The following is a 68,677-nucleotide window of genomic DNA, read 5'->3' as shown; positions in this document are numbered from 1 at the left end:
TTGTCTGGGGTTACGAAGCCCACGGAAGACCCCTTTGCCTGTGTCAAGGGGGCCGAGGGAGAGTTTGGATCCCTCCCATGTGAGTGCTGGCAGAAAGCCAGCTATCAGCTGCTGCATGTGGAGAAGACAGACAGACTGCTGCCTCAGAAGATGCTGCTGCTTAAGGACTGGAAGGGATCTGTCCTTCTTTCCCTCCTGGACTTTTATTTGGAGGGGAGAAGAGATCTGGTCCATTGTAAATACTATATGTCATGGTAGAGATAGTTTGTGATCGTGTGTATAATGTGATATGGTATTTATTTGTATAGTCATTGTAATATATTCCCTTTCCCCCACTTTGAGTCTGGTGTGTTTTGTCTGAAAAAACCCATCTCACATTAGGTTGAGATGTGGGAGGGGGGATGGAGCTAGGGAATTGGATTTTGGGACGATCTCAAACCATGACACCCACACAAAAGAACCAACCAGCAGATCCACATTCCAAACTGAAGACCCTCCAAAGGCTGTGGGGGGGTGTGGGGTTTTTTTAACTCTCTCCTCAGAAAGGGGAGGCACTGCCTGGAGGATGCCACTTGTCCCTGCATGGTCCCAGTTGCTCCCAGTATGATCCCACTATGAGTCCAGTCACACCCAATGATCCCAGTAAATTCCAGACACTTCCAGTGGATTCAATGAATCCAGTTTAATCCCAGTCATCCCCAGTATGGTTGCAGTCCCTCTCCCATACTCCCAGTAGTATTGCAGTCATTCCCAGTCTGGTCCAAGTATGAGCCCAGCAGGGGCCCAGCTGCTCCCACTCTGATCCCAGTTGCCCCCAGTGTGGTTGCTCCAGGATGGATCAGGAATGGGGACCCCTCTGTGCCCCCCCCTTTTGTCACCCTGTTCTGGGAGAGCTTTGGGGGGACATCTGCACCCCAACACGGCATCCAGCGCATCCCAAAGTGTGCAGGACCCCCTTAAACCACCCCACAGCCCCCAAGGAACCTCCAAACCCACTCAGAGTCCACCCAGGACTCCACCTAACCCTTTTTTGGGGGACTTTCATGGACTCTGGTGTTACTGGGAGCCTCCCCTGGCTGCACGTGAGGAGCTCTTGGGTGAGAGGGGGTGTTGGGAAGGGGGGAGGTCGGTGAGTCAGAGGGGATAAAAGGGGTGGTGGGACCCCAACACTGAATGGGAGAGGAGTGGGACCCCCCAAAAGTGGAGAGGGAGGGAGCCTGAGAATTGGGGGATGATGGGAAAGGGGTGGGTGAGGTCAGAAGAGGGGGAAAAAGGGGAGGGTGGGACCCCCAAACTGAGCATGAGGGAGGTGGGGATTGGGGAATGATGTGTATGGGGTGGGAGAGGGGGAAAAAGTGGGGGTTGAGACCCCAAACTAAACATGAGGGGGCTGGGGCTTAAGGGGACCATGAAAAAGTGGGAGAACCAGGGAGAGGGGTGGAAAAGGGGGGTGGTCTGGAGGGATGGACAGTCCCATGGGGGTCTTTGGGCACTGGAGGGTTGGGAAAGGGTGGTCCCCCTGAGCTCCCAACTTCCTCTGGGGTGCTGGGGGCTGCTGGATCCAATCTCAGCCTTGCATTGTGCCAACAGTTGAAATTTAGAGCAATTCTAGAGGGGGGACTGAACCACGTTTGTCCCCCAGGCTTTAATGATGGCAAATCAGATCTATTGAAAGAAAATGAATTATTTATTTTTGCAAATGATGACACAGAACAGAATTATTTAGTGAACAGTAGAAACACTAAAACTACCAGTAGTACAGGATAAGATAGGACAGGGCACAACACTAAAGCAATTGCTGAAGCAATTCTACTAAAGGTGACAAACAAGCAAGAATTCTTAATTAGAGATGGATGGAACTCCCCCAGAGCAGCGCTCGTGGGGAGATCTCTGCTCTCAACCTCCAGCAGTGACCTTGGGGGGTCCCCAGCCAAGGCAGGAATCTCCACACACCCCCCAAGAAGGGTTCTGTTGGAAGAACCTGCCCCTGGGAAAGGGGACTGGCCCTTTCTGGTAGAAACCCATGGACTGACAGTCCTTGGACTCCAGGGCTTCCCTCACCATCAGGGGCTTCATTTGGGGTGAAACCAGTCTGGGGTCCAACATCTCCTGCCTTGTCCCGGCCCCCTCTCAGCTCAGCACTGACCCCTTTGCAAATGGGGCATTGTCTTGGGGCCATTGCAGGGGGGATGTCCTGCCCCAGTGTCCCAGTGTTCCTTTAATTGCCAGAGGCCCTGCAGTGTCCCAGTGGCCCCTTGATTCCATGACCTTCTGAAACACCTCAGGCTTCCTTTGGTTCCATGAGGCCCCCCTGTCACAAAGGCCCCTGGATTCCATGAATTCCGCAGTGTCACAAGGTTCCTTTTTTTCCATGGGGCCCTGCAGTGTCCCAATTGTGCCTTGACTCCAGGAGTACCCAAATTCTCCCAGGGTTCCTTTGGTTTCAGGAGGTCCCGCAGTGTCCCAGCGGCCCCTTCATTCCAGGCAGGCCCAGGGAGACGAAGCCAAAGATGGAGCCCCGACCCCGTCAGCATCTTGGGGGGCGGGGGGGCAGGACCTGGGAAACGGCTGGGAAGGGACTGGGATGGACTGGGATGGACTGGGATGGACTGGGATGGACTGGGACGGAGTGGGATGGACTGGGACGGAGTGGGACAGACTGGGATGGACTGCGATGGACTGGGATGGACTGGGACACCGGGATACACTGGGACCAGGACTGGGACCCAGCAGGACCCCCCGGGAGCAGGACCTGAGCACACTGGGACCCTCCAGGACCAGAACTGGGGCAACAGGGATCCTACTGGGAGCAACTGGGACCACACTGAGGGCTACTGGGAGCAACTGGAGGCCACATAGGATATAGTGGGAGGGTCTTGGAGTCACTGGGATCATACTGGTGGAAACTGGAATGTTACTGGGGCATCTGGGAATGACTGGGAAGGACTACAAGCATGCTGAGGGCTCTACTGGGATATACTGGGAGTGTCTGCAACCATGGTGGGGGTGACTGGGACCATACTGGGAGTGACTGGGTCTACGTGAAGGGGAATTAGGACCAGGCTGGGGGCAACTGGAAGGAACTGTGAGTGACTGGATCTACAAGAGAAGCAACTGGGATTGACTGGGACAGTCAGGAGGGAGGACTGGGATCATACTTGGAGTGACTGGATCTGTGCTAGGGGAAACTGGGAGCAACTGGGATCATACTTGGATCACAGTGGGAGAAGCTTGACCCATGCTGGGAGCAACTGAGACCACACTGAGGGTGACTGGGGTCATACTGGGATCATATCAAGAGTGAGTGGGATCATGCAGGAGGAGATTGGGATCATCCTGGGAGCAACTGGGAGTGCACTGGGGATGACTGGAAGTGGCTGTGAGCAACTGGGATCATGCTGGAAGCTTCTGGGGGCAACAGGGAATGAGTGGGACCACATGGAGGAAACTGGGAGCAACTGGGAGAGAGCAGCAGTGACTGGGATCATCCTGGGACTGACTGGGCGCTGAATCCGAAAAATCGGTCCGAGAAACTGCTCAGAGACTTTTTTCTCTTTAAGCAGTAAGGTATTTGTTTCTTCAACGTTGGGAGCAAGCCAGCTCGCGCTGGACAAACTTGCTCCAAGGCTTCACACAAAATCAGCATTTTTATACAATCTTCAGCTGGGATTAAATGCATATTCAAGTGATTCCAACATCTCTCTCTGCATATTAAGAACAGGCGGAGTATAGGTGGAGCTCAGGCGGGGCTTGGGGCGGTGCTTCTCTTGGCCCTCAATCCTGAGGGGACTTCCACTCTTCCTCCATGGCTCTGGGGGCTTCAACTCATCTTCCTCAGCTTGACCTTCCTTCTCTTCCATTGGCCTTGACCCGCTCCCTGAAGCTTGGAAAAAGCCCTGGCTCCCGGCCTATTCCTCCTCTTCCAATGTCTCCCTGATCCTGCTGTCTCTCTAATTTATCCCCTCTAGGCCTAGGACATGTTCCTGTACTATTCTCTGAAGCTTTGCTCCAGTCAGTAGAACAGAACGAGCACAGATGGTCTTGGCTGTTGGGAGCTTGTTAGCAGGCCCCAATTTCTTAGTTAACTCTTTTGGGCCTGGCCTCCTGTTTCCCCAGGGACACAGCCCGGGCCCGGGGGTTCCCATTCCCATTCCAGGTGTTTGCATTCCTGTTCCAGGTGTTCCCATCCCATTCTAGTTGTTCCCAACCCATTCCAGATGTCCCCATTCCCATTCCACATGTTCCAATTCCCATTCCAGGTGTTCCCATTCCCATTCCACAGTTTCCAATTTCCTTTCCAGGTGTTCCATCCCATTTTAGGTGTCCCCATTCCCATTCCTATTGTCCCTCTTCCCATTCCTGGTGTTCCCATCCCACTTCTGTTTTCCCCATTCCCAGTTCTTGGTGTTCCCATTCCCATTCCAGGTGTCTCCATTCCCATTCCTATTGTCCCCATTCCCATTCCAGGTGTTCCCATCCCACCTCTGTTTTCCCTATTCCCATTCCAGGTGTCCCCATTCCAATCCCAGATGTTCCCATTCCCATTCCTGGTGTCCCCAACCTGCTCCCAATGTTCCCATTCCCAATGTTCTCATTCCCAGCCCAGGTGACCCCATTCCCATTCCTGTTGTCCCCATTCCCATTCCAGGTGCCCTATTCCCATTCCCGTGTCCCCATTCCCATTCCTGGTTCCCAGGGAGGAACTGCCGGATGCCGGAGGAGGAGTCAGAATTTATTGTCCAAAGCAGGAGATTTTCATACCAAAATAACGCCCGGTGATGTCACCACTGTCCCTGTGATGTCACCACTGTCCCCGTGATGTCACCGCTGTCCCTGTGATGTCACCACTGTCCCTGTGATGTCACCACTGTCCCTGTGATGTCACCACTGTCCCTGTGATGTCTCCACTGTCATTTCCCCTGCTGGTTTACCTTAAAACCAGCACACCAGGTCTGTGCCCAACGGGGGTCCCTGTGGATCATCCAACGCGGGTCCTCCCATGGCTGATGGAGTTGGAGCAGCGGCCGAAGCTCTTCCCGCAGTCGGGGCACTCGGGGCTTCTCTTACCGGTGGGTCCGTTGGTGGGAGGTCAAGGCAGAGCTGTCCCTGAAGCTCTTCCCACACTCCCCACACTTGTGAGGCCTCTCCCTGCTGTGGATGCGACGGTGGGTGTAGAGGGTGGAGCTGTCCCACATTCCCTACACGTGTAGGGCTGTTCCCCAGTGGGGATGTGCTGGTGGCTGAGCAGCTTGGTGCTTGTGCTGAAGCTCTTCCCACATTCCAAGCACTTGTAGGGCCATTCCCTGGTGTGGATGCAACGGTGTTTGCAAAGGCTGGAGCTGTCCCTGAAGCTCTTCCCACACTCCGCACACGTGTAGGGCCTTCCCCACTGTGGATCATCTGGTGGCGGAGCAGGATGGAACTCCGTTTGAAGCTCTTCCCACATTCCCCACACATGTAGGGCCTTTCCCCACTGTGGATCGTCTGGTGGCTGAGGAGGTGGGAGCTCTGAGTGAAGCTCTTCCCACATTCCTCACACATGTAGGGCTTTTCCTTACTGTGGATCATCTGGTGTCGGAGCAGGGTGGAGATCCGATTGAAGTTCTTCCCACATTCCTCACACATGTAAGGCCTTTCCCCACTGTGGATCATCTGGTGACTGAGGAGGTGGGAGCTCTGAGTGAAGCTCTTCCCACATTCCTCACACGTGTAGGGCCGTTCCCCGGTGTGGATGTGCTGGTGCCTCAGGAGGTGAGCGCTCCTGCTGAAGCTCTTCCCACACTCCGCACAAGTGTAGGGCCTTTCCCCACTGTGGATCATCTGGTGTCGGAGCAGGTGGGAGTTCTGATTGAAGCTCTTTCCACACTCCCCACATGTGTAGGGCCGTTCCCCACTGTGGATGTGCTGGTGGCTGAGGAGGTTGGTTCTCTTGCTGAAGCTCTTCCCACATTCCAAGCACCTGAAGGGCTTTTCCCTGCTGGGAGGCTGCTCAGGGACCACCAGCTCGCAGCTCCGCCTCAAGCTCCGGCCGCCTTCCCGGCACACGCTGGCTCTTTCCTCCTCACAGCCCCCTGGGCTGGCTTTGGAGCCCCTCCTGCGGGGGCATCTCCGGCCCTTTTCCTCCCCGCTGCCTTCCTGCGCCGGGGAGCCCTTCAAAACGGCCTCTCCCACCAGGCTCTGCCGGGGGGATTTGTCCTCCGCGCTCTCCGGCCTCACCTCGGGGCCTGGGGCAGGAACCAACAAGGACACGCAGGGGATTTGCCTCCGGCCCACAGGGAAGCCCAAGGACATCCCCCCAACTCCGGCCCCGGCAGGACGGCCACAAAAGACAAAAGACCCACCCAAAGGGGCACTGACTTCCTCCTCACCTGCCTGGGGGGCCCAAGGCATCTTCCTCTTCCTCGCAGCCTCCTCCTCCATCCGCCCAAGCTTTGGGAAGCAGAAATCCTGATGGGAAGGGGGGAAACAAGGGGTGAGCGCGTTGCCTTGGGGGTTCCTCCTGCCCAAGTCCAGCTCTAGGACTCACCGGGCATCTTGTGCCCATAAAAACCCCCCAAAACACCAACAATCAGCCCAAAAACCCCTCGCAGGAGTTCCCCCTCTCTGCTCTCTGGGGTTAGGGGGGTCCCCCCTGTCTGGTCTGATGGCACTTCTGCCTGCATTGGGGGTCCCCCTTCTCTGGGCTGCCGGGGGTCCCGTGACTCAGGGGTGTTCCCACTCTCCGGGGTCCTCTTTAGTGTTGCCAGGGGGTCCCAGGGCTCACTTCTCCCCACTCTGCCTCCCGGGGCCGGCCGGCCCTCCTCTCTCGGCTCCCATCCTCACAAACCTCTTGGCGCTCTCGGCTCCCACCCCGCCTCAAGGCCCCCCCTCCTCTCCACACTCCAAGGCCTTCCCCCTCTCCGGGACCCCCGCTTAAGGGGCCCGGCGCTCCCTCTCTGCTCCCCCCCCTCCAGCATTCCGGGGGTCCCCCAGCTCCGGGATCGCCCCTCTCCGCTCTCCCCACTCCGCGGCTACCGGGGTTCCCCCCCGGCTCTCACGGGGGCCCCCAAACCGCTCTCGCCCCCCCCGCCATTGCCCAGCCACCGCCAGGACCTTTTGGCTGCTCTTCTTTGTGCTCCCGCTCGGCTCCTCCCTCGGCTGGGCCGCCGCTTTTGGCGGGTTTCCTCCTCCGGGATCCACCCCCTGCAGCCCTTTCACCCCCTGGCCCAGCCCCCTTGGGCCCCCTTGCGCCCCCCTTGGGCCCCCCTTGCTCAATAAGTCTGATTATACAGACAAGCAATTGATTTTAACCCACAAAACCCAAATGTAGAACCCAGCACCCTGGGCCATGAACAAAGTGCTGTTCCTTGGGTCCCCCCCGCGTCCAAAGTAAAGGGAGAGGGGAAAAAAACCTGCTGGTGAGAGAGCTGTTGCAGTCTGGTCAAAAGTGGTGATTGCAGTCCAGTTGAGGGGGGTGGTCTCAGGCTGGTTGAGAGCGGTGAGCTGCAGTCCTCCTCTGGATCCCACGAGTGGTGGAAAGGTTCTGAAACTCCAGGTTTATATATTCTCCAGTTCAGGCAGGAATGCCCAGTCCTCCCCTCACAGTGGGCAATTCCATAAAAGGATGCTTAGTTTTTCTTTCAGAGCGGGCAATTCCATAAAAGGATAGGAGGATGCTCAGACCATGAAAGCATATGAGGGTGCTCAGGACATCCCCCCCACCTCGCAGGCCTCTCCTGACAACAGTTCCTGGGAAAATGGCATGGAAGGCCAGAGAATCCACAGTTTTGGGCTACACCCATCCAGTGAGGAATCGGTCCCAGCTGTTCTAACTAGGACACTGTGTCAGTCATCGCTGCCATCATCATCATCATCGGCCTCCTGGGAGTCGGTGTCTGGAAGCTCCGATACGGTAACTCCCGGGATGGGGGTCGGGAAGGGGCACGGATCCGCCCGGCAGCATTCCAGGGATCCTGTGCCATGGGTGCTGATCCCGCTTTCTTTCCATAGGGAAGAGGGAGGGGAATGGATACGACCCCGCGCCCACCAGTGAGTCCCAGCAGCGGGTGTGGATCCAGATCCTCTGGGCAGGGATCCCAGGATGGAGGCCGGGATTCCAGAGGGGAATGGGGGCCTAATGGCTGGAGTGGGATTGGAAGGGGATTCCAGCTCAGGGCAGGATTCCAGAGTGGGATCGGGTGGAATTGTGGACTGGGATCAGGACTGGATTCTGGAGTGGGATTGGGGTGGGAAGGATGAAGTGGGATTGGGGTGGGATGGACAGAGCAGGATCAGGTGGGATTCCAGAACAGTTCCTACTCTCCCTGGACTCCACAGCCGGCTCCATCCCCTGGGATGGGAACAGGGACATGGTGACTCCTTTCCCCACTCTCATCCCAGCAGGAATCACGGCCTGAGCAATCCCGGAGCTGGATCCACCCCTTCCCTCTCCCTGCGGAAAGGCAGGAGCTGCTGGCAGAGCTCATCCCGCTGCTCCCACCCACCCCGGCCCCCCTGCGGCTCTTCCCAATGGATCAACTTCTTACTTTTTCCCGTGTGAAACCCAGGACCGCAATTATTCCGGAGGCTTTAATTTGGGTGTGAAAATCTCCTGCTTTGGGCAATAAATCCTGGCTCCCTCCTCCGGCATCCGGCAGTTCCTCTGTGGGAACCAGGAATAGGAATGGGGACAGGGGGGAATGGGATGGCGACACTGGGGACAGGGATGGGGACACTGGGAGCAGGTTGGGGACAGCAGGTATGGGAATGGGAACTCCAGGAATGGGAATGGGGACATTGGGAGCAGGTTGGAGTCACCAGGAATGGGAATTGGGACACGGGGAATGGGAATGGGGACATGGGAGACCAGGATAGGGATAGTGGGGACAGGAACGGGGACCCTGGGAGCAGGTTGGCACAGCAGGAAGTGGGAATGGGGAGAGGGATGGGAACCCCAGGAATTGGAATGGGGAGAGGGCTGGGAACCCCAGGAATGGGAATGGGGAGAGGGATGGGAACGTGTCTCTCCAGGAGTTGGTTCAATACAAAGGTCGGTCCCTGGCTCGAGGCCACGGGAAGCCCCTTCTTTGGGAATGTCTGGGAAGCAGGTGTCAGAGGTTTGAAAAGAGGTGTTGGAATTGTTTCCCAGTGTCCCCCCCATTGCCATCTGTGTCTCCCGGGATGGGGTGGGTTGGAGCGGAGCCGCAGGCGCTGGGCAGGGGCAGTGGGGGGAGGGCGGCTCTCGGGGACACCGCGGTGGCCGCGGGGAGGGCGGGGGGTCCTTTGTTCGGGGGCTTTTGGGGTTTGTCCGGGACCGGACAGAGCGGGAGCTGATTTTGGCCACCTTGTTCTCTTTTCCTGAGAGGAAGTTTTTTCCTCCCGGGACACCTCGTGGAGAGCGACCGAGAGAGAGAGAGAGAAAGAGAGAGAGAGAGAGCCCGACCCATCTGGGAGCGAGGTGTTCTGCTTTGGGGACTGCCCCTGGGAAAAGGGACTCCTTCACTGCTGGCTGCGAGCACACGGGGCTGCCAGAGCTTTGAACTGCCGGGACAGTTTCTCCCCCCACCTGGGGATTTGGGACTTTCTTTGGTTTCTTCTGAAAGTTTTTGGTTGCACCATTTGTTGTTTATTCAGATTTTGTTAATAAAAAGCTGTTTCTTTTCCTTTTCCACACTTCCACCTGAAGTGTCTTAATTTCTAAGTTGTTCTAAGCCCACGGACCCCCCCCGAACGCCCAAGCCCCGGGGCTGCCGCGGGGGCCCCCAACGGCCCTCAGCCAATCCCAAAGCGCCCACGCCACCCGCGCCCAATCCCAGCGCGCCGCGCTGATGACTCATCAGTCGCCGGGAAGACGCCTCGAAAAAAGGGCCCCAACTGCGCCCTCAGCCAAGCCCAGCGCGCCCCAAACCCCCCAAAACGGCGCCGCCCGGCTGGTTTTGGGCTGTCAGCAGCTGTCCGGCGCTGGGCATGGAGCGTGTGCGGGGAGCTGGGGCCGTGCTGGCGGTGCTGGTGGTGCTGGGAGCCCCCCCGGCTGTGGGCGAGGAGCTGTCGGGTGAGTTGGGGGGGCGGGAAGGGTGTCAGGTGGGAAAGGGGGGGAAAGAGGGGAGAGAAGAGGGGTTGGGAGCCCCAAAAGTGAGTGGGAGGGGGGTCAGAAGGCCTACAGTGAGTGGGAGGGTGGTGGGAGCCCCAAAGTGAGTGCGGGGGGTCTGGGGATTTTGGGGCCGGTCGGAAAGGGGTGGGAGAGGGGGGCAAGGGGGTGTGGGAGAGCAGGCAGAGGGGTGCCCTGGGGGTCCCCGGGTTTTCCTTGATCCCTGGAGCGGTTCCCTGGGGCTCTGGGGGGATCGGATCGGCAGTGGGGGGATCCCCAGCCCCCCTGTCCATCCCCGGGGAGCTGATGGGGGGGTTCCTCCCCTGCCAAGAGCCGGTGCTGGGGTGTCCATGGGGCAGAGGGGGGTGGGAAAGGGGGGTCCGGGGTGGCCCCCTGAGCTGCCAGCCTGCTGTGGGGGGCTGGAGGATTATGGGTAGTGGGGGAGGGACGGGGCACCCCCTGACCCGTGTCCTGCACACACAGGGGTGTTCCAGTTTATGGTAAAGTCCGAGTGTCATGTCATCAACAGCACCAAGTGGGTGAGGTACGTGCTGAGGTACATCTACAACCGGGAGCAGTACATGCACTTCGACAGCGTTTGGGGGTCTATGTGGGGGACACCCCGCGTGGGGAGAAGATTGCCAGGGACTGGAACAGCAACCAGGTATGGATGGAGATCATGTGGGATTCTGTGCAAACATACTGCGGGTACAACTACGAGGTGTCCACCCCGTTCCTGGTGAACCGCAGAGGTGAGCGTGGGGCAGAGCGGGTCCCCTCGGGCCCAGCCCCGGGAATGACCCTGGAACCCCTCAAACCCTCCCTGGGAATTACGCCAGACCCCTCAGCCCCCCATGCGCCTCTCTCGAGTCCTTTTGCCCTATCCCAGTTCTTCCCAGTCCATCTCAGTCCATCCCAGTACCCTCCAGTGCTCTCCAGTCCACCCCAGTCAATCCCAGTCTCTCCCAGTGCCCCCCCGCATCTCCACCCCGCTGGGGCCACCGAGCTCACGCCCCTCAGCCAATCCCAGCGCGTCTCTCTGATGACGCTCCAGTTGCCAGGCAGACCCAAAACAAAGAGTTTCCTCCCAGTCCCGCTCAGTTCCTTCCCAGTCCAGCCCAGTCATTCCCAGTCCATCTCACTCCATTCCCAGACCCTCTCGATCCACTCCCAGACCCTCTCACTCCATTCCCAGTCGTTCTCACTTCACTCCCACATTTCTCAACTCTCTCACCAGTGTCCCCCCAATCCAGCCCCTTCTACCTCAGTCTATTCCCAGACCCTCCCAAGGCCATCCAAATCCCTACCAATGTCCTCCAAGCCCTCTCCCCTCCCTCCCAGTGCCCCCCAGCTCAGCCCAGTGTCTCCCCCGTCCCTCCCAGTGCCCCCCAGCGTGTCCATCTCGCTGGTGCCGTCGAGCTCCCAGCCCGGCCCCGGCCGCCTGCTCTGCTCCGGGATGGATTTCTACCCTGCGCCGGTGCAGGTGAGGTGGTTCCAGGATGGGCAGGAGCTGCCGGAGCACGTGGTGGCCACCGACGTGGTCCCCAACGGGGACTGGAGCTGCCAGGTGCTGGTGATGCTGGAAATCCCCCCCCGGCACGGGGTCACCTACAGCTGCCAGGTGGAGCACGTCAGCCTGGAGCACCCCCTCAGCCGGCACTGGGGTACGGCCCGGCCCCCCCAGCACCGGGGGGGCAACTGGGGGTGACTGGGAGGGAGTTTGGTGGGTGCTGGGGGTGATGGGAGGGGGGTTGGAGGGTCCTAAAGGGTCTGAGAGGGGCTGGGTGGGATCCCTGCAGGGGCTGGGAAGGGACTGGCAGGAGGTCGGAGGGACCCCCGGGTGGGCTGGGGGAGAGCGGGCCGGGCTCTGTGGGGTGCCGGGGGGTGCGTGGGAGGAGGTTTTGGGGGTGCTGACCCCCCGACTCCCCCCAGAGATGCCACCGGACACCGTCCGCAGCAAGATCCTGGTGGGGGTCGGGGGTTTCGTCTTGGGCTTGGTCTTCCTGGCGCTGGGGCTCGGCTTCTACCTGCGGGAGAAGGTAAAGGGGGGTCCCCAAATGGGGGTCGTGGCCCCCCCCTTGCTCTCCCACAGCCTCTGGGTCCTCTCTTCCCCCCCAGCCCCTTTGCTCTCACCCCCTTTTCTCTCCCCACAGAGCTCCTGAGCCGCCGGCGGCCGCAGCCCCTCCCCGTGGCCTCGGGCCCAGCCAGGACCCCCCAGTCCAGCCCCACCCACACTTTGCGGGGGTCGTGTGTGTCCCCAGCCCTGCTTTTGTTTGTATTCAAACCTCAGCTGGCTGCTCCCAGTGATCCCAGTAAAGCTTCCCGGTTCTCTGCAGTCCTGATTATTGGTGAGAACTGGAGGGGCTGTGAAAATCCCAGGAACGGGCAGTTTGGGCACTCCCAGACAAAAAGAACCCTGGAGAAAGGTGGTTTGGGCACATCTAGAGCTCAAAAATCTGGGGAACAGGGGATTTGGGCACTTTCAGCTCCTCAAATCTTGGAAAAGAGGAGTTTGGGCACCATCAGTGTCTGAAAAGCCCAGGAATAGGGAGGTTGGGAACATTCATACTCCTAGAAACATGGGGATCTGGGCTCTCCTAGACCCTAAAAATCCCAAGGACAGGGTGGTTGGGGCACTTCCAGACCCAAAAATCTTGGAAAAGAGGGGCTTGTACACACCCAGACTCCATCAAAATCCCAGGAACTGGGGGTTTGGGCACAATCAGGGTGACAAAATCCTGGGAACAGGGGGCTTTGGGACATGTCAGCCTCCCAGATACCCAGGAAAAGGGGGCTTGGAAACATTCAGAGCCCGAAAAACCTGGGAACTTGGGGTTTGGGCAATGTCAACCTCTCAATAACCCCAAGAAGAGATGGGTTTGAACTCTCTCAGCCCCCAAATATCCTTGAAAAAAGGGATTTTGTTTCTCCCAGACCTGCAAAATTGTGAGAAAGGGGGGGTTTGGGCATACTCAGAGTCCCAGAATCCCAGGAACAGGGGTTTTGATCACTCTCGGCTCCTCTAGTCTTGGAAAAGAGGGATTTGGGCACCATCAGTGTCTGAAAAACATGGGAACAGGGGGGTGGGGAACATTCAGACCCCTAAAATCTTGAGAACACGGGGGTATTGGCTCTCCTAGACCCTAAAAATCCAAAGGACAGGGGGTTAGGGCACTCCCAGAGCACAAAATATTGGAAAAGAGGGGTTGGACACTCCCAGACTCCAGAAATCCTGGGAACATGGGGGTCTGGGCACACTGGGACCCACAAAATCCTAGGAACAGAGGTGTTTGGGACAGGTGAGCCCCTCAAAAACCGGGGAACGGGGGGCTGGGACACACCCAGACTCCGAAAATCCTTGGAACAGGGGGGTTTGGGCAATGTCAGCCTCCCAATAACCCAGGAATGTGCGTTTTAGGTCTCCCAGCCCCAAAAAATCCTGGAGAAGGGAGGTTTAGGTTCTCCCAGAAACCCAAAATTGTGAAAAAAGAGGGGTTTGGGCACTCCCAGACCCATAAAATCATGGATGAAGGTGGTTTGGGCAAACCCAGAGCCCCCAGATCCCTGGAACTGAGGGGTATGGGCACTTTCAGATCCCAAAATATTGGAAGGGAGGGGTTGGACACTCCCAGCCCCCTAAAAATCCTGGAAACAGGAAAGTTTGGTTACTCTAAACCCACCCAAAATCTCGGGAACAGAGCCACAGAGCCACAAAATCTTTGGGAAAGGGATGTTTAGTCACACCCAGCCTCTCAAAATCCTCACACTGTGCAAGTCCAGGCCCTCAACATTAGGAAAAAATGGGCTTTTGGCACTCCCAGACTTTGAAAATCCTGGGAAAAGTGGCTTTGAGCACTGCCAGCCCCTGAAAAACCCGGGAACAGGAGGGATTTGGCACACACAGACCCCCAATATTGTGAGAAAAGAGAGGTTTGGGCACACCAAGATCCCATAATTTCTGGGAAGGAGGGGGGGTGTTGGGCAACGTCAGCCTCCAAAAAAATGAGGAACAGGGGGTTTGGGCACCCTCAGACCCCAAGAATCCTGGGAACACCAAGTATTGAGCAATGCCAGAGCCCAAAAATGTTGGTCAAAGGGCTATTTGGGCACTACTAGACACCCCCCCCCAAATGCGGAGAAATGCCCCCAAAAGTCCTGGAAAAGAAGGGTTTGGGTACAAGCAAAAATCCCGGGAAAAGGAGGATTGGGCACCCTCAGCCCCCCATCTCCCTCTTGTTTTGGGAAACTGAGCTCCGGGACAACTTTATCCTCTGTTTAAGGTTCTCCTGAGCTGAAATAGCCCTGGGTGGGCGTTTTTGGGTTGCCGTGAGCTTTGGGAGCCCTGGCTGGGCATTTTTGGTGGGCCCTGAGCTCCCCCCTCCCCCACAGCCCACGGACCCCCCCGAGCCCCCCAGCCCCGGGGCTGCCGCGGGGGCCCCCAACGGCCCTCAGCCAATCCCAAAGCGACGGCACCAGTGAGATGGACACGCTGGGGGGCACTGGGAGGGACGGGGGAGACACTGGGCTCAGCTGGGGGACACTGGGAGGGAGGGGAGAGGACTTGTAGGACGTTGATAGGGACTGGGATGGCAGTGGGATGGACTGGGAATAGACTGGGGTAGAAGGGGATGGGCTTTGGGGGCACTGGGGAGAGAGTTGGGAGATGTGGGAGTGAAGTGAGAACGACTGGGAATGGAGTGAGAGGGTCTGGGAGTGACTGGTCTGGACTGGGAAGGAAGCGAGCGGGACTGGAAGGGAACTCTTTGTTTTGGGTCTGCCTGGCAACTGGAGCGTCATCAGAGAGACGCGCTGGGATTGGCTGAGGGGCGTGAGCTCGGTGGCCCCAGCGGGGTGGAGACGCGGGGGGGCACTGGGAGAGACTGGGATGGACTGGGAAGAACTAGGATAGGGAAAAAAGACTCGGGACAGGCATGTGGAGGGTTTAGGAGTCTGGCGTAATTCCCAGGGAGGGTTTGAGGGGTTCCAGGGTCATTCCCGGGGCAGGGCCCGAGGGGACCCGCTCTGCCCCACGCTCACCACTGCGGTTCACAGTGAACAGGGTGGACACCTCGTAGTTGTACCCGCAGTATGTTTGCACAAAATCCCGCATGATCTGGTTGCTGTTCCAGTCCCTGGCAATCTTCTCCCCAAGTGGGGTGTCCCCCACATAGACCCCCAAATGCTGTCGAAGTGCACGAACTGCTCCCGGCTGTAGATGTGCCTCTCCATGTACCTCACCCGCTCGGTGCCATTGATGAAGTGACACTCGGACTTTGCCATAAACTGGAACACCCCTGAGTGTGCAGGACACGGGTCAGGGGGTGCCCCGTCCCTCCCCCATCATCCCCCATCCCCCCCCACAGCAGGGTGGGAGCTCAGGGGGACACCCCCGGACCCCCCTTTCCCACCCCCCTCTGCCCCACGGACGCCCCAGCACCGGCTCTTGGCTGGGGGGGAACCCCCCATCAGCCCCCGGGGATGGACAGGGGGGTTGAGGGACCCACCTCCAGTGCGGATCCGACCCCCACAGAGCCCCAGGGAACCGATTCAGGGCTCAAGGGACACCCAGGGACCCCCATGGCACCCCTCTGCCTGTTCTCCCACCCACTGCTTTCCCCCCTCTCCCACCCCTTTCCCACCGTTCCCACAATTCCCAGACACTCCCGCCCTCACTTTGGGGCTCCCACCCCGCTCCCATCCCTCTCCCACTCACTCCGGGCCTTCCAACCCCCCTCCCACTCACTTCTGGGGCTCCCACCCCCTCTTTTCTTCTTTTCTTCCCCTCTTTCACACCCCCCCGCTCACCCGACAGCTCCTCGCCCGCAGCCGGGGGGGCTCCCAGCACCACCAGCACCGCCAGCACGGCCCCAGCTCCCCGCACACGCTCCATGCCCAGCGCCGGACAGCTGCTGACAGCCCAAAACCAGCCGGGCGGCGCCGTTTGGGGGATTTGGGGCGCGCTGGGCTTGGCTGAGGGCGCAGTTGGGGCCCTTTTTTCGAGGCGTCTTCCCGGCGACTGATGAGTCATCAGCGCGGCGCGCTGGGATTGGGCGCGGGCGGCGTGGGCGCTTTGGGATTGGCTGAGGGCCGTTGGGGGCCCCCGCGGCAGCCCCGGGCCTGGGGGGTTCGGGAGGTCCGTGGGCTGCGGGGGAGGGGGGAGCTCAGGTGAACCCAAAAATGCCCAGCCAGGGCTCCCAAAGCTCAGGTCAACCCAAAACCGGCCACCCAAGGGCTCCCACAGATCAGGGGAACCTCAAACAGAGGATCAAGTTGTCCCGGAGCTCAGAGTTGCCCCAAACAAGAGGGAGATGGGGGGCTCAGGATGCCCAATCCCCCTTTTTTCCGGCATTTCTGGTTGTACTGGGTTTTAGTTAAACAAGATTACAACTTAGAAATTAAGAGACTTCAGGTGGAAGTGTGGAAAAGGAAAAGAAACAGCTTTTTATTAACAAAATCTGAATAAACAACAAATGGTGCAACCAAAAACTTTCAGAAGAAACCAAAGAAAGTCCCAAATCCCCAGGTGGGGGGAGAAACTGTCCCGGCAGTTCAAAGCTCTGGCAGCCCCGTGTGCTCGCAGCCAGCAGTGAAGGAGTCCCTTTTCCCAGGGGCAGTCCCCAAAGCAGAACACCTCGCTCCCAGATGGGTCGGGCTCTCTCTCTCTCTCTCGGTCACTCTCCACGAGGTGTCTCGTGGGGAAAAAACTTCCTCTCAGGAAAGGAGAACAAGGTGGCCAAAATCAGCTCCCGCTCTGTCCGGTCCCGGACAAACCCCAAAAGCCCCCGAACAAAGGACCCCCCGCCCTCCCCGCGGCCACCGCGGTGTCCCCGAGAGCCGCCCTCCCCCCACTGCCCCTGCCCAGCGCCTGCGGCTCCGCTCCAACCCACCCCATCCCGGGAGACACAGATGGCAATGGGGGGGACACTGGGAAACAATTCCAACACCTCTTTTCAAACCTCTGACACCTGCTTCCCAGACATTCCCAAAGAAGGGGCTTCCCGTGGCCTCGAGCCAGGGACCGACCTTTGTATTGAACCAACTCCTGGAGAGACACGTTCCCATCCCTCTCCCCATTCCCATTCCTGGGGTTCCCAGCCCTCTCCCCATTCCAATTCCTGGGGTTCCCATCCCTCTCCCCATTCCCACTTCCTGCTGTGCCAACCTGCTCCCAGGGTCCCCGTTCCTGTCCCCACTATCCCTATCCTGGTCTCCCATGTCCCCATTCCCATTCCCCGTGTCCCAATTCCCATTCCTGGTGACTCCAACCTGCTCCCAATGTCCCCATTCCCATTCCTGGAGTTCCCATTCCCATACCTGCTGTCCCCAACCTGCTCCCAGTGTCCCCATCCCTGTCCCCAGTGTCGCCATCCCATTCCCCCCTGTCCCCATTCCTATTCCTGGTTCCCACAGAGGAACTGCCGGATGCCGGAGGAGGGAGCCAGGATTTATTGCCCAAAGCAGGAGATTTTCACACCCAAATTAAAGCCTCCGGAATAATTGCGGTCCTGGGTTTCACACGGGAAAAAGTAAGAAGTTGATCCATTGGGAAGAGCCGCAGGGGGGCCGGGGTGGGTGGGAGCAGCGGGATGAGCTCTGCCAGCAGCTCCTGCCTTTCCGCAGGGAGAGGGAAGGGGCGGATCCAGCTCCAGGATTGCTCAGGCCGTGATTCCTGCTGGGATGAGAGTGGGGAAAGGAGTCACCATGTCCCTGTTCCCATCCCAGGGGATGGAGCCGGCTGTGGAGCCCAGGGAGAGTAGGAACTGCTCCTGGAATCCCACCTGATCCTGCTCTGTCCATCCCACCCCAATCCCACTTCATCCTTCCCACCCCAATCCCACTCCAGAATCCAGCCCTGATCCCAGTCCACAATTCCACCTGATCCCACTCTGGAATCCTGCCCTGAGCTGGAATCCCCTTCCAATCCCACTCCAGCCATTAGGCCCCCATTCCCCTCTGGAATCCCGGCATCCATCCTGGGATCCCTGCACAGAGGATCTGGATCCACACACGCTGCTGGGACTCACTGGTGGGCGCAGGGTCGTATCCATTCCCCTCCCTCTTCCCTATGGAAAGAAAGTGGGATCAGCACCCATGGCACAGGATCCCCGGAATGCTGCCGGGCGGATCCGTGCCCCTTCCCGACCCCCATCCCGGGAGTTACCGGATCGGAGCTTCCAGACACCGACTGCCACGAGGCCGATGATGATGATGATGGCAGCGATGACGGACACAGTGTCCTAGTTAGAACAGCTGGGACCGATTCCTCACTGGATGGGTGTAGCCCAAAAGTGTGTATTCTATGGCCTTCCATGCCATTTTCCCAGGAACTGTTGTCAGGAGAGGCCTGCGAGGTGGGGGGGATGTCCTGAGCACCCTCATAGCCTTTTATGGACTGAACATCCTCATAGCCTTTTATGGAATTCCCCACACTGAGGGAAGAACTAAGCATCCTTTTATGGAATTGCCCGCTGTGAGGGGAGGACTGGGCATTCCTGCCTGAACTGGAGAATATATAAACCTGGAGTTTCGGAACCTTTTTAGCACTCGTGGGATCCAGAGGAGGACTGCAGCTCACCGCTCTCAACCAGCCTGAGACCACCACCCTCAACTGGACTGCAATCCCCACTTTTGACCAGACTGCAACAGCTCTCTCACTAGTAGGTTTTTTTTCCCCTCTCCCTTTCCGTTGGACTTTGGGGGGGTCCAAGGAACAGCACTTTGTTCATGCCCCAGAGTGCTGGGTTCTACATTTGGGTTTTGTGGATTAAAACCAATTGCTTGTCTGTATAATCAGACTTATTGGGCAAGGGGGGCCCAAGGGGGGCCCAAGGGGGGTCCAAGGGGCCTGGGCCAGGGGGGGAAGGGCTGCAGGGGCGCGGATCCTGGAGGAGGAACCCGCCAAAAGCGGCGGCCCAGCCGAGGGAGGAGCCGACGGAGCCCATAAGAAACGAGCAGCCCAAAGGTCCTGGCGTGGCCTGCGCAATGGCGGGGGGGCGAGACGGTTTGGGGGCCCCCGGAGAGCCGGGGGGGAAACCCGGTAGCCGCGGAGTGGGAGAAGGCGGAGAGGCGGGAATCCCGCGAGCTGGGGACCCCCGGAATGCTGGAGGGGGAAGGAGCAGAGAGGGACGCCGGGCCACTTATCGGGGGTCCCGGAGAGGGGGCGAAGGCCTTGGAGTGTGGAGAGGAGCAGGGGGGCCTTGAGGGCGGGTGGGAGCCGATGAGCGCCAAGAGGTTTGGCGAGGGTGGGAGGCGAGACGAGGAGGGCTGGCCCGGCCCCGGAGGCGAGAGCTGGGGAGAAGTGAGCCCTGGGACCCCCCTGGCAACACTAAAGGGGACCCCGGCGAGTGGGAACCCCCTGGAGCCGCGGGACCCCCGGCAGCCCGGAAAAGGGGGACCCCCAATGCAGGCAGAAGTGTCATCAGGCCAGACAGGGGGACCCCCCTAACCCCAGAGAGCAAAGAGAGGGATTTCTGGGAGGGGTTTTTGGGCTTAATGTTAGTGTTTTGGGGGTTTTTATGAGCACAAGATGCCCTGTGCATTCTAGGGATGGACTTGGGCAGGAGAAACTCCCAAGGCAACGCGCTCACCCCTTGTTTTTCTCCCCTCCCCGGCGGTCGGGGCCATGCTGTTGTTCCCGATCCCGGCCGGCTGAGCCAAGAGCCCGGCCACGTGTGCGGGGCCCGATCCGCTCCCTGCTCTCGTTGCCCCGGGGCAGCCTCTGGTGTCCCCCCGGCTGTGGGGGCGTTTTGTTGGCTCGGGCACAGGCGGCCCTTGTGCGGGGCTGTGTGCCGGGGGGCTGCTGGGGGTCCCCGGGGGGTGTTTTGGGGCGGTGTCGGGGTGGGTTGTGGGCAGAGCCCCGTGGGTGGTCGGGGGGCTGCGGGTCCCCCCCTTGTTGGGGGTTGGTGTTGGTGGGTGAGGCCCCGGCGGCTCCATTGTGAGGCCGGTGTGGGCGGGGGGGGCTGGTCCGGGGGAGCCGGAGGGAGCCGAGGCAGCGGGTTTGGGGAGCCCTCGGGAGAGCCGGGGGTGGGGGGAGGAAGGGCGGGAGCCCCGGAGTGTGGAGAGCGGAGCGGGGCGATGGCGGAGCTGGGGGACCCCCGGCAGGCTGGAGGGGGGAGCAGGGAGAGGGAGGAGCCCCGGGAGGCTGCAAGGGGGGTCCCGGAGAAAGGGGAGCCTGGGCAGTGGGGACCCCTGGGATCCCCGGGCCAAGAAAGTGGAGAAGGCGGAGAGGGGGAATGTCTGGGAACCTGGCCCCCTGAAGCAGAGAGTGAGGGGAGAAGGGACCCCTGGGACCCCCAAAAGCCCCGGCATCCCTAAGCGGGACCCCCAGCAGCCCAGAGAGGGGAGATCCCAGAAGGTAAAGGTGCAGAGAGCAGAGAGGGGGAACTTCTGGGAGGGTTTTTTGGGCTGAATGTTCATATATGGGAGTATTTTTTTGCTGTCCCTTGATCTTTTGCAAATTTGGGGGGACTTTGTTGTTTGTTTTTTTTTCCCAAATCTCTGTGTTTACTGTTTTTCTGGTCTAAATCTTGTTGTTTTGGAGATTTCTATGGACACAAGATGCCCAGTGAGTCCTAGAGCTGGACTTGGGCAGGAGGAACCTCCAAGACAACGCACTCACCCCTTGTTTTCCCCCTCCAGTAGGATTTCTGCTTCCCAAAGCTTGGGCGGATGGAGGAGGAGGCTGCGAGGAAGAGGAAGATGCCTTGGGCCCCCCAGGCAGGTGAGGAGGAAGTCAGTGCCCCTTTGGGTGGGTCTTTTGTCTTTTGTGGCCGTCCTGCTGGGGCCGGAGTTGGGGGGATGTCCTTGGGCTTCCCTGTGGGCCGGAGGCAAATCCCCTGCGTGTCCTTGTTGCTTCCTGCCCCAGGCCCCGAGGCGAGGCCGGAGAGCGCGGAGGACAAATCCCGGCGGCAGAGCCTGGTGGGAGAGGCCGTTTTGAAGGGCTCCCCGGCGCAGGAAGGCAGCGGGGAGGAAAAGGGCCGGAGATGCCCCCGCAGGAGGGGCTGCAAAGCCAGCCCAGGGGGCTGTGAGGAGGAAAGAGCCAGCGTGTGCCGGGAAGGCGGCCGGAGCTTGAGGCGGAGCTGCGAGCTGGTGGTCCCTGAGCAGCCTCCCAGCAGAGAGAAGCCCTTCAGGTGTTTGGAATGTGGGAAGAGCTTCAGCAAGAGATCCGACCTCCTGAGGCACCAGCACATCCAAACTGGGGAACGGCCCTACACGTGTGAGGAGTGTGGGAAGAGCTTCAGAGACAGCTCCAACCTCCGCAAGCACTGTCGCATCCACACTGGGGAACAGCCCTACATGTGTGCGGAGTGTGGGAAGAGCTTCAATCAGAGTTCCAACCTCCGCATGCACCGTCGCATCCACAGTGGGGAACAGCCCTACACGTGTGGGGAATGTGGGAAGAGTTTCACTCAGTGCTCCCACCTGCTCCGACACCAGATGATCCACAGTGGGGAAAGGCCCTACATGTGTGAGGAATGTGGGAAGAGCTTCAAACGGAGCTCCCACCTGCTCCGACACCAGATGATCCACAGTGGGGAAGGCTCTACACGTGTGCGGAGTCTGGGACGAGCTTCAGGGACAGCTCCAGCCTTTGCAAACACCGTTGCATCCACACCAGGGAATGGCCCTACAAGTGCTCAGAATGTGGGAAGAGCTTCAGCACAAGCACCAAGCTGCTCAGCCACCAGCACATCCACACTGGGGAACAGCCCTACACGTGTAGGGAATGTGGGACAGCTCCACCCTCTACACCCACCGTCGCCTCCACATCAGGGAGAGGCCCTTCCACTGTGGGGAGTGTGGGAAGAGCTTCAGGCAGAGCTCTTCCTTGACCTCCCACCAACGGACCCACCGGTAAGAGAAGCCCCGAGTGCCCCGACTGCGGGAAGAGCTTCGGCCGCTGCTCCAACTCCATCAGCCATGGGAGGACCCGCGTTGGATGATCCACAGGGACCCCCGTTGGGCACCGACCTGGTGTGCTGGTTTTAAGGTAAACCAGCAGGGGAAATGACAGTGGTGACATCACGGGGACAGCGGTGACATCACAGGGACATTGGTGACATCACATGGACAGCGGAGACATCACAGGGACATTGGTGACATCACATGGACAGCGATGACATCACAGGGACATCAATGACATCACAGGGACATTGGTGACATCACAGGCACAGCGGTGACATCACAGGGACATTGGTGACATCACATGGACAGCGGTGACATCACAGGGACATCAATGACATCACAGGGACATTGGTGACATCACATGGACAGCGGTGACATCACGGGGACAGTGGTGACATCACAGAGAGAGCGGTGACATCATGGGGACAGTGGTGACATCACCGGGGGTTAATTTTGGTGTGAAAATCTCCTGCTTTGGGCAATAAATTCTGGCTCCTCCTCCGGCATCCGGTAGTTCCTCCCTGGGAACCAGGAATGGGAATGGGGACAGGGGGAATGGGAATGGGGACACCTGGAATGAGAATGGGAACATTGGGAGCAGACTGGGAATGGGACTGGAGACATCAGGAAGTGGGAATGGGGGCACCTGGATTGGGAATGGGGACACCGGGGAGAGGGATGGAGACACTGGGAGCAGGTTAGGGACACCAGGAATGGGAATGGGGACACCTGGAATTGGAATGGAGACTGCAGGAACTGGGATGGGAACACCTGGAATGAGAATGGGAATTCGTGGATTGGGAATGGGAACACGTGGAATGGGAATGGGAACATTTGGAGCAGATTGAGGACACCAGGAATTGGAATGGGGACACCTGGAATGGTAATGGGAACACCTGGAATGGGAATGGGAACACCTGGAATGGGAATGGGGACACCAGGAATGGGAATGGGGAAAACAGAGGTGGGATGGGAACACCTGGAATGGGAATGGGGACAATAGGAAAGGGAATGGAGACACCTGGAATGGGAATGGGAACACCAAGAACTGGGAATGGGGAAAACAGAAGTGGGATGGGAACATCAGGAATGGGAGGAGGGACAATAGGAATGGGAATGGGGACACCTAGAACGGGATGGCACACCTGGAAAGGGAATTGGAACACATGGAATGGGAATGGGAACACCTGGAATGGGAATGAGAATGCCTGGAATGGGAATGGGGACATCAGGAATGGGATGGGGACAATAGCAATGGGATGGTAACACCAGGAATGGAAATGGGAACACTTGGAATGGGAATGGGGACATTGGGAGCAGACTGGGGACACCAGGAATGGGAATGGGGGCAGCAGGAATGGGAATGGGGACACGTGGAATGGGGATGGGAACACCTGGAATGGGAATGGGAACACCTGGAATGGGAATGGGGACACCAGGAATGGGAATGGGAACACCTGGAATGGGAATGGAGACACCTGGAATGGGATGGGAACACTGGGAATGGGAATGGGAACATTGGGAGCAGGTTGGGGACATCAGGAATGGGAATGGGAACACCTGGAATGGGAATGGGGACACCAGGAATGGGAATGGGAACAACTGGAATGGGAATGGGAACACCTGGAATGGGAATGGGAACATTGGGAGCAGACTGGGGACACCTGGAATGGGAATGGGCACACCTGGAATGGGAATGGGGAAAACAGAGGTGGGATGGGAACACCTGGAATGGGAATGGGGACAAAAGGAAGGGGAATGGAGACACCTGGAATGGGAATGGGAACACCAAGAACTGGGAATGGGGAAAACAGAAGTGGGATGGGAACACCAGGAATGGGAGGAGGGACAATAGGAATGGGAATGGGGACACCTAAAATGGGATGGAACACCTGGAAAGGGAATTGGAACACCTGGAAAGGGAATTGGAACACGTGGAATGGGAATGGGAACTCCTGGAATGGGAATGGGAACTCCTGGAATGGGAATGGGGACACCTGGATTGGGATGGGAACAACTAGAATGGGATGGGAACACCTGGAACAGGAATGCAAACCCCTGCAATGGGAATGGGAACAACCCGGGCCCGGGCTGTGTCCCTGGTGAAACAGGAGGCCAGGCCCAAAAGAGTTCACAAAGAAATTTGGGCCTGCTAACAAGCTCCCAACAGCCAAGACCATCTGTGCTCGTTCTGTTCTACTGACTGGAGCAAAGCTTCAGAGAATAGTACAGGAACATGTCCTAGGCCTAGAGGGGATAAATTAGAGAGACAGCAGGATCAGGGAGACATTGGAAGAGGAGGAATAGGCCGGGAGCCAGGGCTTTTTCCAAGCTTCAGGGAGCGGGTCAAGAACAATGGAAGAGAAGGAAGGTCAAGCTGAGGAAGAGGAGTTGAAGCCCCCAGAGCCATGGAGGAAGAGTGCAAGTCCCCTCAGGATTGAGGGCCAAGAGAAGCACCGCCCCAAGCCCCGCCTGAGCTCCACCTATACTCCGCCTATTCTTAATCTGCAGAGAGAGATGTTGGAATCACTTGAATATGCATTTAATCACAGTTAAAGATTGTATAAAAATGCTGATTTTGTGTGAAGCCTTGGAGCAAGTTTGTCCAGCGCGAGCTGGCTTGCTCCCAACGTTGAATAAACAAATCCCTTGCTGCTTAAAGAGAAAAAAGTCTCTGAGCAGTTTCTCGGACCGATTTTTCGGATTCAGCGCCCAGTCAGTCCCAGGATGATCCCAGTCACTCCTGGTCTCTCCCAGTTGCTCTCAGTTTCCTCCATGTGGTCCCACTCATTCCCAGTTGCCCCCAGAAGCTTCCAGCATGATCCCAGTTGCTCACAGCCACTTCCAGTCATCCCCAGCGCACTTCCAGTTGCTCCCAGGATGATCCCAATCACCTCCAGCATGATCCCACTCACTCTTGATATGATCCCAGTATGACCCCAGTCACCCTCAGTGTGGTCTCAGTTGCTCCCAGCATGGGCCAAGCTTCTCCCACTGTGATCCCAGTATGGTCCCAGTTCCTCCCAGTTACCCCTAGCACAGATCCAGTCACTTCCAAGTATGATCCCAGTCCTCCCTCCTGACAGTCCCAGTCAATCCCAGTTGCTTCTATTGTAGATCCAGTCACTCAGTTCCTTCCAGTTGCCCCCAGTGTGGTCCTAATTCCCCTTCATGTAGTCCCAGTCACTCCCAGTATGGTCCCAGTCACCCCCACCATGGTTGCAGACACTCCCAGTATATCCCAGTAGAGCCCTCACCATGCTCATAGTCCTTCCCAGTCACTCCCAGATGCCCCAGTAACATTCCAGTTTCCACCAGTATGATCCCAGTGACTCCAAGGCACTCCCACTATATCCTATGTGGCCTCCAGTTGCTCCCAGTAGCCCTCAGTGTGGTCCCAGTTGCTCCCAGTATGATCCCTGTTGCCCCATTTCTGGTCCTGGAGGGTCCCAGTGTGCTCAGATCCTGCTCCCGGGGGGTCCTGCTGGGTCCCAGTCCTGGTCCCGGTGTATCCTGGTGTCCCGATCCATTCCAGTCTGTCCCAGCCCATCTCAGTCCATTCCAGTCTGTCCCAGAGCATCCCATTCCATCCCAGTCCATCCCAGTCCATCCCAGACAGTCCCATTCATCCCTGTCCATCCCAGTCCATCCCAGTCCATTCCAGTCCGTCCCAGTCTGTCCCAGTCCATCCCAGTCCATCCCAGTCCATCCCATTCCATCCCAGTCCATCCCAGTCCATCCCAGTCCCTTCCCAGCCGTTTCCCAGGTCCTGCCCCCCCGCCCCCCAAGATGCTGACGGGGGCGGGGCTCCGTCTTTGCCTTCGTCTCCCTGGGCCTGCCTGGAATGAAGGGGCCGCTGGGACACTGCGGGACCTCCTGAAACCAAAGGAACCCGGGGAGAATTTGGGTACTCCTGGAGTCAAGGTACAATTGGGACACTGCAGGGCCCTATGGAAAAAAAAGAACCTTGTGACACTGCGGAATTCATGGAATCCAGGGGCCTTTGTGACAGGGGGGCCTCATGGAACCAAAGGAAGCCTGAGGTGTTTCAGAAGGTCATGGAATCAAGGGGCCACTGGGACACTGCAGGGCCTCTGGCAATTAAAGGAACACTGGGACACTGGGGCAGGACATCCCCCCTGCAATGGCCCCAAGACAATGCCCCATTTGCAAAGGGGTCAGTGCTGAGCTGAGAGGGGGCCGGGACAAGGCAGGAGATGTTGGACCCCAGACTGGTTTGACCCCAAATGAAGCCCCTGATGGTGAGGGAAGCCCTGGAGTCCAAGGACTGTCAGTCCATGGGTTTCTACCACAAAGGGCCAGTCCCCTTTGCCAGGGGCAGCTTCTTCCAACAGAACCCTTCTTGGGGGTGTGTGGAGATTCCTGCCTTGGCTGGGGACCCCCCCAAGGTCACTGCTGGAGGTTGAGAGCAGAGATCTCCCCACCAGCGCTGCTCTGGGGGAGTTCCATCCATCTCTAATTAAGAATTATTGCTTGTTTGCCACCTTTAGTAGAATTGCTTCAACAATTGCTTTAGTGTAGTGCCCTGTCCTACCTTATCCTGTACTCCTGGTAGTTTTAGTGTTTCTACTGTTCACTAAATAATTCTGTTCTGTGTCATCATTTGCAAAAATAAATAATTCATTTTCTTTCAATAGATCTGATTTGCCATCATTAAAGCCTGGGGGACAAACATGGTTCAGTCCCCCCTCTAGAATTGCTCTAAATTTCAACTGTTGGCACAATGCAAGGCTGAGATTGGATCCAGCAGCCCCCAGCACCCCAGAGGAAGTTGGGAGCTCAGGGGGACCATCCCCCTTTCCCAACCCCCAGTGCCCAAAGACCCTCATGGGACTGTCCATCCCTCCAGACCACCCCCCTTTTCCACCCCTCTCCCTGGTTCTCCCACTTTTCCATGATCCCCTCAAGCCCCAGCCCCCTCATGTTTAGTTTGGGGTCTCAACCCCCACTTTTTCCCCCTCTCCCACCCCATACACATCATTCCCCCAATCCCCACCTCCCTCATGCTCAGTTTGGGGGTCCCACCCTCCCCTTTTTCCCCCTCTTCTGACCTCACCCACCCCTTTCCCATCAGCCCCCAATTCTCAACCTCCCTCCCTCTCCACTTTTGGGGGGTCCCACTCCTCTCCCATTCAGTCTTGGGGTCCCACCACCCCTTTTATCCCCTCTGACTCACCGACCCCCCCCTTCCCAACACCCCCTCTCACCCAAGAGCTCCTCACGTGCAGCCAGGGGAGGCTCCCAGTAACACCAGAGTCCATGAAAGTCCCCCCAGACTCTGCAGTTCCTCATGTGTCTGACAGGGCGTCTTGGGAGGCACTGGAGTTCCCCCAGCTGCTCCAGATCCATAGCACTGAGATTTCCTTCTTTCCTTCCCTTCTTCCCTCCCCAGGGTCTCCTGTGGTGTTCTTCTGACATTGGGTGTAGCAGGAGCCACCCCCAGGGCTCTGCATGGGGCAGGCTGGGTTGTGGCAGTCTAAAAATGTGTAATTAATAAGGAAATTGTAGATTTTGCATAGAAGTTGTTGTATTGTATTGTACTGTGCGTATGTTCTGTCCTTTCATTGGTTGATACTTGACGCAGTACCGTATAGGGTTATGTTCAGCCCCTATCTCCTATGATTGGTTGTAATTTGCATGCTCCGCCTAAACCCCATCTTCTGTTCCAGTGCCTTCCTTACCCACGTTATTTAAGGCTGGAGCCATTTTGCACAGTGCTTTCTGTGCCCTTTTGTTCCTCCCTTTAAGCAGTTCAGTTGCCCCGCTACTTTTATAACAAAATCACCTTACCAGCTGCACCCAGAAAAGTTGGGGAGGTCTTTATTCAAGCGCTGACCTCCGCACTGGGTGGTACCTGCTGCTCCTCAGGTGATTGGACAGAGCCATTCGTTGGTGTGAGTTTGGCATTCCCCACCCAAACTGCTACAGGAGTGCCAAGCTATTCCGAGGAATGGGGAGTTGTTACGAAGACTTGAGCGGAGCCCTGCTTAGAGGGGCTGGGAGAGGTCCAGCAGCATGGAGTGAGCCTGGTCAGTGCAGAGGGGCCCCGAGCAGGAGATGAAATCTCTTGCAGAGAGGCGCCACTTGCCACAACAGCAAACGGGGAAATCTTCCTCTCCCTTCAGGTCAGAGGTACAAGTGGATGTGATCAGTGGTGTTCAAGCCCCCTGCAATGTGGAGGTGGAGATCCAAACAACCTATAAACAGACTGGCTCGAGCAAGGAAAGGCTGGGATGCTGTGACAATTATTGTGGCCTGGTACTAAGGCAGGCCTGGGAAATCCAGATCAGATGCTCTGGCACCTCTGTTAGGAGGCAAAGTCATCCCAAGGGCTGGAGGCTTCTGCGCGGATGATGTCAGGAGGGGCTGCACTCACTGGTGTCTCTGAAGGGGTGAATCTCTCTGTGATTCTCCTGGTTCTTGTGCCATTTCCCAAACAACATGGGCAGGAGGAGGGCTTTGCTGTCGCTTGTGGGAGAAACCTGCCTCTGGCTTTAGAGTGTTTTGAGAAAGTCCAGGTCAGACCTGCTTCATTTTCTAATGAGGGAAGTTGTCTTCCTCCATAGGCTGAAAAGGCCAGGAGCAAGTTACCATGTGTGTACATTCACATACTTTCCTTTTGCTGTGAATAGGGGCTTTGGTCCCGTGGAAATGCATGGGGCAGAGGACAGGGGACCTTGGGATCAGGTGGCAATCTTGGCTACTGGAAGGTTTCAGGATTCTTGTCTGCAAGCTGCAGTTGAGTGCGTCGTATCACTACTGAACCAGAGATGCTCCCCTGCCGCTCCCATCAAGTGGACTTGCTTTTGGGGGTCTTGTATTTCTTTCTTATTGTCTTTCACGAATCCAGGGAAGAATGTGTGCGATTTTCTGGTTCTTCCCCTCACCTAATCCCCTAGCTGCTTTTTGGAAGGCCTCTTGCAGAAGCTGATACTGAAGCAGTGCTTTCAGGGTTACCCAGGGACTCTGAGAAACTGGAGGGGGAGAGATCACAGATTCAGTGCTGCCTGTGGTCAGGGACTAACGGAATGGCAAGCAGCTGGCTCACTGGAGAGAGATATCCCATCTCTAGCTAAATGAAGCTAAATCTCTTATCCACAAACTTCTGATTCAAGTCCAGGCAGTTCTGTCTAGACTGGCCAATGGGGCTGATGATGCCTGAGACCAAATCTTCCTTCCTGGGGCATTTCAAAAGAGCCAGCCATACTGAAATCAGGAGCTTTTCTACATGTGCTTGATGAGCTCAGCTGCCTCAACATCTGTAAGTTTTCTTTTTTCAGACCCCATTGACGATGTGCATGGTGACCTCCTGGGATCCCATGGCAAAATGAACCTTCTTTGCACCTGCCAGTGTAGCATCTTCACCTTGCACTCCCTTCCTGGAGCAGTAGGTGCTGGCACAGCAGCCATTCATCTCCAAGGAGTCCCCAGGGTTGTGAGGGGGGATGAAGCTAGGTGGACAGCAGATCGCAGTCAGAGGCCATGGAACAGGTTGGACATGAGCTTGGGGAGACCAAGTGAAGTTCATCCCATACTAAAAGCCTCTATGGCCCATGAGGAGACAGCGAATCTCCCTCTGGAGAGCCTAGGTCAGGAATATACCCGCATCCATCATCGTAACGTCTCTGCATCTTGTTTGCAGACAAACCTCCTGTTAAAACTGCCGGAGCTTCCAAGCTGACTGCAGGCAGCAGTTGTAGAGCCCACGGCACCAGCTCATAGGTCAGCAAGGAGTGCCTTTCAGATGCTGTCTCTCTCCCTTGTAGATGTCTTTGTGCTGCCCCAGTCTTTCTGATCTGCCTCATCCTTGACTTCTCCCCCCTGCTCCCTGCCATTGCTTGAGAAGGAGTTATCTGCAATGCCTTTGGGCACCGGGAGCCCAGAGACTGAAGCTTTCCAGCAAGAGCCCCAGGCCTGTCCAGCAGCTGTAAATTTCCCTTGGAAGAGCACTCTCATCTTTCAGCCCAGTGTTTATTTAGCCCCCTTGTCTATGTTGTACAATGGGGCTGCTTCAGAGAGCCCCTGTGGTCCTTCCACCTCTCTCTGCCTGGCCTGGCTGTCCTCAGGGCATCTTGCCAAGCTCTCATGTGGTGCTGCTGACCCCTGGGCTGGTGTCATATATCTTTTCTAGAAGATGATTTTTTTCAGCAAACGCCCTGTGGAGGACAGCAAAGCTGCAGAGATGAGCCCACATGTCAGGAGAGAGCCTGGCTGTCCCAAGAGCTGGTGCTGATGGGGGCCAAAACTGGCCCTGGTCTCCCCCCATCCCAGTCAGCAGTGGGATATCAGGATTGAACTGTGAAGTTTGTTAACTCCTCGGCAGCATCCCTGTGGGGTGGGGAAGACAGGGCAGGGGAGCCGCTGGATGGTGAGAGAAGGGCTTCCAGGTGTTCTGGAGGAGATGTAGCAAAGCCATGGGGGCCATGTGCTGCTGCAGCCCAGCCTTCCTGGGTGCACTTCAGGAAAAGTGTTCTAAGAAAGACCTTCACTCAAAGCAATGGCCTTGGGTTTTCTGGCTGCTTTTCCCAGAGGAAGCAGCATGTCAGCAAAGGAATCAAAGCTCAGGGGATTTCCAGTGAGAAGGACACTGGGAGGAGTTGGGTATGTATTCTTCCATCCCATAAAATGAGAAAAAATGGGCCGGAGTGAGAGGTGAGGGATTTCCAAAGTCTGCTCATCTCTGATGTCTCCCCTCCCTGGCCTGGAGGGATCCAGTGCCTCCGGTGCAGAGCCGAAAGCTGTGCTGCAGATCCTGAAGGTGATTGTCCTGCTTCTGGTCAGGGCAGTGTTAATTTGGGCAGTATCCAGGAGGGGGCACAGCCAGGACATAGAGGTTATTCCTCATTTTGTCAAGGATGGGGGAAGGGGTCTCTTCCAGGTTGTGTGCGTGGTGGCAAAGTTGGGCACCAACTGGTGAGCAATCATGTGTGAGTCATTTGCCTCCCTTGTACACTCGGTTATTAGTATTGTTTCTGTTACTGTTCTGTTGCTGTACTGTTTTCTTATTTCATTGCCGTTTCCAGTAAGTTGTTCTTCTCTCAGCCTGCCATCTTTACCTTTTGTGCCTCCAATTCTCCCGTCCAGCCTGCCTCCGGATGGAGGGGGAGTGGGAAGGAAAGGAGGAGTGGGAAGTGAGCGAGTGGCGCACGATTTGCATGGTTTCAGTGAGAACACTAAATTATGGAACACCCGTCTTAAACACATCATCGTGGCTGGGCTTCTCGAACCAAGATTTAAGAAGGCTCCATCCACATTTGTTACAAGCACGCTGGTGGCTTAGGAGGCCAATGCGAGATAGACATATCCGATTGCAAAAGGCACAGCAGAAAGACTCCCTAGGTGGTATATTCTGCAAGACATGATTCTTTCTCCCTTGTCTTTTCTCCTCGAGAGGGATTCTGCGTGCGTTCTCAAAGGAAACAGGAGCGTTATAGATGGTGTGTCTCCAGGCCTCCCGATTGGAGGCCAGAGTAGACCAGTTATGTTGATTGATATGGCCGAGGCTGAGATGTTTGCAGCTATAATTGTCTACAACGTGGAATAAATAATTCGGATTACAGTATTTTAGTATTTCTTATTTTATTATTTTAATAATATTTCTTATAACATTACTATCTATTACTGAATATATATAACATGTAATAATGTATTATAAAGTATTACTTCTCTCTATATTTCTATATTATATTTCTAAATATATTTCTATATTTCTATATATACTTCTCTATATATATATTCTATATTTCCATATATATGTCTATATTTCTAATAATATTTCTATATTATTGTAACTATCATCTACTTAGCTAAATCATTCACTCAGGTCTGAGAAGGCGTGTCGAAAACAAGGATGCCTTGGCTAATAAACGCAGTGCTAGTCTTCCGTTCTGCTTGAGCCAGGGCCATAATCCAACGCCATCATTGCCAGAGTGCCCTGAATGCTTGTCTGACGTGAATCTCTGGGGCGTGGAAACCCTCCTCTTCTTCTCTGAAGGGCGGTAGTCTGTGTGCTGCACAATCTCTACTTAATATTTGTTTTCTTAGCTTTAATATAATTGCTTCAACACTGCTTCCAAATACTGCACTATGTTTCCAGCTATAATTATCTACAATGTGGAATAAATAACTCTGCTTAAAGTATTTTAGTATTTACTATTTTATTATTTTAATAATATTTATTATACTATTACTATCTATTGCTGAAGATATATAACATGTAATAATGTATTATAAAATATTACTTCTATATTATATTTCTAAATATATTTCTATATTTCTATATATATTTCTATGTATATATATTCGGTATTTCTATATATATTTCTATATTTCTATATTATATTTCTCTATATATTTCTATATTTCTCTATATATTTCTATATTTCTATATATATTTCTCTATATATATTCTATATTTCTATATATATTTCTATATATATATTCTATATTTCTATATATATTTCTCTATATATGTTCTATATTTCTATATATATTTCTATATTTCTAATGATATTTCTATATTATTGTAACTATCATCTACTTAGCTAAATCATTCACTCAGGTCTGAGAAGGCGTGTCGAAAACAAGGATGCCTTGGCTAATAAACGCAGTGCTAGTCTTTTGTTCTGCTTGAGCCAGGGCCATAATCCAACGCCATCATTGCCAGAGTGCCCTGAATGCTTGTCTGACGTGAATCTCTGGGGCGTGGAAACCCTCCTCTTCTTCTCTGAAGGGCGGTAGTCTGTGTGCTGCACAACCTGGCTGTGGCAATCATAGCCCCGCCCTGTTGATCTTTGCTCTCTCTGTCTCTGTCGGGTTTGCTCCCGAGCAGCCCGGAGCATGAGAGCCTGCTTGGAGCTGGCTTTGGAGGGCCCTGGAACTGCAGGATTCACTAAGACTTGGTCACAACGTGGAGGACTTGTTCTCTCCCTCTTTCTCTTCCGCAGTGAGCGGTCATAGTCTGTGTACTGCACAAACCGGCTGCCAAGGTTGTAAGTTCCCCGCACAGATCTGCTTGGCTCCCTCTGCCTCAGCAAGGTTTGCTCCTGAGCAGCCCTGGCAGCGGGAGCCCACCGGCAGATCCTCTTGGAAGGCCTTGCAGCTGTGCTATCCCTAGGACCACGGTCACCACTTGGAGGACCAGTTCTTCTCTCTGAAGCGTCGTCATAGTCTGTGGTGTCCCCAGAGCAGCTGCGCAGATCCCTGCCCCACAGAGGGAATCTGCTCCGGGACCGCTCCCTGCCAGTGTCCTTCATGCCCTGCAAAGAGAGCTGTGGAGAGTTCCTGCCCTTTTCTCCTGAAAGGATCAGAGCAGTGGGGAACCCCTACAAGTTCTGGGACAGGACAGTTTGGGGCCTCCAAAAGGCTCTTTTGGAGGGCTACTAAGACCAAAAGGCCAGAGGCGCACCAAAGGGATGGATCCAGGTGGGATGCTTGGAGAGGGAGCAGCGTTGTGGTTGTGAAGAAAGGTGCGGTGTGTGAGGGTCAAAAGAGAAATGCTGAGATCCCAGAAAGAAATCCACTATTCCTCTGATGCCCTGACCCGTGACCCCAAAGTTACCTTAGTCCTACCAGTCAGACCCTGTGGTCCAACAGAGCCCGCCTGCTTGCTGCTGGCCACACACTGACTGAGGAAGGAAGGGGCATGTGATGGTGCCAGTGAGGAAGAAGCCCTTTCTCCAATTCTCAGATCAGAGCATCTGGAGAAAAACAAAAGAGTGATCTCAGTTTAGAGCTGTTGTTGCAACCTCCTCTGGGGTTCAGTCATTTTCTCAGAGAGGCTTCTATGACAGAGAGAAGACTTAACCAAGGACACTAATGGGAAACTCAGCGTGGGTCTTCCCACCAAGTTTGCCTCTGTCCCAACAAAAACCTCATCTCTATACCTCCCACAGCCTCCATTTCATAAATTCACAGACTTGTTTGGGTTGCAAGGGACCTTTAACTTTATCTTGTTCCACCCCGCTGTGGTGGGCAGGAACACCCTCCACTATTCCAAGGTTTCTCCAAGCCCTGTCCAACCTGGCCTTGAACACTTCCAGGGATGGGGCCCCCACAGATGCTGTGGCAACCTGTGCCAGTGTCTCAGCACCCTTACAGCAAAGAATTCCTTCCCAATATCTAGTGTAAACCTGCCCTCTGTTAGCTGGAAACTGATAGCCTTCATCCTGTCACTACATTCCCTGACAAATGGTGCCTCCCCATCTTTCCTGGAGGTCCTCTTTAAGTCCTCTTATCTACAAGAGTCAACATCAGAGACCAGGCAAGTAGCAGATTCCATCCGGGCCGCAGCCTGAAGCCCAGTAAAGGACAGACACGGAGTAGTTCAGATTTGACAGCACTGAATGATGCAGGTAGTAATTTCATTTGATGAGAAAAACACTCAGGAAGGTGAGAAGCACAAGTGCAAAGGAGGAAAAGGAAATGTATTCTGAACATATTTGAATCCTGGTTATTACCTGGCATAGAACAGCAGGTAGGCTTGCTGCCTGAGAACTGTGTCAATGGAACGCAGCTGCACAGATTCATCGTCCATCCGGTACCACAATCCATTGCTGGCCTGTAAAAAAAAGGCAAGGATCTCTCCATGGTTTCTCTCCAAAAACACGGGTAGGAAACTGCCAAACCGAGAGCATGTCAAAACAAATGCAGTCCAGCCACTAAGGAGGCCTTCTGCCCCAAAACTTTGGCTGTCAGTAACACTGACAGGAAAGTTTATCTTCCCCAGCACACATTTTTCCCCATTGGGAAGGAAGTTGCTCTTTTACCTTTGTGTAGCAGAAATAGTGTCCTCCATGACAGCTGACACCACTGTGCACCAGGACAGCATATAAGGAGTAGAGGAGTGGTTCTCCATCTGCCTGAGACATGTATGGGCGAAGATCCAAGTACTCCGGATACTCTACAAGCTATGGAGAGACCAAGAGGGCTCAGAAATGACCCTGGTCTGGGACATGAAATAACCTACCAAGTGCAGGGGCCAGTCCAGGTGTATCAATACATCTCGGGGGCTCATGGGCACTTGGTTTTCCATAAAGCAACATAAAATCGTTTGGGTGGCAGGAAACCCTTCTCAGTCAAAGCAGCCCTATCAGAGCACAGTGCTTGCCTGTCTTCCCACAGGAACTTTCCACTCCCCAGAAGGGACCACAAAAAACCCAACACAAGCAGCTTGTGACAAGCATCCTGCTTTAGGAAATCTGCTTCTTGAAGAGAAAGCTGCACACCAATAGTGTACACACCTTGCTGATCTTCCCAGCAGTGAAGTAGTCAAACCTCTTCAGACACACAGTGAGAACCTTGGGTGCACAGTGGACAGTGAACCTCTTAGTGGCGGCAACATTCTTCTCACACCTTGAAACCAAGCACAGAGCACAGCGCTGAAATGCACCCTATCTTCCACCAAGGCAGTCAGACAACCTTTCTTGTCTCGTGCATCCTTATGCTATTTTAAGGCAATTCGCTGCCATATTTAAAACAAACAAACAAACAAAGAAAAAACCCCAACCCCCCTCCCCCAAAAAACCAGACAAACAAAACTGTGTCTCATCAGTGTGCAGTAAACTTCCACGAGAAGATGACTTCTGCTCAATGACTTGTAGCCCCCTCCCACAGAGTCTAGTGTTAATATGTTGTTAGGAATCATCTTACTTGCTACATTGAAAGCAGTTTTCACCATCCAGGTGCTCAGGTGTTACAAAGTCCTCCAGAGCTGCAGGGAGGGATGAGGCTGCCTGGAGAATTGAGAAATCGGTGCACTGAGCTACAGCAAATGCCCTGGCCCAAACATTTTCCAGGAGCTGACAAGAAAACCCCTGTAGCTGATGCTGAGGAGACCCGCCATGAATCTGCAAGCTGTATCCAGAAGGAGCCAGAAAGAGAGTGTGGTGCTGAACATTTCCCCTGTCCCAGAGGTTCTCAGGGGCAATCAAGAGCTCCCTCTCTCTATCACCTGCCATTGAGCCACTGATGTTATTATGTAGGGTCATCAGTAGTGAAAACAATCCAACCCATCAGCCTGGAAGCCAGACAGGTGTTGAAGGAGGGCAAAGGAAAGAAGGATGAGGATATGTCAAGGGTGCAGAGCGCATAATGGGTGCTTGTCCAGCTTCAAGCCAGCACCTACAGAGAGACCAGTGCCATGGCCTCTGCAGGAGGACAACATCCGTTCCCCTTCCCATCCACGACCAAGACCTCTGGTGTTCACAGTCTATGCTTTCAGGACAAATGTGTGGACTCTGAAAAGCCTTGCCATGTCTTGAAGCACAACTGCAAAACCTCTTACTTTGATATCCAAGGGGACATCCAGGAAGGCCTCATAGGAATCAGAAATGGCTTTGCAGCTGAAGCAGATGACTGGAAGGAAAAATCAAAATGCCGAGCAATGGTGAGCTGAACGATGGTCCTGCTTTGTGCTCCTTGTACCTGTCCTGCTAGTCCCAGGGCCAGCTGTTGGGCACAGGCAGACAGAAGGGCACAGGCAGTGCCAAGGAGAGCAGCTGTTGTAGAAACATACCTCTGGATCTCAGAAAGCCTCCAAATATTTGATGGACAATGGTAGTAGATTGAGATGATATGTCCAAGCTGGAAACAAGTAGTAAGACAGAGCATTACTTCCTCCAAGCCCCGGCTGGAGGTTTTCCTTGATGAGGCCACATCAAGGAGTCCAAAGGGCTCAGAACTTTGTAAAGGTAACTTGCTTGTGCTTACTCGTTGCTTGCACTCAGACAAGCTCTCTGCATGGCATTGACAGTACAGCATAAGAAGTCATGGGCATCCTCCTCCCTGCCAAGCTGAAAATGTTCTCCTATGACTAAGAAACAGGAAGTTAGTAGTTGTCTCCTACAGGAAGGGAAGAAAACCTGTCAAAGAACCTGAAATCACATACATCTGAAAACCCTGAGAACAGCCAAAGGCAGGATGGCACTGACTGAACGCAGGACCTTGTTAACATGCGCTTCCATGATGCACATCATGCAGAAGCCTTGTTGGCGACCTGAGGAGGGAGGGAGAGAAGGTCCTCTGGTTAGCAAAATATCCCTCGTGGTGGAATACTCCTCTTCTTCCACTCCCACTCCAGTGCAATATGCCACTCCTCCCAGTGTTTCAACAAGCACGGCACGTTTTAGTGCATAGAAAATGTTCTTCAGAGGAATGCTAAACTGAGGTTTTAACTTGCAGGAAGAGAGACCCAGAGCTAGAAAGATGTGCCTTCATGAAGAATAAGACAGCTGGACAGGACAGGTGGCTCCTGAGTGTACAAAGAACACAAGTTCTGGGTCTGACAAAGGGCTGCTTTTCTCCTAAATCAAATTTCAGGTTCTGGGAATCCTTGGGATTTGATTAACAGATTCACAGGGAGATGTCCCTAAGAGTACTCACAGGCCTGGCTGTGCTCGCGGGAGAGCAGATAGTTGGCCAGCGGCGGGGTGTATGTCAGGCATTGCAGGACAGCATTAAGGAAGCATGTGTTGCCCACATTGCGGAGTCCTGCTCCAGCACTCTGTCTTTGCTGCCAGACCATGCAAATCTTCTCGGGGGGAAAGAGGATCCTTTGTGGCGGAGTCATTCCCTCGGCAATGACTGCAGGGAAATTCCATTTGGAAAGAGATGAAACGAGGCACAAAGGCATATTTAAACAGTGAGGTCTCTACAGGAGCACTCAGGACCATCTGCTTTAACTGCCAACCCAACAACATCGGGGGAAGCTTAAACTGTGCCATTTAAATTTACTGTTTTGGAAAAATCCATTCCCCTGTTTACGTTGCTGAGAGTCCAACAAACCCGCAATCTGATTTCTGGGCCGCAGGCTACCTTCCTTTCTCAGTAGAGTTCTAGAGTGGATTATCAGTGAAACCATCCCTTTTCCTGATTGTAACTTGTTGAAAACAAGTAAATACTGAGCACGGAAGGTAACCCAAAGGATGGCAGACCTCTCTACGAGCAATGGCAGCTTTCAAAGTCTTGTACCTAGTGTCAGAGGAGTGACAAAAGGTGTTTTCCTGGGTCTAATTGTAAACACGGGGGTCAGTTTGACTGCTCTCAGGAAACATCCCAGAGATCACTCTAGGTTGTGAGCACATCATTCTGGGATTTGACCACCAGCCACGTCACTTGTCTGTGGCAGTTCACAAAGTCCAAACCTGCTGGTGAAGCTATTACTCACAGGAGTCGTTCCCTGCTGTGGCCATTGCCTCTCTCAGGAAGAGAGTGCAATGCTTTAGATGACCAAGGATGTCTTTCTCTCCAGAAAGAGAACAGCACCAATCCCGTCACCTAATTGCAAAGAAATTACTGTAGCTCACCGAAAGTATAAAAACTCTAAATAAACGCAGAACGGCATCCACCACCAAGTCTTTCAGTGGTGCCTGTAACTGCTGCTGAGCTGCAGCTCACACCCTTATGATCAGTCGCGGGGCACCAACTCACAGCAGGTTCAAAGGCCCTTTTGAAATGCTCCAATGTATGTTACCTTCTCTGAAGAGGCCCTGCTGCTCTCCTGACACTGCTTCAGCAGCAGAGCCCTCTGGCTTTCCCACCTCCTAGGAGTGACCATCTTTCAGCCACTACTTTAACTGCTGCCTTTGCTGCTCTCCTTTTTCTGCCTCCCTCCCTCCCACAGCAATCAAGGTGGGCTGAGCCCATCCCCTCAGACTACAGTCACCTCCCTGTTTACCTATCCTAGGCTATGGAAAAAACCAAGAATCAGCAAACTGGAATTCTAACCTAGGTCATACCTGGCCAGCCTATAAAAGTCGTTTATAGCTCAACCTACAGCTAGGAAGGTATAAATCAGCCTATACTTTTATCCCATATACCCTGCTCTATGATCTGTGCCAAAAGTCAAAGCATTACCTTTGAAAGAGGATGAAAGTTGAGGAGAAATGGTCAGTAAACAATAAACCACCCAAAAAAGGCAGGCACACAAGTAGCAAAGGAAGGAGCTGAGTTATCCCGAAGGCCAACTCTGTCCAACTGATTTTCGTTGGCGCGCTCCTCAGGATACCGGATGGGTGCCACATCTCTGCCCCTTTGTGACATGGGGTCCCATGGAACCACATGGAACCACATGGAACCACATGGTTCTTGGGCACAGGAGCCCACATGGCACGTCCGCCAGGTGCAAGCCACTGGACCTCCCCCCATGCTGGTGGCAAAGGGCTAGTCATCCTCTGACAGAGCTCCCACACCTTCCCTGAGCCACACGGCCTGATGAGTAAAAGCCTGCTCAGGGTTGTAACTGAGCCAGGTCACAGCTTTCCTGGCCCCCAAGACGCTGAGGGTTTCACTTCCACTTCTATCAGTGAGACTCTTAGCAAAGCACCTGGACTCTTATGGGTTCATTTCCAATTAATTTCATCTGCCCCCAGGGTACAACCGTGGGCTGACCCTGAACTGGGACTGCCAAAGGAACCCTTCAGAGGCTGCGCTGGGAGGACCTTGGCTGGCTGCTGGCCCCCACCCAGCTGCTGTCTTGTCCTCAAGCTCTGAAAACGTTCCTGGATGGCTTTTTAGCAGCTTCACATTTACTCCTGCCGCTCGGGTTGGTTAGGTTTTGATCAGCCGCAACTTTAGCCAGACTCCCACTCTGGATGGTGATAAGGGAAAATGTTAAGTTGCTATTGAGAAAATGTTACGCTGCTATTGATAAGGGAAAATTTTAAGCTGCACAGTCCAATAAGTGAAATTTTAAGGTTCGTGTGCTGTCGCTAAGACAGCAGCCATGTGCTGGTGAGCAGCCAATGGGGAGTTACCCAGAGGCAGCCAATGGGAAAGCTGTGTGATGGTGCGAAGGGGCAGCCAGTGGGAAAGTGTGCAGTGTAGCAAAGGGTAACCCGTAGACAACCAATGGGACACCGAGTGGACGGGCAGCCCATGAGGAACCGTTGCCAGGGGAAGATGCTGAGGGACTGAGTGAGGTGAGAAGTTCAGAGAGAGGAAGACTTTGAGCCTTCATCCCTTACGACCACCCGAGACAACCACCAGAGAGAAGCGCGCAGGCTCCAGGAGGCGTGTCCCGAGATTTACATAGAACACTGTCCACTCTCGGGTAGTTCATGAAGATGTAAAAATGTGCAATGAATCTGTATGACCTAATTGTATAAAACGGAAGCTATGATGGGCGAGGGCACGCGCGTGTTAGGCGGAGCTATCCCCCGCACGTCCGGCGCCGAAATAAACAAATACCAGCTTAATAGCACCTGTGGCTATTGAGTTTTACTGCTGTTGCCTTTTCCTGGCATCAATGGATAGAGACAGTTTTGTCCGTGCTGCACTTGGCCTATGTTGTTTTGGGCTTGTTGGAAATCATAAAACTTTTCTAATTTTTTTAGTGTTCCTGATTAACTTTTTGATTAGTTGTTTTTAACACACATCATAGGCGGTGCGTTCAGCCTTAAATCAACTTTAGCCAGCATGGAGTAAAAATTGTCATAAGCTCCTTTGTGAGAACACAGCCTGGGAAAAGTACTAAAACTGTAAGTTTTGTTGAAGTTAACCCTGTTATGCTTCAGTGGAGAAAGCCTGCCAGAGAAAGACGTCCTGTTGAAGGAGGAGATCTGGAACACAAGATTTATGGACTACAAGGACCTTCTGCAGAAGCCAGCAGATAAAGAAGAAGACTAACAAAGGCTCAGCATTTGTGTCAGAAAATGCCTAGGGGAGGGAAAATATACAAAAAAGATTAAAGATATGAAGTTATTACAGTAGAAAGTGAGAAATTAATAACCAATACCGCATAGAATACTACTTAATGAAAGGGAGTGAGTGATGTAATTTGGAAGCAATGAACATTAATTTCTTTGTTTGCCAAATCTGTATAAATAGGTGAAAAGCAGTGTCTTGCTGTCAGTATGGAGGCAGGATTTTTGTCAGCCACATGCACACCCAGGGTTGCAAATAAAAGTAATCACTTGCTTTCTAACACTAAAAAGCCAATTTGTTAGAGGGTCCTATTTATCCTGACAGTTTCAGAGGTGTTTAGCAACAGGCAGTCCTCTGGACACCTGGTGTAACCTCTGCTCAGCAGGCAGATAGTGTTTCTCATGCTCCAAGGATGCAGCTGGTTGTCATTTAACACCACTTGAACTGGCTGGTTTGGCCCCTGCCTGGAATGGGGCATCCAGTTTTACTCAGTTCTTCTCAGGACAGGTGGTTTTACTCCTGCCCAGCTCAGCACAGTTCATATGGCTCCTGCTGCACTCCGAGGTGTTTCTTCTTTTCTACTTGGGGCATCCAGCTAGGGCATGACTTTGCTTGGATGGCTTTTTTCATCACGTCTTGCAGTCGCTGGTTTTATCCCTGTCATCCTTGGGGAGGCTCCTTGTATCCCTTACCCAGACAAAGTATCTGCATTTACTCCTGCATTACACCTCTCAGGTGACGTTTTATGCCCCTGCCCTAACCTGATGTCTAGGTCCTGTATTACCGTCCTCCCAGAAGCACTTCAGGAGCTCTCTGATGAAGACAGTCAACAATGGCAATCGTGAACAGTGCCTCTGCTCCTGCCTCCTGCTCATATGGGGGCATTTTAGGACGTAAACAGCTGTGCTCTGTGACCAAGCGGGTCCTACATGAGTCCCCTTTGCCCTCATCGTCAGTCCCTGAAGGTCCAGTGCGCCGGGAAGACCCCTTCTCCCCCTCCCTATCAGCCTTCACATTTCCAGGCACCAGGCCGACTCCTTTGCTCCTCACAGGCCTTGCAGGTCACAGGCACCTGCCTGCCAGGTTGTGATGGCCTCACAGCAGCACAGGGCAGCACAGCAGCACACAGAGCCCCATCTTAATACCAAACAGACTCTTCTCCCCTGAAAGGGCCACTCATGTTCTGTTAACGTGTTTCAAGGCTAGATTAAGATTGTTATATTGACATGACAAACCAAGGATTAGGATGTGCCCTGGCCTGCAGAGTGATCAGGTCCAGGTGATCAGGCATCATAAGCTGAGCTGTGCTCTACAATTCGGTGCTAAAGGGCTTACAAAATCTTGCTATGCTGGTGCTGCTTATAGAAATCTTGTGCTACTCCAATCATGGTATTCTGGGCTATAGTGATCATAACATGACGTTAAAAAAAATGAAGCTTTAATTGTAACTATGACTCAGTGCCATCATCATTCTGCCAAGGCTATCCTCATGAACCCGTCTGTCACCGCAGTGTCAGGTGATAGCCCTGACCAAAAGGGGACAGGGGGAGGTGCAGAACAACTGTCCATAAGTGTCCCTTGGCTCAGGGGATATGCAGGGCAGCAGGGATCCGTGCTGGTCCCCTTTCCTCCTTTCCCCTTCCGGGTGACACTGACCAAGGCCCCAGCACCTGCTGCCACGAGCTGTACACAGCTCCCCTGATGTTCAAGGTCTGACAAGCTTAATAAAACAGCTCCCACCAGAGATTTGGTGTGATCCCCCTGATCTGAGGGGAAACTGTGTCTATGGGGGAGGAAGGTATGCTTTCTGCACCTCATTTAAGGCTGGAGCCATTTTGCGCAGTGCTTTTTGTGCCCTTTTGTTCCTCCCTTTAAGCAGTTCAGTTGCCCCGCTACTTTTATAATAAAATCGCCTTACCAGCTGCACCCAGAAAAGTTGTGGAGGTCTTTATTCAAGCGCCGACCTCCGCACTGGGTGGTACCTGCTACTCCTCAGGGGATTGGACAGAGCCATTCGTTGGTGTGAGTTTGGCATTCCCCACCCAAACTGCTGCAGGAGTGCCAAGCTATTTTGAGGAATGGGGAGTTGTTACAAAGACTTGACCGGAGCCCTGCTTAGAGGGGCTGGGAGAGGTCCAGCAGCATGGAGTGAGCCTGGCCAGTGCAGAGGGGCCCCGAGCAGGAGATGAAATCTCTTGCAGAGAGGCGCCACTTGCCACAACAGCAAACGGGGAAATCTTCCTCTCCCTTCAGGTCAGAGGTAGAAGTGGATGTGATCAGTGGTGTTCAATCCCCCTGCAATGTGGAGGTGGAGATCCAAACAACCTATAAACAGGCTGGCTCGAGCAAGGAAAGGCTGGGATGCTGCAACAATTATTGTGGCATGGTACTAAGGCAGGCCTGGTAAATCCAGATCAGATGCTCTGGCACCTCTGTTAGGAGGCAAAGTCATCCCAAGGGCTGGAGGCTTCTGCCCAGATGATGTCAGGAGGGGCTGCACTCACTGGTGTCTCTGAAGGTGTGAATCTCTCTGTGATTCTCCTGGTTCTTGTGCCATTTCCCAAACAACATGGGCAGGAGGAGGGCTTTGCTGTCGCTTATGGGAGAAACCGGCCTCTGGCTTTAGAGTGTTTTGAGAAAGTCCAGGTCAGACCTGCTTCATTTTCTAATGAGGGAAGTTGTCTTCCTCCATAGGCTGAAAAAGCCAGGAGCAAGTTACCATGTGTGTACATTCACATACTTTCCTTTTGCTGTGCATAGGGGCTTTGGTCCCGTGGAAATGCATGGGGCAGAGGACAGGGGACCTTGGGATCAGGTGACAATCTTGGCTACAGGAATGTTTCAGGATTCTTGTCTGCAAGCTGCAGTTGAGTGCATCGTATCACTACTGAACCAGAGATGCTCCCCTGCCGCTCCCATCAAGTGGACTTGCTTTTGGGGGTCTTGTATTCCTTTCTTATTGTCTTTCACGAATCCAGGGAAGAATGTGTGCGACCTTCTGGTTCTTCCCCTCACCTAATCCCCTAGCTGCTTTTTTGAAGGCCTCTTGCAGAACCTGATACTGAAGCAGTGCTTTCAGGGTTACCCAGCGACTCTGAGAAACTGGAGGGGGAGAGATCACAGATTCAGTGCTGCTTGTGGTCAGGGACTAACAGAATGGCAAGCAGCTGGCTCACTGGAGAGAGATTTCTAGCTAAATGAAGCTAAATCTCTTATCCACAAACTTCTGATTCAAGTCCAGGCAGTTCTCTCTAGACTGGCCAATGAGGCTGATGAGGCCTGAAACCAAATCTTCCTTCCTGGGGCATTTCAAAAGAGCCAGCCATACTGAAATCAGGAGCTTTTCTACATGTGCTTGATGAGCTCAGCTGGCTCAACATCTGTAAGTTTTCTTTTTTCAGACCCCATTGACGATGTGCATGGTGACCTCCTGGGATCCCATGGCAAAACGAACCTTCTTTGCACCTGCGAGTGTAGCATCTTCACCTTGCACTCCCTTCCTGGAGCAGTAGGTGCTGGCACAGCAGCCATTCATCTCCAGGGAGTCCCCAGGGTTGTGAGGGGGGATGAAGCTAGGTGGGCAGCAGATCGCAGTCAGAGGCCATGGAACAGGTTGGACATGAACTTGGGGAGACAAAGTGAGGTTCATCCCATATTAAAAGCCTCTATGGCCCATGAGGAGACAGCAAATCTCCCTCTGGAGAGCCCAGGTCAGGAATATACCCGCATCCATCATCGTAATGTCTCTCCATCTTGTTTGCAGACAAACCTCCTGTTAAAACTACCAGAGCTTCCAAGCTGACTGCAGGCAGCAGTTGTAGAGCCCACGGCACCAGCTCATAGGTCAGCAAGGAGTGCCTTTCAGATGCTGCCTCTCTCCCTTGTAGATCTCTCTGTGCTGCCCCAGTCTTTCTGATCTGCCTCATCCTTTACTTTTCCACCCTGCTCCCTGCCATTGCTTGTGAAGGAGTTATCTGCAATACCTTTGGGCACCGGGAGCCCAGAGACTGAAGCTTTCCGGCAAGAGCCCCAGGCCTGTACAGCAGCTGTAAATTTCCCTTGTAAGAGCACTATCATCTTTCATCCCAGTGTTCATTTAGCCTCATTGTCTATGTTGTACAATGTGGCTGCTTCAGAGAGCCCCTGTGGTCCTTCCACCTCTCACTGCCTGGCCTGGCTGTCCTCAGGGCATCTTGCCAAGCTCTCGTGTGGTGCTGCTGACCCCCGGGCTCGTGTCTATATCTTTTCTAGAAGACGGTTTTTTTCAGCAAACGCCCTGTGGAGGACAGCAAAGCTGCAGAGATGAGCCCCCATGTCAGGAGAGAGCCTGGCTGTCCCAAGAGCTGGTGCTGATGGGGGCCAAAACTGCCCCTGGTCTCACCCCATCCCAGTCAGCAGTGGGATATCAGGATTGAACTGTGAAGTTTGTTAACTCCTCTGCAGCATCCCTGTGGGGTGGGGAAGACGGCAGGGGAGCGGCTGGATGGTGAGAGAAGGGCTTCCAGGTGTTCTGGATGAGATGAAGCAAAGCCATGGGGGCCACGCGCTGCTGCAGCCCAGCCTTCCTGGGTGCACTTCAGGAAAAGTGTTCTAAGAAAGACCTTCACTCAAAGCAATGGCCTTGGGTTTTCTGGCTGCTTTTCCCAGAGGAAGCAGCATGTCAGCAAAGGAATCAAAGCTCAGGGGATTTCCAGTGAGAAGGACACTGGGAGGGGTATGTATTCTTGGGTATGTATTCTTCCATCCCATAAAAAGCGCAAAAATGGGCCGGAGTGAGAGGTGAGGGATTTCCAAAGTCTGCTCATCTCTGATGTCTCCCCTCCCTGGCATGGAGGGATCCAGTGCCTCCGGTGCAGACCCGAAAGCTGTGCTGCAGATCCTGAAGGTGATTGTCCTGCTTCTGGTCAGGACAGTGTTAATTTTTGCAGTATCCAGGAGGGGGCACAGCCAGGACATAGAGGTTATTCCTCATTTTGTCAAGGATGGGGGAAGGGGTCTCTTCCAGGTTGTGTGCGTGGGGGCAAAGTTGGGCACCAACTGGTGAGCAATCATGTGTGAGTCATTTGCCTCCCTTGTACACTCTGTTATTAGTATTGTTTCTGTTACTGTTCTGTTGCTGTACTGTTTTCTTTTTTCATTGCCGTTTCCAGTAAATTGTTCTTATCTCAGCCTGCGATCTTTACCTTTTGTGCCTGCAATTCTCCTGTCCAGCCTGCCTCAGGATGGAGGGGGAGTGGGAAGGGAAGGAGGAGTGGGAAGTGAGCGAGTGGCGCACGATTTGCATGGTTTCAGTGAGAACACTAAATTATGGAACACCCGTCTTAAACACATCATCGTGGCTAGGCTTCGCAAACGAAGATTTAAGAAGGCTCTATCCACATTTGTTACAAGCAGGCTGGTGGCTTATGAGGCCAATGCGAGATAGACATATCCGATTGCAAAAGGCACAGCAGAAAGACTCCCTAGGTGGTATATTCTGCAAGACGTGATTCTTTCTCCCTTGTCTTTTCTCCTCGAGAGTGATTCTGCGTGCGTTCTCAAAGGAAACAGCAGCGTTATAGATGGTGTGTCTCCAGGCCTCCCGATTTGAGGCCAGAGTAGACCAGTTATGTTGATTGATATGGCCGAGGCTGAGATGTTTGTAGCTATAATTGTCTACAATGTGGAATAAATAATTCTGATTACAGTATTTTAGTATTTATTTTTTTTATTTTAATAATATTTATTATAACATTACTATCTATTGCTGAATATATATAACATGTAATAATGTATTATAAAATATTACTTCTATATATATTTCTATATATATTTATATATATATTTCTTTATTTCTATATATATCTCTACATATATATATTCTATATTTCTATATATATTTCTATATTTCTATATATATTTTCTCTCTATATATTCTATATTTCCATATATATTTCTATATTTCTAATAATATTTCTATACTATTATAACTATCATCTACTTAGATAAATCATTCACTCAGGTCTGAGAAGGCGTGTCGAAAACAAGGATGCCTTCGCTAATAAATGCAGTGCTAGTCTTCCGTTCTGCTTGAGCCAGGGCCATAATCCAACGCCATCATTGCCAGAGTGCCCTGAATGCTTGTCTGACGTGAATCTCTAGGGCATGGAAACCCTCCTCTTCTTCTCTGAAGGGTGGTAGTCTGTGTACTGCACAAACCGGCTGTGGCAATCATAGCCCCGCCATGTTGATCTTCTCTGCTCTCTCTGCCTCTGTCGGGTTTGCTCCCGAGCAGCCTGGAGCATGAGAGCCTGCTTGGAGCTGGCTTTGGAGGGCCCTGGAACTGCAGTATTCACTAAGACTTGGTCACAACGTGGAGGACTTGTTCTCTCCCTCTTTCTCTTCCTCAGTGAGCGGTCATAGTCTGTGTCCTGCACAAACCGGCTGCGAAGGTTGTAAGTTCCCCGCACAGATCTGCTTGGCTCCCTCTGCCTCAGCAAGGTTTGCTCCTGAGCAGCCCTGGGAGCGGGAGCCCACTGGCAGATCCTCTTGGAAGGCCTTGCAGCTGTGCTATCCCTAGGACCACAGTCACGACTTGGAGGACCAGTTCTTCTCTCTGAAGAGTCATCATAGTCTGTGGTGTCCACAGACCAGCTGCGCAGATCCCTGCCCCACAGAGGGGATCTGCTCCGGCATCGCTTCCGGCCAGTGTACTTCATGCCCTGCAAAGAGAGCTGTGGAGAGTTCCTGCCCTTTTCTCCTGAAAGGATCAGAGCAGTGGGGAACCCCTACAAGTTCTGGGACGGGACAGTTTGGGGCCTCCAAAAGGCTCTTTTGGAGGGCTACTAAGACCAAAAGGCCAGAGGCGCACAAAAGGGATGGATCCAGGTGGGATGCTTGGAGAGGGAGCAGCGTTGTGGCTGTGAAGAAAGGTGCGGTGTGTGAGGGGTAAAAGAGAAATGCTGAGATCCCAGAAAGAAATCCACTATTCCTCTGATGCCCTGACCCATGACCCCAAAGTTACCTTAGTCCTACCAGTCAGACCCTGTGGTCCAACAGAGCCCGCCTGCTTGCTGCTGGCCACACACTGACTGAGGAAGGAAGGGGTATGTGATGGTGCCAGGGAGGAAGAAGCCCTTTCTCCAATTCTCAGATCAGAGCATCTGGAGAAAAACAAAAGAGTGATCTCAGTTTAGAGCTGTTGTTGCAACCTCCTCTGGGGTTCAGTCATTTTCTCAGAGAGGTTTCTATGACAGAGAGAAGACTTAACCAAGGACACTAATGGGAAACTCAGCTAGGGTCTTCCCACCAAGTTTGCCTCTGTCCCAACAAAAACCTCATCTCTATACCTCCCACAGCCTCCATTTCATAAATTCACAGATTTGTTTGGGTTGCAAGGGACCTTTATCTTTATCTTGTTCCACCCCGCTGTGGTGGGCAGGAACACCCTCCACTATTCCAAGGTTTCTCCAAGCCCTGTCCAACCTGGCCTTGAACACTTCCAGGGGTGGGGCACCCACAGATGCTGTGGCAACCTGTGCCAGTGTCTCAGCACCCTTACAGCAAAGAATTCCTTCCCAATATCTAATGTAAACCTGCCCTCTGTTAGCTGAAAACTGATAGCCTTCATCCTGTCACTACATTCCCTGGCAAATGGTGCCTCCCCATCTTTCCTGGAGGTCCTCTTTAAGTCCTCTTATCTACAAGAGTCAACATCAGAGACCAGGCAAGTAGCAGATTACATCCGGGCCGCAGCCTGAAGCCCAGTAAAGGACAGACACGGAGTAGTTCAGATTTGACAGCACTGAATGATGCAGGTAGTAATTTCATTTGATGAGAAAAACACTCAGGAAGGTGAGAAGCACAACTGCAAATGAGGAAAAGGAAATGTATTCTGAACATATTTGAATCCTGGTTATTACCTGGCATAGAACAGCAGGTAGGCTTGCTGCCTGAGAACTGTGTCAATGGAACGCAGCTCCACAGATTCATCGTCCATCCGGTACCACAATCCATTGCTGGCCTGTAAAAAAAAGGCAAGGATCTCTCCATGGTTTCTCTCCAAAAACACAGGTAGAAAACTGCCAAACCGAGAGCATGTCAAAACAAATGCAGTCCAGCCACTAAGGAGGCCTTCTGCCCCAAAACTTTGGCTGTCAGTAACACTGACAGGAAAGTTTATCTTCCCCAGCACACATTTTTCCCCATTGGGAAGGAAGTCGCTCTTTTACCTTTGTGTAGCAGAAATAGTGTCCTCCATGACAGCTGACACCACTGTGCACCAGGACAGCATATAAGGAGTAGAGGAGGGGTTCTCCGTCTGCCTGAGACATGTATGGGCAAAGATCCAAGTACTCCGGATACTCTACAACCTATGGAGAGACCAAGAGGGCTCAGAAATGACCCTGGTCTGTGACATGAAATAGCCTACCAAGTGCGGGGGCCAGTCCAGGTGTATCAATACATCTCTGGGGCTCATGAGCACTTGGTTTTCCATAAAGCAGCATATAATCGTTTGGGTGGCAGGAAACCGTTCTCAGTCAAAGCAGCCCTATCAGAGCACAGTGCTTGCCTGTCTTCCCACAGGAACTTTCCACTCCCCAGAAGGGACCACAAAAAACCCAACACAAGCAGCTTGTGACAAGCATCCTGCTTTAGGAAATCTGCTTCTTGAAGAGAAAGCTGCACACCAATAGTGTACAAACCTTGCTGATCTTCCCACCAGTGAAGCAGTCAAACCTCTTCAGACACACAGTGAGAACCTTGGGTGCACAGTGGACAGTGAACCTCTTAGTGGCGGCAACATTCTTCTCACACCTTGAAACCAAGCACAGAGCACAGCGCTGAAATGCACCCTATCTTCCACCAAGGCAGTCAGACAACCTTTCTTGTCTCGTGCATCCTTATGCTATTTTAAGGCAATTTGGTGCCATATTTAAAACAAACAAACAAACAAACAAACAAAGGAAAAACCCCAACCCCCCCCCCAAAAAAAACCCAGACAAACAAAACTGTGTCTCATCAGTGTGCAGTAAACTTCCACGAGAAGATGACTTCTGCTCAATGACTTGTAGCCCCCTCACACAGAGCCTAGTGTTAATATGTTGATAGTAATCATCTTACTTGCTACATTTAAAGCAGTTTTCACCATCCAGGCGCTCAGGTCTTACAAAGTCCTCCAGAGCTGCAGTGAGGGATGAGGCTGCCTGGAGAATTGAGAAACCGGTGCACTGAGCTACAGGAAATGCCCTCGCCCAAACATTTTCCAGGAGCTGACAAGAAAACCCCTGTAGCTGATGCTGAGGAGACCCGCCATGAATCTGCAAGCTGTATCCAGAAGGAGCCAGAAAGAGAGTGTGGTGCTGAACATTTCCCCTGTCCCAGAGGTTCTCAGGGGCAATCAAGAGCTCCCTCTCTGTACCACCTCCCATTGAGCTACTGATGTTATGTAGGGTCACCAGCAGCGAAAACAATCCAACCCATCAGCCTGGAAGCCAGACAGGTGTTGAAGGAGGGCAAAGGGAAGAAGGATGAGGATATGTCAAGGGTGCAGAGCGCATAATGGGTGCTTGTCCAGCTTCAAGCCAGCACCTACAGAGAGACCAGTGCCATGGCCTCTGCAGGAGGACAACATCCGTTCCCCTTTCCATCCACGACCAAGACCTCTGGTGTTCGCAGTATATGCTTTCGGGGCAAATGTGTTGACTCTGAAAAGCCTTGCGATGTCTTGAAGCACAACGGCAAAACCTCTTACTTTGATATCCAAAGGGACATCCAGGAAGGCCTCATAGGAATCAGAAATGGCTTTGCAGCTGAAGCAGATGACTGGAAGGAAAAATCAAAATGCCGAGCAATGGTGAGTTGAACGATGGTACTGCTCTGTGTTCATTGTACCTGTCCTGCTAGTCCCAGGACCAGCTGTTGGGCACAGGCAGACAGAAGGGCACAGGCAGTGCCAAGGAGAGCAGTAGTTGTAGAAACATACCTCTGGATCTCAGAAAGCCTCCAAATATTTGATGGACAATGGTAGTAGATTGAGATGATATGTCCAAGCTGGAAACAAGTAGTAAGACAGAGCATTACTTCCTCCAAGCCCCAGCTGGAGGTTTTCCTTGATGAGGCCACATCAAGGAGTCCAAAGGGCTCAGAACTTTGTAAAGGTAACTTGCTTGTGCTTACTCGTTGCTTGCACTCAGACAAGCTCTCTGCATGGCATTGACAGTACAGCATAAGAAGTCATGGGCATCTTCCTCCCTGCCAAGCTGAAAATGTTCTCCTATGACTAAGAAACAGGAAGTTAGTAGTTGTCTCATACAGGAAGGGAAGAAAACCTGTCAAAGAACCTGAAATCACATACATCTGAAACCCCGGAGAACAGCCAAAGGCAGGATGGCACTGACTGAGGAATGCAGGACCTTGTTAACATGCGCTTCCATGATGCACATCATGCAGAAGCCTTGTTGGCGACCTGAGGAGGGAGGGAGAGAAGGTCCTCTGGTGAGCAAAATATCCCTATGGTGGAATACTCCTCTTCTTCCACTCCCACTCCAGTGCAATATGCCACTCCTCCCAGTGTTTCAACAAGCACGGGACGTTTTAGTGCATAGAAAATGTTCTTCAGAGGAATGCTAAACTGAGGTTTTAACTTGCAGGAATAGAGACCCAGAGCTAGAAAGATGTGCCTTCATGAAGAATAAGACAGCTGGATAGGACAGGTGGCTCCAGAGTGTACAAAGAACACAAGTTCTGGGGCTGGCAAAGGGCTGCTTTTCTCCTAAATCAAATTTCAGGTTCTGGGAATCCTTAGGATTTGATTAACAGATTTACAAGGAGATGTCCCTAAGAGTACTCACAGGCCTGGCTGTGCTCCCGGGAGAGCAGATAGTTGGCCAGCGGCGGGGTGTATGTCAGGCATTGCAGGACAGCATTAAGGAAGCATGTGTTGCCCACATTGCGGAGTCCTGCTCCAGCACTCTGTCTTTGCTGCCAGACCATGCAAATCTTCTCTGGGGGAAAGAGGATCCTTTGTGGCGGAGTCATTCCCTCGGCAATGACTGCAGGGAAATTCCATTTGAAAAGAGATGAAATGAGGCACAAAGGCATATTTAAACAGTGAGGTCTCTACAGGAGCACTCAGGACCATCTGCTTTAACTGCCAACCCAACAACATCAGGGGAAGCTTAAACTGTGCCATTTAAATTTACTGTTTTGGAAAAATCCATTCCCCTGTTTACGTTGCTGAGAGTCCAACAAACCCGCAATCTGATTTCTGGGCCGCAGGCTACCTTCCTTTCTCAGTAGAGTTCTAGCCTGGATTATCAGTGAAGCCATCCCTTTTCCTGACTGTAACTTGTTGAAAACAAGTAAATACTGAGCACGGAAGGTAACCCAAAGGATGGCAGACCTCTCTACGAGCAATGGCAGCTTTCAAAGTCTTGTACCTAGTGTCAGAGGAGTGACAAAAGGTGTTTTCCTGGGTCTAATTGTAAACACGGGGGTCAGTTTGACTGCTCTCAGGAAACCTCCCAGAGATCACTCTAGGTTGTGAGCACATCATTCTGGGATTTGACCACCAGCCATGTCACTTGTCTGTGGCAGTTCACAAAGTCCAAACCTGCTGGTGAAGCTATTACTCACAGGAGTCGTTCCCTGCTGTGGCCATTGCCTCTCTCAGGAAGAGAGTGCAATGCTTTAGATGACCAAGGATGTCTTTCTCTCCAGAAAGAGAACAGCACCAATCCCGTCACCTAATTGCAAAGAAATTACTGTAGCTCACCGAAAGTATAAAAACTCTAAATAAACGCAGAACGGCATCCACCACCAAGTCTTTCAGTGGTGCCTGTAACTGCTGCTGAGCTGCAGCTCACGCCCTTATGATCAGTCGCGGGGCACCAACTCACAGCAGGTTCAAAGGCCCTTTTGAAATGCTCCAATGTATGTTACCTTCTCTGAAGAGGCCCTGCTGCTCTCCTGACACTGCTTCAGCAGCAGAGCCCTCTGGCTTTCCCACCTCCTAGGAGTGACCATCTTTCAGCCACTACTTTAACTGCTACCTTTGCTGCTCTCCTTTTTCTGCCTCCCTCCCTCCCACAGCAATCAAGGTGGGCTGAGCCCATCCCCTCAGACTACAGTCACCTCCCTGCTTACCTATCCTAGGCTATGGAAAAAACCAAGAATCAGCAAACTGGAATTCTAACCTAGGTCATACCTGGCCAGCCTATAAAAGTCGTTTATAGCTCAGCCTACAGCTAGGAAGGTATAAATCAGCCTATACTTTTATCCCATATACCCTGCTCTATGATCTGTGCCAAAAGTCAAAGCATTACCTTTGAAAGAGGATGAAAGTTGAGGAGAAATGGTCAGTAAACAATAAACCACCCAAAAAAGGTAGGCACACAAGTAGCAAAGGAAGGAGCTGAGTTATCCCGAAGGCCAACTCTGTCCAACTGATTTTCGTTGGCGCGCTCCTCAGGATACCGGATGGGTGCCACATCTCTGCCCCTTTGTGACATGGGGTCCCATGGAACCACATGGAACCTCATGGAACCACATGGTTCTTGAGCACAGGAACCCACATGGCACGTCCGCCAGGTGGAAGCCACTGGACCTCCCCCCATGCTGGTGGCAAAGGGCTAGTCATCCTCTGACAGAGCTCCCACGCCTTCCCTGAGCCACACGGCCTGATGAGTAAAAGCCTGCTCAGGGCTGTAACTGAGCCAGGTCACAGCTTTCCTGGCCCCCAAGACGCTGAGGGTTTCACTTCCACTTCTATCAGTGAGACTCTTAGCAAAGCACCTGGACTCTTATGGGTTCATTTCCAATTAATTTCATCTGCCCCCAGGGTACAACCGTGGGCTGACCCTGAACTGGGACTGCCAAAGGAACCCTTCAGAGGCTGCGCTGGGAGGACCTTGGCTGGCTGCTGGCCCCCACCCAGCTGCTGTCTTGTCCTCAAGCTCTGAAAACGTTCCTGGATGGCTTTTTAGCAGCTTCACATTTACTCCTGCCGCTCGGGTTGGTTAGGTTTTGATCAGCCGCAACTTTAGCCAGACTCCCACTCTGGATGGTGATAAGGGAAAATGTTAAGTTGCTATTGAGAAAATGTTACGCTGCTATTGATAAGGGAAAATTTTAAGCTGCACAGTCCAATAAGTGAAATTTTAAGGTTCGTGTGCTGTCGCTAAGATAGCAGCCATGTGCTGGTGAGCAGCCAATGGGGAGTTACCCAGAGGCAGCCAATGGGAAAGCTGTGTGATGGTGCGAAGGGGCAGCCAGTGGGAAAGTGTGCAGTGTAGCAAAGGGTAACCCGTAGACAACCAATGGGACACCGAGTGGACGGGCAGCCCATGAGGAACCGTTGCCAGGGGAAGATGCTGAGGGACTGAGTGAGGTGAGAAGTTCAGAGAGAGGAAGACTTTGAGCCTTCATCCCTTACGACCACCCGAGACAACCACCAGAGAGAAGCGCGCAGGCTCCAGGAGGCGTGTCCCGAGATTTACATAGAACACTGTCCACTCTCGGGTAGTTCATGAAGATGTAAAAATGTGCAATGAATCTGTATGACCTAATTGTATAAAACGGAAGCTATGATGGGCGAGGGCACACGCGTGTTAGGCGGAGCTATCCCCCGCACGTCCGGCGCCGAAATAAACAAATACCAGCTTAATAGCACCTGTGGCTATTGAGTTTTACTGCTGTTGCCTTTTCCTGGCATCAATGGATAGAGACAGTTTTGTCCGTGCTGCACTTGGCCTATGTTGTTTTGGGCTTGTTGGAAATCATAAAACTTTTCTAATTTTTTTAGTGTTCCTGATTAACTTTTTGATTAGTTGTTTTTAACACACATCATAGGCGGTGCGTTCAGCCTTAAATCAACTTTAGCCAGCATGGAGTAAAAATTGTCATAAGCTCCTTTGTGAGAACACAGCCTGGGAAAAGTACTAAAACTGTAAGTTTTGTTGAAGTTAACCCTGTTATGCTTCAGTGGAGAAAGCCTGCCAGAGAAAGATGTCCTGTTGAAGGAGGAGATCTGGAACACAAGATTTATGGACTACAAGGACCTTCTGCAGAAGCCAGCAGATAAAGAAGAAGACTAACAAAGGCTCAGCATTTGTGTCAGAAAATGCCTAGGGGAGGGAAAATATACAAAAAAGATTAAAGATATGAAGTTATTACAGTAGAAAGTGAGAAATTAATAACCAATACCACATAGAATACTAATTAATGAAAGGGAGTGAGTGATGTAATTTGGAAGCAATGAACATTAATTTCTTTGTTTGCCAAATCTGTATAAATAGGTGAAAAGCAGTGTCTTGCTGTCAGTATGGAGGCAGGATTTTTGTCAGCCACATGCACACCCAGGGCTGCAAATAAAAGTAATCACTTGCTTTCTAACACTAAAAAGCCAATTTGTTAGAGGGTCCTATTTATCCTGACAGTTTCAGAGGTGTTTAGCAACAGGCAGTCCTCTGGACACCTGGTGTAACCTCTGCTCAGCAGGCAGATAGTGTTTCTCATGCTCCAAGGATGCAGCTGGTTGTTATTTAACACCACTTGAACTGGCTGGTTTGGCCCCTGCCTGGAATGGGGCATCCAGTTTTACTCAGTTCTTCTCAGGACAGGTGGTTTTACTCCTGCCCAGCTCAGCACAGTTCATATGGCTCCTGCTGCACTCCGAGGTGTTTCTTCTTTTCTACTTGGGGCATCCAGCTAGGGCATGACTTTGCTTGGATGGCTTTTTTCATCACGTCTTGCAGTCGCTGGTTTTATCCCTGTCATCCTTGGGGAGGCTCCTTGTATCCCTTACCCAGACAAAGTATCTGCATTTACTCCTGCATTACACCTCTCAGGTGACGTTTTATGCCCCTGCCCTAACCTGATGTCTAGGTCCTGTATTACCGTCCTCCCAGAAGCACTTCAGGAGCTCTCTGATGAAGACAGTCAACAATGGCAATCGTGAACAGTGCCTCTGCTCCTGCCTCCTGCTCATATGGGGGCATTTTAGGACGTAAACAGCTGTGCTCTGTGACCAAGCGGGTCCTACATGAGTCCCCTTTGCCCTCATCGTCAGTCCCTGAAGGTCCAGTGCGCCGGGAAGACCCCTTCTCCCCCTCCCTATCAGCCTTCACATTTCCAGGCACCAGGCCGACTCCTTTGCTCCTCACAGGCCTTGCAGGTCACAGGCCCCTGCCTGCCAGGTTGTGATGGCCTCACAGCAGCACAGGGCAGCACAGCAGCACACAGAGCCCCATCTTAATACCAAACAGACTCTTCTCCCCTGAAAGGGCCACTCATGTTCTGTTAACGTGTTTCAAGGCTAGATTAAGATTGTTATATTGACATGACAAACCAAGGATTAGGATGTGCCCTGGCCTGCAGAGTGATCAGGTCCAGGTGATCAGGCATCATAAGCTGAGCTGTGCTCTACAATTCGGTGCTAAAGGGCTTACAAAATCTTGCTATGCTGGTGCTGCTTATAGAAATCTTGTGCTACTCCAATCATGGTATTCTGGGCTATAGTGATCATAACATGACGTTAAAAAAAATGAAGCTTTAATTGTAACTATGACTCAGTGCCATCATCATTCTGCCAAGGCTATCCTCATGAACCCGTCTGTCACCGCAGTGTCAGGTGATAGCCCTGACCAAAAGGGGACAGGGGGAGGTGCAGAACAACTGTCCATAAGTGTCCCTTGGCTCAGGGGATATGCAGGGCAGCAGGGATCCGTGCTGGTCCCCTTTCCTCCTTTCCCCTTCCGGGTGACACTGACCAAGGCCCCAGCACCTGCTGCCACGAGCTGTACACAGCTCCCCTGATGTTCAAGGTCTGACAAGCTTAATAAAACAGCTCCCACCAGAGATTCGGTGTGATCCCCCTGATCTGAGGGGAAACTGTGTCTATGGGGGAGGAAGGTATGCTTTCTGCACCTCATTTAAGGCTGGAGCCATTTTGCGCAGTGCTTTTTGTGCCCTTTTGTTCCTCCCTTTAAGCAGTTCAGTTGCCCCGCTACTTTTATAATAAAATCGCCTTACCAGCTGCACCCAGAAAAGTTGTGGAGGTCTTTATTCAAGCGCCGACCTCCGCACTGGGTGGTACCTGCTACTCCTCAGGGGATTGGACAGAGCCATTCGTTGGTGTGAGTTTGGCATTCCCCACCCAAACTGCTGCAGGAGTGCCAAGCTATTTTGAGGAATGGGGAGTTGTTACAAAGACTTGACCGGAGCCCTGCTTAGAGGGGCTGGGAGAGGTCCAGCAGCATGGAGTGAGCCTGGCCAGTGCAGAGGGGCCCCGAGCAGGAGATGAAATCTCTTGCAGAGAGGCGCCACTTGCCACAACAGCAAACGGGGAAATCTTCCTCTCCCTTCAGGTCAGAGGTAGAAGTGGATGTGATCAGTGGTGTTCAATCCCCCTGCAATGTGGAGGTGGAGATCCAAACAACCTATAAACAGGCTGGCTCGAGCAAGGAAAGGCTGGGATGCTGCAACAATTATTGTGGCATGGTACTAAGGCAGGCCTGGTAAATCCAGATCAGATGCTCTGGCACCTCTGTTAGGAGGCAAAGTCATCCCAAGGGCTGGAGGCTTCTGCCCAGATGATGTCAGGAGGGGCTGCACTCACTGGTGTCTCTGAAGGTGTGAATCTCTCTGTGATTCTCCTGGTTCTTGTGCCATTTCCCAAACAACATGGGCAGGAGGAGGGCTTTGCTGTCGCTTATGGGAGAAACCGGCCTCTGGCTTTAGAGTGTTTTGAGAAAGTCCAGGTCAGACCTGCTTCATTTTCTAATGAGGGAAGTTGTCTTCCTCCATAGGCTGAAAAAGCCAGGAGCAAGTTACCATGTGTGTACATTCACATACTTTCCTTTTGCTGTGCATAGGGGCTTTGGTCCCGTGGAAATGCATGGGGCAGAGGACAGGGGACCTTGGGATCAGGTGACAATCTTGGCTACAGGAATGTTTCAGGATTCTTGTCTGCAAGCTGCAGTTGAGTGCATCGTATCACTACTGAACCAGAGATGCTCACCTGCCGCTCCCATCAAGTGGACTTGCTTTTGGGGGTCTTGTATTCCTTTCTTATTGTCTTTCACGAATCCAGGGAAGAATGTGTGCGACCTTCTGGTTCTTCCCCTCACCTAATCCCCTAGCTGCTTTTTTGAAGGCCTCTTGCAGAACCTGATACTGAAGCAGTGCTTTCAGGGTTACCCAGCGACTCTGAGAAACTGGAGGGGGAGAGATCACAGATTCAGTGCTGCTTGTGGTCAGGGACTAACAGAATGGCAAGCAGCTGGCTCACTGGAGAGAGATTTCTAGCTAAATGAAGCTAAATCTCTTATCCACAAACTTCTGATTCAAGCCCAGGCAGTTCTCTCTAGACTGGCCAATGAGGCTGATGAGGCCTGAAACCAAATCTTCCTTCCTGGGGCATTTCAAAAGAGCCAGCCATACTGAAATCAGGAGCTTTTCTACATGTGCTTGATGAGCTCAGCTGCCTCAACATCTGTAAGTTTTCTTTTTTCAGACCCCATTGACGATGTGCATGGTGACCTCCTGGGATCCCATGGCAAAACGAACCTTCTTTGCACCTGCGAGTGTAGCATCTTCACCTTGCACTCCCTTCCTGGAACAGTAGGTGCTGGCACAGCAGCCATTCATCTCCAGGGAGTCCCCAGGGTTGTGAGGGGGGATGAAGCTAGGTGGGCAGCAGATCGCAGTCAGAGGCCATGGAACAGGTTGGACATGAGCTTGGGGAGACAAAGTGAGGTTCATCCCATATTAAAAGCCTCTATGGCCCATGAGGAGACAGCAAATCTCCCTCTGGAGAGCCTAGGTCAGGAATATACCCGCATCCATCATCGTAATGTCTCTCCATCTTGTTTGCAGACAAACCTCCTGTTAAAACTGCCAGAGCTTCCAAGCTGACTGCAGGCAGCAGTTGTAGAGCCCACGGCACCAGCTCATAGGTCAGCAAGGAGTCCCTTTCAGATGCTGCCTCTCTCCCTTGTAGATCTCTCTGTGCTGCCCCAGTCTTTCTGATCTGCCTCATCCTTGACTTTTCCACCCTGCTCCCTGCCATTGCTTGTGAAGGAGTTATCTGCAATGCCTTTGGGCACCGGGAGCCCAGAGACTGAAGCTTTCCGGCAAGAGCCCCAGGCCTGTACAGCAGCTGTAAATTTCCCTTGTAAGAGCACTATCATCTTTCATCCCAGTGTTCATTTAGCCTCATTGTCTATGTTGTACAATGTGGCTGCTTCAGAGAGCCCCTGTGGTCCTTCCAACTCTCTCTGCCTGGCCTGGCTGTCCTCAGGGCATCTTGCCAAGCTCTCGTGTGGTGCTGCTGACCCCTGGGCTCGTGTCTATATCTTTTCTAGAAGACGGTTTTTTTCAGCAAACGCCCTGTGGAGGACAGCAAAGCTGCAGAGATGAGCCCCCATGTCAGGAGAGAGCCTGGCTGTCCCAAGAGCTGGTGCTGATGGGGGCCAAAACTGCCCCTGGTCTCACCCCATCCCAGTCAGCAGTGGGATATCAGGATTGAACTGTGAAGTTTGTTAACTCCTCTGCAGCATCCCTGTGGGGTGGGGAAGACAGGGCAGGGGAGCGGCTGGATGGTGAGAGAAGGGCTTCCAGGTGTTCTGGATGAGATGAAGCAAAGCCATGGGGGCCACGCACTGCTGCAGCCCAGCCTTCCTGGGTGCACTTCAGGAAAAGTGTTCTAAGAAAGACCTTCACTCAAAGCAATGGCCTTGGGTTTTCTGGCTGCTTTTCCCAGAGGAAGCAGCATGTCAGCAAAGGAATCAAAGCTCAGGGGATTTCCAGTGAGAAGGACACTGGGAGGGGTATGTATTCTTGGGTATGTATTCTTCCATCCCATAAAAAGCGCAAAAATGGGCCGGAGTGAGAGGTGAGGGATTTCCAAAGTCTGCTCATCTCTGATGTCTCCCCTCCCTGGCATGGAGGGATCCAGTGCCTCCGGTGCAGACCCGAAAGCTGTGCTGCAGATCCTGAAGGTGATTGTCCTGCTTCTGGTCAGGACAGTGTTAATTTTTGCAGTATCCAGGAGGGGGCACAGCCAGGACATAGAGGTTATTCCTCATTTTGTCAAGGATGGGGGAAGGGGTCTCTTCCAGGTTGTGTGCGTGGGGGCAAAGTTGGGCACCAACTGGTGAGCAATCATGTGTGAGTCATTTGCCTCCCTTGTACACTCTGTTATTAGTATTGTTTCTGTTACTGTTCTGTTGCTGTACTGTTTTCTTTTTTCATTGCCGTTTCCAGTAAATTGTTCTTATCTCAGCCTGCGATCTTTACCTTTTGTGCCTGCAATTCTCCTGTCCAGCCTGCCTCAGGATGGAGGGGGAGTGGGAAGGGAAGGAGGAGTGGGAAGTGAGCGAGTGGCGCACGATTTGCATGGTTTCAGTGAGAACACTAAATTATGGAACACCCGTCTTAAACACATCATCGTGGCTAGGCTTCGCGAACGAAGATTTAAGAAGGCTCTATCCACATTTGTTACAAGCAGGCTGGTGGCTTATGAGGCCAATGCGAGATAGACATATCCGATTGCAAAAGGCACAGCAGAAAGACTCCCTAGGTGGTATATTCTGCAAGACGTGATTCTTTCTCCCTTGTCTTTTCTCCTCGAGAGTGATTCTGCGTGCGTTCTCAAAGGAAACAGCAGCGTTATAGATGGTGTGTCTCCAGGCCTCCCGATTTGAGGCCAGAGTAGACCAGTTATGTTGATTGATATGGCCGAGGCTGAGATGTTTGTAGCTATAATTGTCTACAACGTGGAATAAATAATTCTGACTAAAGTATTTTAGTATTTATTATTTTATTATTTTAATAACATTTATTATAACATTACTATCTATTGCTGAATATATATAACATGTAATAATGTATTATAAAATATTACTTCTATATATATTTCTATATATATTTATATATATATTTCTTTATTTCTATATATATCTCTACATATATATATTCTATATTTCTATATATATTTCTATATTTCTATATATACTTCTCTCTATATATATTCTATATTTCCATCTATACTTCTATATTTCTAATAATATTTCTATACTATTATAACTATCATCTAAGATAAATCATTCACTCAGGTCTGAGAAGGCGTGTCGAAAACAAGGATGCCTTTGCTAATAAACGCAGTGCTAGTCTTCCGTTCTGCTTGAGCCAGGGCCATAATCCAACGCCATCATTGCCAGAGTGCCCTGAATGCTTGTCTGACGTGAATCTCTGGGGCATGGAAACCCTCCTCTTCTTCTCTGAAGGGCGGTAGTCTGTGTACTGCACAATCTCTACTTAATATTTGTTTTGTTAGCTTTAATATAATTGCTTCAACACTGCTTCCAAATACTGCACTATGTTTCTAGCTATAATTATCTACAACGTGGAATAGATAACTCTGATTAAACTATTTTAGTATTTACTATTTTATTATTTTAATAATATTTATTATAACATTACTATCTATTGCTGAATATATAAAACATGTAATAATGTATTAAAAAATATTACTTCTCTATATATTTCTATATTATATTTCTCTATATATTTCTATATTTCTCTGTATATTTCTATATATATTTCCATATTTCTCTCTCTCTATATTCTATATTTCTATATATATTTCTATATTTCTAATAATATTTCTATATTATTGTAACTATCATCTACTTAGATAAATCATTCACTCATGTTTGAGAAGGCGTGTCGAAAACAAGGATGCCTTTGCTAATAAACGCAGTGCTAGTCTTCCGTTCTGCTTGAGCCAGGGCCATAATCCAACGCCATCATTGCCAGAGTGCCCTGAATGCTTGTCTGACGTGAATCTCTGGGGCATGGAAACCCTCCTCTTCTTCTCTGAAGGGTGGTAGTCTGTGTACTGCACAAACCTGGCTGTGGCAATCATAGCCCCGCCATGTTGATCTTCTCTGCTCTCTCTGCCTCTGTCGGGTTTGCTCCCGAGCAGCCTGGAGCATGAGAGCCTGCTTGGAGCTGGCTTTGGAGGGCCCTGGAACTGCAGTATTCACTAAGACTTGGTCACAACGTGGAGGACTTGTTCTCTCCCTCTTTCTCTTCCTCAGTGAGCGGTCATAGTCTGTGTCCTGCACAAACCGGCTGCGAAGGTTGTAAGTTCCCCGCACAGATCTGCTTGGCTCCCTCTGCCTCAGCAAGGTTTGCTCCTGAGCAGCCCTGGGAGCGGGAGCCCACCGGCAGATCCTCTTGGAAGGCCTTGCAGCTGTGCTATCCCTAGGACCACGGTCACGACTTGGAGGACCAGTTCTTCTCTCTGAAGAGTCATCATAGTCTGTGGTGTCCACAGACCAGCTGCGCAGATCCCTGCCCCACAGAGGGGATCTGCTCCGGCACCGCTTCCGGCCAGTGTACTTCATGCCCTGCAAAGAGAGCTGTGGAGAGTTCCTGCCCTTTTCTCCTGAAAGGATCAGAGCAGTGGGGAACCCCTACAAGTTCTGGGACAGGACAGTTTGGGGCCTCCAAAAGGCTCTTTTGGAGGGCTACTAAGACCAAAAGGCCAGAGGCGCACAAAAGGGATGGATCCAGGTGGGATGCTTTGAGAGGGAGCAGCGTTGTGGCTGTGAAGAAAGGTGCGGTGTGTGAGGGACAAAAGAGAAATGCTGAGATCCCAGAAAGAAATCCACTATTCCTCTGATGCCCTGACCCACGACCCCAAAGTTACCTTAGTCCTACCAGTCAGACCCTGTGGTCCAACAGAGCCCGCCTGCTTGCTGCTGGCCACACACTGACTGAGGAAGGAAGGGGCATGTGATGGTGCCAGTGAGGAAGAAGTCCTTTCTCCAATTCTCAGATCAGAGCATCTGGAGAAAAACAAAAGAGTGATCTCAGTTTAGAGCTGTTGTTGCAACCTCCTCTGGGGTTCAGTCATTTTCTCAGAGAGGTTTCTATGACAGAGAGAAGACTTAACCAAGGACACTAATGGGAAACTCAGCTAGGGTCTTCCCACCAAGTTTGCCTCTGTCCCAACAAAAACCTCATCTCTATACCTCCCACAGCCTCCATTTCATAAATTCACAGACTTGTTTGGGTTGCAAGGGACCTTTAACTTTATCTTGTTCCACCCCGCTGTGGTGGGCAGGAACACCCTCCACTATTCCAAGGTTTCTCCAAGCCCTGTCCAACCTGGCCTTGAACACTTCCAGGGGTGGGGCACCCACAGATGCTGTGGCAACCTGTGCCAGTGTCTCAGCACCCTTACAGCAAAGAATGCTGTGGCAACCTGTGCCAGTGTCTCAGCACCCTTACAGCAAAGAATTCCTTCCCAATATCTAGTGTAAACCTGCCCTCTGTTAGCTGGAAACTGATAGCCTTCATCCTGTCACTACATTCCCTGACAAATGGTGCCTCCCCATCTTTCCTGGAGGTCCTCTTTAAGTCCTCTTATCTACAAGAGTCAACATCAGAGACCAGGCAAGTAGCAGATTCCATCCGGGCCGCAGCCTGAAGCCCAGTAAAGGACAGACACGGAGTAGTTCAGATTTGACAGCACTGAATGATGCAGGTAGTAATTTCATTTGATGAGAAAAACACTCAGGAAGGTGAGAAGCACAAGTGCAAATGAGGAAAAGGAAATGTATTCTGAACATATTTGAATCCTGGTTATTACCTGGCATAGAACAGCAGGTAGGCTTGCTGCCTGAGAACTGTGTCAATGGAACGCAGCTGCACAGATTCATCGTCCATCCGGTACCACAATCCATTGCTGGCCTGTAAAAAAAAGGCAAGGATCTCTCCATGGTTTCTCTCCAAAAACACGGGTAGGAAACTGCCAAACCGAGAGCATGTCAAAACAAATGCAGTCCAGCCACTAAGGAGGCCTTCTGCCCCAAAACTTTGCCTGTCAGTAACACTGACAGGAAAGTTTATCTTCCCCAGCACACATTTTTCCCCATTGGGAAGGAAGTTGCTCTTTTACCTTTGTGTAGCAGAAATAGTGTCCTCCATGACAGCTGACACCACTGTGCACCAGGACAGCATATAAGGAGTAGAGGAGTGGTTCTCCATCTGCCTGAGACATGTATGGGCGAAGATCCAAGTACTCCGGATACTCTACAACCTATGGAGAGACCAAGAGGGCTCAGAAATGACCCTGGTCTGTGACATGAAATAGCCTACCAAGTGCAGGGGCCAGTCCAGGTGTATCAATACATCTCAGGGGCTCATGAGCACTTGGTTTTCCATAAAGCAACATAAAATCGTTTGGGTGGCAGGAAACCCTTCTCAGTCAAAGCAGCCCTATCAGAGCACAGTGCTTGCCTGTCTTCCCACAGGAACTTTCCACTCCCCAGAAGGGACCACAAAAAACCCAACACAAGCAGCTTGTGACAAGCATCCTGCTTTAGGAAATCTGCTTCTTGAAGAGAAAGCTGCACACCAATAGTGTACACACCTTGCTGATCTTCCCAGCAGTGAAGCAGTCAAACCTCTTCAGACACACAGTGAGAACCTTGGGTGCACAGTGGACAGTGAACCTCTTAGTGGCGGCAACATTCTTCTCACACCTTGAAACCAAGCACAGAGCACAGCGCTGAAATGCACCCTATCTTCCACCAAGGCAGTCAGACAACCTTTCTTGTCTCGTGCATCCTTATGCTATTTTAAGGCAATTCGCTGCCATATTTAAAACAAACAAACAAACAAACAAACAAACAAACAAACAAAGAAAAAACCCCAACCCCCCTCCCCCAAAAAAACAGACAAACAAAACTGTGTCTCATCAGTGTGCAGTAAACTTCCACGAGAAGATGACTTCTGCTCAATGACTTGTAGCCCCCTCCCACAGAGTCTAGTGTTAATATGTTGTTAGGAATCATCTTACTTGCTACATTGAAAGCAGTTTTCACCATCCAGGTGCTCAGGTGTTACAAAGTCCTCCAGAGCTGCAGGGAGGGATGAGGCTGCCTGGAGAATTGAGAAATCGGTGCACTGAGCTACAGCAAATGCCCTGGCCCAAACATTTTCCAGGAGCTGACAAGAAAACCCCTGTAGCTGATGCTGAGGAGACCCGCCATGAATCTGCAAGCTGTATCCAGAAGGAACCAGAAAGAGAGTGTGGTGCTGAACATTTCCCCTGTCCCAGAGGTTCTCAGGGGCAATCAAGAGCTCCCTCTCTCTATCACCTGCCATTGAGCTACTGCTGTTATTATGTAGGGTCATCAGTAGTGAAAACAATCCAACCCATCAGCCTGGAAGCCAGACAGGTGTTGAAGGAGGGCAAAGGAAAGAAGGATGAGGATATGTCAAGGGTGCAGAGCGCATAATGGGTGCTTGTCCAGCTTCAAGCCAGCACCTACAGAGAGACCAGTGCCATGGCCTCTGCAGGAGGACAACATCCGTTCCCCTTCCCATCCACAACCAAGACCTCTGGTGTTCACAGTCTATGCTTTCAGGACAAATGTGTTGACTCTGAAAAGCCTTGCCACGTCTTGAAGCACAACTGCAAAACCTCTTACTTTGATATCCAAGGGGACATCCAGGAAGGCCTCATAGGAATCAGAAATGGCTTTGCAGCTGAAGCAGATGACTGGAAGGAAAAATCAAAATGCCGAGCAATGGTGAGCTGAACGATGGTCCTGCTTTGTGCTCATTGTACCTGTCCTGCTAGTCCCAGGGCCAGCTGTTGGGCACAGGCAGACAGAAGGGCACAGGCAGTGCCAAGGAGAGCAGCTGTTGTAGAAACATACCTCTGGATCTCAGAAAGCCTCCAAATATTTGATGGACAATGGTAGTAGATTGAGATGATATGTCCAAGCTGGAAACAAGTAGTAAGACAGAGCATTACTTCCTCCAAGCCCCGGCTGGAGGTTTTCCTTGATGAGGCCACATCAAGGAGTCCAAAGGGCTCAGAACTTTGTAAAGGTAACTTGCTTGTGCTTACTCGTTGCTTGCACTCAGACAAGCTCTCTGCATGGCATTGACAGTACAGCATAAGAAGTCATGGGCATCTTCCTCCCTGCCAAGCTGAAAATGTTCTCCTATGACTAAGAAACAGGAAGTTAGTAGTTGTCTCCTACAGGAAGGGAAGAAAACCTGTCAAAGAACCTGAAATCACATACATCTGAAAGCCCTGAGAACAGCCAAAGGCAGGATGGCACTGACTGAATGCAGGACCTTGTTAACATGCGCTTCCATGATGCACATCATGCAGAAGCCTTGTTGGCGACCTGAGGAGGGAGGGAGAGAAGGTCCTCTGGTTAGCAAAATATCCCTAGTGGTGGAATACTCCTCTTCTTCCACTCCCACTCCAGTGCAATATGCCACTCCTCCCAGTGTTTCAACAAGCACGGGACGTTTTAGTGCATAGAAAATGTTCTTCAGAGGAATGCTAAACTGAGGTTTTAACTTGCAGGAAGAGAGACCCAGAGCTAGAAAGATGTGCCTTCATGAAGAATAAGACAGCTGGACAGGACAGGTGGCTCCTGAGTGTACAAAGAACACAAGTTCTGGGTCTGACAAAGGGCTGCTTTTCTCCTAAATCAAATTTCAGGTTCTGGGAATCCTTGGGATTTGATTAACAGATTCACAGGGAGATGTCCCTAAGAGTACTCACAGGCCTGGCTGTGCTGCCGGGAGAGCAGATAGTTGGCCAGCGGCGGGGTGTATGTCAGGCATTGCAGGACAGCATTAAGGAAGCATGTGTTGCCCACATTGCGGAGTCCTGCTCCAGCACTCTGTCTTTGCTGCCAGACCATGCAAATCTTCTCGGGGGGAAAGAGGATCCTTTGTGGCGGAGTCATTCCCTCGGCAATGACTGCAGGGAAATTCCATTTGGAAAGAGATGAAACGAGGCACAAAGGCATATTTAAACAGTGAGGTCTCTACAGGAGCGCTCAGGACCATCTGCTTCAACTGCCAACCCAACAACATCAGGGGAAGCTTAAACAGTGCCATTTAAATTTACTGTTTTGGAAAAATCCATTCCCCTGTTTACGTTGCTGAGAGTCCAACAAACCCACCGTCTGATTTCTGGGCCGCAGGCTACCTTCCTTTCTCAGTAGAGTTCTAGACTGGATTATCAGTGAAGCCATCCCTTTTCCTGATTGTAACTTGTTGAAAACAAGTAAATACTGAGCACGGAAGGTAACCCAAAGGATGGCAGACCTCTCTACGAGCAATGGCAGCTTTCAAAGTCTTGTACCTAGTGTCAGAGGAGCGACAAAAGGTGTTTTCCTGGGTCTAATTGTAAACACGGGGGTCAGTTGGACTGCTCTCAGGAAACATCCCAGAGATCACTCTCGGTTGTGAGCACATCATTCTGGGATTTGACCACCAGCCATGTCAGTTGCCTGTGGCAGTTCACAAAGTCCAAACCTGCTGGTGAAGCTATTACTCACAGGAGTCGTTCCCTGCTGTGGCCATTGCCTCTCTCAGGAGGAGAGTGCAATGCTTTAGATGACCAAGGATGTCTTTCTCTCCAGAAAGAGAACAGCACCAATCCCGTCACCTAGTTGCAAAGAAATTACTGTAGCTCACCGAAAGTATCAAAACTCTAAAGAAACGCAGAACGGCATCCCCCACCAAGTCTTTCAGTGGTGCTCGTAACTGCTGCTGAGCTGCAGCTCACGCCCTTATGATCAGGCGCGGGGCACCAACTCACAGCGGGTTCAAAGGCCCTTTTGAAATGCTCCAATGTACGGTACCTTCTCTGAAGAGGCCCTGCTGCTCTCCTGACACTGCTTCAGCAACAGAGCCCTCTGGCTTTCCCACCTCCTAGGAGTGACCGTCTTTCAGCCACTACTTTAACTGCTGCCTTTGCTGCTCTCCTTTTTCTGCCTCCCTCCCTCCCACAGCAATCAAGGTGGGCTGAGCCCATCCCCTCAGACTACAGTCACCTCCCTGCTTACCTATCCTAGGCTATGGAAAAAAACCCAAGAATCAGCAAACTGGAATTCTAGCCTAGGTCATACCTGGCCAGCCTCTAAAAGTTGTAACAGCTCAGCCTACAGCTCGGAAGGTATAAATCAGCCTATACTTTTATCCCCTATACCCTGCTCTAGGATCTGTGCCAAAAGTCAAAGCATTACCTTTGAAAGAGGAGGAAAGTTGAGGAGAAATGGTCAGTAAACAATAAACCATCCAAAAAAGGCAGGCACACAAGTAGCAAAGGAAGGAGCTGAGTTATCCCGAAGGCCAACTCTGTCCAACTGATTTTCGTTGGCGCGCTCCTCAGGATACCGGATGGGTGCCACATCTCTGCCCCTTTGTGACATGGGGTCACATGGAACCACATGGAACCCCATGGAACCACATGGTTCTTGGGCACAGGAACCCACATGGCACGTCCGCCAGGTGGAAGCCACTGGACCTCCCCCCGTGCTGGTGGCAAAGGGCTAGTCATCCTCTGACAGAGCTCCCACACCTTCCCTGAGCCACACGGCCTGAGGAGTAAAAGCCTGCTCAGGGCTGTAACTGAGCCAGGTCACAGCTTTTCTGGCCCCCAAGACGCTGAGGGTTTCACTGCCACTTCTATCGGTGAGGCTCTTAGCAAAGCACCTGGACTCTTATGGGTTCCTTTCCAATTAATTTCATCTGCCCCCAGGGTACAACCATGGGCTGACCCTGAACTGGGACTGCCAAAGGAACCCTTCAGAGGCTGCGCTGGGAGGACCTTGGCTGGCTGCTGGCCCCCGCCCAGCTGCTGTCTTGTCCTCAAGCTCTGAAAACGTTCCTGGATGGCTTTTCAGCAGCTTCACATTTACTCCTGCCGCTCAGGTTGGTTAGGTTTTGATCAGCCGCAACTTTAGCCAGACTCCCACTCTGGATGGTGATAAGGGAAAATGTTAAGTTGCTATTGAGAAAATGTTACGCTGCTATTGATAAGGGAAAATTTTAAGCTGCACAGTCCAATAAGTGAAATTTTAAGGTTCGTGTGCTGTCGCTAAGACAGCAGCCATGTGCTGGTGAGCAGCCAATGGGGAGTTACCCAGAGGCAGCCAATGGGAAAGCTGTGTGATGGTGCGAAGGGGCAGCCAGTGGGAAAGTGTGCAGTGTAGCAAAGGGTAACCCGTA

General features: G+C 52.4%; 2 protein-coding genes, 1 long non-coding RNA gene and 1 pseudogene across 3 annotated transcripts; 1 reads left to right on the top strand and 3 right to left on the bottom strand.

The window, feature by feature from the left end:
• Positions 1 to 9,825: 9,825 nt before the first annotated feature.
• LOC115307246 lies at positions 9,826 to 12,294 on the top strand (annotated as a pseudogene).
• A 5,314-nt stretch (positions 12,295 to 17,608) lies between these two features.
• Positions 17,609 to 18,299, bottom strand: LOC115307253. The gene is made up of 3 exons (XR_003915633.1): positions 18,228 to 18,299; positions 18,091 to 18,129; positions 17,609 to 17,738 (listed from the first exon to the last, which is right to left on the bottom strand). It is a non-coding gene; the product is annotated as an uncharacterized LOC115307253 (long non-coding RNA).
• A 1,350-nt stretch (positions 18,300 to 19,649) lies between these two features.
• Positions 19,650 to 38,279, bottom strand: LOC108639206 (ubiquitin carboxyl-terminal hydrolase 42-like). The gene is made up of 12 exons (XM_029958451.1): positions 38,157 to 38,279; positions 37,373 to 37,573; positions 36,879 to 36,986; positions 36,701 to 36,803; positions 36,507 to 36,574; positions 36,243 to 36,346; positions 35,642 to 35,724; positions 35,233 to 35,344; positions 34,759 to 34,899; positions 34,450 to 34,550; positions 33,552 to 33,690; positions 19,650 to 19,799 (listed from the first exon to the last, which is right to left on the bottom strand). Exons 1-12 carry the CDS (start codon positions 38,179 to 38,181, stop codon positions 19,650 to 19,652), a joined length of 1,335 nt encoding a protein of 444 aa, XP_029814311.1. The 5' UTR covers positions 38,182 to 38,279.
• On the bottom strand, positions 38,211 to 67,872 carry LOC108639203 (ubiquitin carboxyl-terminal hydrolase 42-like). The gene is made up of 13 exons (XM_029958443.1): positions 67,693 to 67,872; positions 52,250 to 52,359; positions 51,466 to 51,666; positions 50,970 to 51,080; positions 50,792 to 50,894; positions 50,598 to 50,665; positions 50,367 to 50,437; positions 49,736 to 49,818; positions 49,318 to 49,429; positions 48,844 to 48,984; positions 48,535 to 48,635; positions 47,648 to 47,775; positions 38,211 to 38,266 (listed from the first exon to the last, which is right to left on the bottom strand). The coding sequence occupies exons 2-13, from the start codon at positions 52,272 to 52,274 to the stop codon at positions 38,211 to 38,213; spliced, it is 1,200 nt and encodes a 399-aa protein (XP_029814303.1). The 5' UTR covers positions 52,275 to 52,359; positions 67,693 to 67,872.
• Positions 67,873 to 68,677: the final 805 nt, after the last annotated feature.

Source organism: Manacus vitellinus, unplaced genomic scaffold (assembly GCF_001715985.3).
Source record: "Manacus vitellinus isolate BGI_N305 unplaced genomic scaffold, ASM171598v3 ctg7180002433340_pilon, whole genome shotgun sequence".
NCBI lineage: Eukaryota > Metazoa > Chordata > Aves > Passeriformes > Pipridae > Manacus > Manacus vitellinus.
The sequence above is the reverse complement of the archived record's forward strand: the minus strand, read 5'-3'. Positions and strand labels throughout refer to the sequence as shown.

Bases quoted from the DNA above. Each gene is read 5' to 3' on its own strand.
- LOC108639206 (XM_029958451.1), bottom strand. From the start codon at position 38,181: ATGGCCACAGCAGGGAACGACTCCT. The intron at 37,574-38,156 runs GTGAGTAATAGC...ATTTCCCTGCAG, and splicing joins CACAGCAGGGAACGACTCCT to TCATTGCCGAGGGAATGACT. The intron at 35,345-35,641 runs GTAAGATGATTC...CTTGGTTTCAAG, and splicing joins AACTGCTTTCAATGTAGCAA to GTGTGAGAAGAATGTTGCCG.
- LOC108639203 (XM_029958443.1), bottom strand. From the start codon at position 52,274: ATGGCCACAGCAGGGAACGACTCCT. The intron at 50,438-50,597 runs GTATGTTTCTAC...TTTTCCTTCCAG, and splicing joins AGGCTTTCTGAGATCCAGAG to TCATCTGCTTCAGCTGCAAA. The intron at 48,985-49,317 runs GTTTGTACACTA...GTCTCTCCATAG, and splicing joins CTGGTGGGAAGATCAGCAAG to GTTGTAGAGTATCCGGAGTA.